The following is a 65,598-nucleotide window of genomic DNA, read 5'->3' as shown; positions in this document are numbered from 1 at the left end:
AAAAAAAAAAAAAAAAAAAAAAAAAAAAAAAGAAAACACTCTTTTCAATTCCATTTTCTCTCACTTTGAAAAATACAGACGCCGGGCGCGGTGGCTCAAGCCTGTAATCCCAGCACTTTGGGAGGCCGAGACAGGCGGATCACGAGGTCAGGAGATCGAGACCATCCTGGCTAACACGGTGAAACCCCGTCTCTACTAAAAAATACAAAAAACTAGCCGGGCGATGTGGCGGGCGCCTGTAGTCCCAGCTACTCGGAGGCTGAGGCAGGAGAATGGCGTGAACCCGGGAGGCGGTGCTTGCAGTGAGCTGAGATCCCGCCACTGCACTCCAGCCTGGGCGACAGAGCGAGACTCCGTCTCAAAAAAAAAAAAAGAAAAAAAAAAGAAAAATACAGACTATGTGTCAAACCTGTTTCCCTGAAAGGGGCCAAAAGTAGCAAAATTAATCACCAAGAGCTGTCTTCACTGAATACAAAGTTACATAAAGGCCTTTGAAGACCAGACAGTACTTAAACTCCATGCGGGCGTGGTTATGGATGTGAACTCTGTGGAGAGCATGTGAGCGCTGGCTCCAAGCCCGAAGCATGCCCACACAGCCGCCTGGGTAGACGAGCTATCTGAGGGATTGTCTTTAAGCAAAACCATCTGTCGCTGTGGTCCGAAGGGCGTGGCATGGGCTCTGCCACAGCAGTGACTTTGGGGTTGAGCCTGTCTCTGAAATGCAGCGCACTGGCAAACTGAGAGAACAGTCTTACTTACCGTCAGACTGGGATTTGCTGACGCTGAACTTGGAGTGGAGTTTTAGAAGGAGTATAATCAGCATCAAAAGAGATGCCAGTCTGCTGAACTTTAAAATAGGTTATTAACAAAAAGCAAAATCTGCAGAGTAGTCTGCAATTGCATAGCTTCTAAAGTATAGCTGTGGTTTAGCCCAAAGTTGGTCATCAGAACTAGCACTGGTTTCTAGAATATACACAGGAGGACGGGGGTAGGAGGAGCAACAAAGATCTTCAAGCATAAACTTACACACACACACACACACACACACACACTCCTTGCTCAGAGGTCTATATAAACATTATAAGTAACTTTAATTATTTTAAAAATAAGAAAGAGCAAACGTTCCAGTTATTCTTAGTTCTTCATCAATCATTGACCCAAACTGGATGTTTTCGGAAAGCAGTGTATATCTCCTTATAAATGTATTTACTTATTTGTTGAATCTTGGCCTTGTGACTTCTGTTCTGGGCAAACTGAGGTCAGGTCGTTTTGAGGGTTTGAGTTAGAGAACCCCTGGGAAAGGAACTTCAATTATTCTTCTGTCTGGATGAGTGTCAGAACAATTCATCATAACAACGGGTACGAATGCACGTAATTCTGTAAAAGTCCCTCCTTGAACCAAGACATTGGCATTTGTTCCATTGCCTTGAGCTTTTTTCTGGTTTCAGTTCACCAAACCCTTTTTGCTTGGGCAGAATTTAAGCCCCGTGGCTGAGGTATATACAGTCACAAGACAATGAGTAGCAGCAATTCCATAATTAGCTGAAATACTTGGGAGGTGCAGACAACTAAGGTAAGTAATTTGGGCTGCACTTGGAAGCAAATATTCTGGCCAACTAGAGAGAAGGAGAGAAGGGTAAAATAGAGGCTTTCATTGAAATGCCCTTACCTGCACTAAGCAAACCTGGGTGAAAATATAAATACACACAAAAGCCAAAAGGGAATCAGGACGTGATTATTTGTTTTAGAAAGGAGGGTGACGTGGGACTCTAATGTTCTTTTGGCTTGTAGTAAGATATCTTCAAACATCATCTCGATGTAAATTTTCCCCCACTTCCTTAGCCTAACCTTCAAGAAGAATTAAAATTGTGTCAGTGATACAAAGAGAGATAAGCCAGGGTTTCCCATTCCCCAATAATGCTCTTGAGATTCTAACAGAAAGGCCACCAGAGGGAGGAAACAAGAAGTTTGCCCTGGAAAGAGAGGAAATGAAGAGCCTGAAGTCCCCGGGAGGGTGTGGAAGGGAACATGGTGGCAGGGGTGGCCTTGGACATGGGTGGGGAGGGACTTGGGAATGGAGAAGGCCGACTGGCAGCCAGCATACAGCAACCACCACCTCATGGAAGCCAAACCATGTCTGTGGATCGTGTATTGCAGGCAGTGGGAAGCTGCTTGTCCTGTCCTTGTTGGACCAGGACCTCCAAGAGCACCCAGCTGCCCACTGACTATAGATGGTATGCCCATCTCTGCCCAAACACCTGGATGAGCCACCTCACAATGGCTTCATGTTACTTGCCTCGAATGGCTCAAACCATACAATTCCCTCCAAAACAGCATTGGTCCTTGTTATTCAGAAATGCTGTTGGGGACAAATCCAAGCCCCTTTATGTGGGTGAGGCTAAGTGGTGAAGTATATCACCTGTGACAAATTCATGTCCATTCAAATAAATGTATAGAAATTTAGTCAAACCATATCTTTCCAGGAGCCTGTCTGCTCCATCAGGTAAGGGACAATGGAATTCAGCCTTAGTTTTCTGAACCAAGAGCTCTTGCTCACCTAGTCCTGAGTGGCTCAATATGTGATCAGATTGAGGCTGCAAAAACTGAACAAGATGCTGGACACACAGATATGAGTGGATACCAAATGAGGTAGACATCAACCCAAAACTCCCTTCACAACTCCTTGAATGATACTGAAGGACCTCAATCCCTTTTTCACTCACTCCATAGAATAAAATCACAACTGGGTACCAGTCTAGAAAGTCTCTGTGTTATGTGATACTACTCATGCAAATACAGTCAGGACAACATCCCTGCCCTGCAGGGCATTAATGATTTTACAACCAACATTCACTATAGTTAAAAGATCACTAAAGTCCTTTTCAGCTTGAATGTTAAGTGATTCTACTAAAGTTTAGTTGAATATCTATCTTGGGGCATTTGGGTGTCAAATGCAATATTGTGGACTTACTTTGCTGAGCGGCTGTTGCGTGTTTTGGTGAGGGGCGTACAACAAGCCAGGGCATCTCAGGAATAAGGAGGCTTTAGAAACAGTTGCTGCCACACTCATCATCACCCTGTGGATACTTCCATGAGGTTATATTACAAGTTCACGGCTCTATGAACTTGTATTACATAAAAGACACAGTGTTGATTAATTTTGGTTCTTTTTCTTGACCTTTGACTCAGTGAATAATAACTAGTTTGGGGCTAATTTTAATGTGCTTGATAAAAAAAAATCATAGCCACTAATGCTTAAATAGTATCTGAGCCTTAATATCATTGTGAGAATGTCAGTAGAAATAAATGGTTTCTCGGCTGGGTGTGGTGGCCCACGCCTGAAATCCCAGCACTTTGAGAGGCCGAGACGGGCGGATCATGAGGTCAGGAGATGGAGACCATCCTGGCTAACACGGTGAAACCCCATCTCTACTAAAAATACAAAAAATTAGCCAGGCATGGTGGTGGGCACCTGTAGTCCCAGCTACTCGGGAGGCTGAGGCAGGAGACCGGTGTGAACCCAGGAGGCGGAGCTTGCAGTGAGCCGAGATTGCACCACTGCACTCCAGCCTGGGTGACAGAGCGAGACTCCGTCTCAAAAAAAAAAAAAAATAAATAAATAAATAAATAAATAAAATAAAACAAAGAAATAAATGGTTTCTCAAGGCAGACAACAGGTTCTTGAAACAATGTTTAGATTATCTGCTTATTAAAAGGAGTAGAAATATAAATATTATTCTCCTTCTCCAACTTTTTCTCGGGAAATTTTTCAAATATTCAGAAAAGTTGACAGAATAGTATAATAAAGTCCTAAGTCCTTTTTCTTAGATACAATAATTATTCATGTTTTGCTATATATGCTTCCTAGATTTACCTACTTATTTACTTATTTATTGCGAAGCCAGTTGAAAGACAGTTTTTAACCTCACAACACTTCATGACTGAGAACTTCAGCATACAAAGCCTAAAAACAAGAAGATTTCCATTACAAAATACCATTATTGCACTTAAGAAAATAAACAAAACTTCTGAAATATCATTTGTATCCTGTTTATATTTAAGTTTTCCCAGTGGTCTAAGAATTATTCTCTCCGCTTATTATATAGCTTCATTTTTATGTGCTAGGAGTGACTTCACTGACACTTTGCTTCACTCTGTTGTCAGAAAGCAGGACTTGAGAGGTTATTCTAATACTGAAAGTGTCGTGCTGGTAAATGCACTTCTAAAATCAGTTACTTGGAGGCATTTTAATTTGAGAACAAAGTTTACCTGGCAGGATCACTAGAAATCCATGTTGGTGAACTGTCTATATGTATAGGCATATAGCCGACAATTAGCAAATGTTACCTGGAAGTTTTCCCAGCCCAGATCACGGTGGAGCAACTTTACGGCCGATGATGTTGGAGTCTTCATGTTCTGCTGTTCATGCATTGGAACAGCTCCCAGTCTACCGGAAATTTCAGTTGCAGATTCTCCTCATCCCATCACCAAATAGACGTAAGATGTTCCTCAGATGTTGTGAGGATTATCAGACTCAGACAAGAATTTTTACTTGAAAGGATGTCCATCCTACAATCCGAGTGCTCAGTTGCTACTTTTAAAAGCACCTGGAGGCCAGATGCGGTGGCTCACACCTGTAATCCCAGCACTTTGGGAGGCTGAGGCGGGCAGATCACCTGAGGCCAGGAGTTCGAGACCAGCCTGAACAATACAAAAATTAGCTGGGCATGGTGGTGGGCACCTATAGTCCCAGCTACTTGGGAGACTGAGACAGGAGAATTCCTTGAACTCGGGAGGCGGAAGTTGCAGTGAGCCGAGATCACACCACTGCACTCCAGCCTGGGCAACAGAGCCAGACTCCGTTTCAAAAAAAGAAAAAAAAAAAAACACCACGTGGATACGCCCTCAACCAACAAGATACCTGCACTTCCCCTGGCCAGAGAACATGAACTTCACCATTTGCTGCTCTCAGGACACAGCAGTCTACAGAACAGAAGCAGGCCCTCCTCTCACAGGATTTACATGCTAGTGAGGAGACAGGTCGTAGTACACGTATCATGGCGCGCACTCTGAAGAAACACAAAACGCATGGAGAAAGAGATGATGGGCAGGGGTGGGAGTGAGCTCTTTCAGGTGGGTGACCAAGAACGGCCTCTCTGAGAGGTGGTGGATTCCAGCAGAGATCAGGGAGGGAGTCATTTGGGAGGACGCAGGGCAAAGTTTTAGGCTGGCTCTGTCACCCATGCTGGAGTGCAGTGGCATGATCTTGGCTCACTGCAACCTCTGCCCCCTCCAGGTTCAAGCGATTTTCCTGTCTCAGCCTCCTGAGTAGCTGGGACTATAGGTGCCAGCCACCATACCCAGCTACTGCTTGTATTTTTAGTAGAGACAGAGTTTCACCATATTGGTCAGGCTGGTCTTGAACTCCTGACCTTAGGACCCACCTGGCATATCTAGGAGGAGTGGACTAGAGAATGTAGGGGTGTGAGGGATGAGACGGAAGATTGGGGGACAGCGTGAGGCGGAGGCCATGTAGAAGCCTTGCAGGTCAAGTGAAGTTTTTGGAGTTTAACTCTCAGTCAGGAAGCGTTGGAGGGAAGCCATTCGCCACCCACATTTAGTAACAATGCACTTCAATGTCATGCTTATCCGTGGACCAATTTTCCTCAGCTTCTTTTTGTCTTCCACATTTTCCCAGGCTTTAAATTCTAATTCATGCATTTTTTATTGTATATATATTTTGGCAAGTCATCTTAAATATTTTGTGGAATTAAATAAGACACATCTGTATCTACATATTAATAGCTATGTCTCTATCCATGTGGTAAAATTTTTAAAGTTATATTACTTGTTGGGGGTTTATATTACTGGTGAATATAAAGACTGATGTGTGCTCAAAACATGTCAGAACAAAGTTCAGGCAAAGAAATTTTATTTCTATTCAGAATATAAGACAATGCTGAATCAAAGTGTAATAATGATCTCTTATTTAATCTAACCATACAAAGGAATCCCATGTTTGTCGTAACGTAAGAGATAGCTCCAGTATAAATATTATGGGCAAGCATTATGTCACTATGTCTCAAGTCAATGTTGATCTCAAAATATTTCAGATTTGAACTCCAAACTTTCCTTATTTTTCCTACATAGTTTCCACAAACAAGCTCACTAACTCTGCCCATGATAGCCTACAGAAAGTAGGCTGAGTGAATGTCTCAATGTGCTAACAAATGTAAAAAAAAATGTTTAACTTCAGCTCCTAAAATAATGTTAAATCACTTTATGTATTTATGCATTCATACCATTAGGGAAAATACAGTGGGTTGTGGAGGAGGTACAAACGCTGTGACTGTCCATAGGCTGTTTGCTGAACAACCTCACAGCTTATATGTTTATTTTAAGAATGTTTACTGGAATGCCAGTATGTGAAACGCATACAACTCCAGTGACCCGCCCTCCACCCCCCAATCCATAGGATTATTTGGTGCTGTGACTAACGCCGATCAGCTTGGGTTTTCACATTGATTCTTAGGAGTCTGGGTGTTCAAAAATGGCAACTTAAATTTAGCAAATAGCTCAGTGGCAGCTTAGGCCTTGAGTCACAAATTCCATCCTTAGAAAGCCGGCAGCATGAAACCTAATTCACATTGGCAAGAATTTGCAGAAATGAGATAGTGAAGAATGAGGCTGGGATTGCTTTGGAGTAGCTAGGTTGAGAAGGAATACACAGATAAAAACATTCATAGAGAATTCACATTGCTGACAGTCGCGGTGGTCATCTGCAGTCCCCCTTTCTTTGTAGTTGAGGAAACAGAGACAGAGTGAGTACAAGTGATGGGCCGTGGCCACACAGATAGTTCACCTGCAGTGACAAAAGAGAAGTGACCATGGAGATAATTCAGAGAAGAATTTGCTTAGATAAATTTCCAAATTACTGCACTAGTGCTTGTTCATTGCATTGAATTTGGAAAACACAAAAAGTGCACAAAGAAAAAGAAAAGTCAGTAATCCCATTCTTGAGAGAAAATCACCATGAACGTTTTAGTTTGCTCCCTTTTAAGATGGTTTTGGCCTAGGATATGAGCCTCCGGTAAAATCTGGATTTGATGATGGGTTGTGAAATTTTCCCCAATGTCCCATTACTGTCCCTTCACAAGATCAAGGGACAGCATTGTTCCCGTGGGAAGACCAGTGTTGGCTCTCATCTTTCACTCAGTTATCCATTTGATAAGTATTTAGTGAGCATTTATCATGTGTCAGGCACTGTGCTAGGCACTGGGAATACAAATAGGAATGAGACAGTTCTCTAGTTCCTACCCTTGTGGAGATTACACCCCAGCCAGGAAAACATAACAAACACTCATTATAATTATGAACCAATGCAGGGCACCAGGAGACGGTATAATAGTATCTCCTGACACATCCCAGACCAAGCGAGGCCTGCGGTAGGATCAGCCTTGCTGCTCAGAGTGGCCGGCGGACAGTCATGAGCTCTGACAGCCCTTCAGAAATGCAGAATCTCAGGCCCTACCCAGGCCTCCTGAATCATAATTTACTTTGTAACAAGTTCCCAGGAAATTCACAGGCACTGGAGGGTTTGAAAAGCACCGGTCTAAAGGAAGAATGGGAATGAGCAGTCCAGGGCAGGAGTGGCAGGCATTCCCCACCAAGGGCCTGTGAGCAGGTCTCCAGGGAAGGCACAGGACCGCTGGAAACCGTGAACACCAGTGTGCTGGAACCCGGGCCAGACCAGTGAGTGGATGTGCAGGGGCCTGGCCAAGCAGGGCCTTGGTGTGGGACTAGCCTTCTACCCGGGGCCTCTCCAGACCCTCTTGGAGCCTTGTTTCTTGAATCTGCTAAGAAACAAAGATCTCCTCCCTGTCCCCTTGGGCTATTGTGGGGATCAAATCAGTGACTGTATCTGAAAACATTCAGAACTCTGAGGTCCCATCCCTTTTGTTTTGAAGAGAAACAGAGAAGAGCTGCAGGGGTTTTTTTTGGTTTTTTTTTTTTGGTTTTTTTTTGAGACTTGAGTCTTGCTCTGTCGCCAGACTGGAGTGCAGTGGTGCGACCTCCGCTCACCGCAACCTCTGCCTCCCAGGTTCAAGCGATTCACCTGCCTCAGCCTCTCAAGTAGCTGGGACTACAGGCGTGCATCACCACACCCAGCTAATTTTTGTATTTTTAGTAGAGACGGGGTCTCACCATGTTGGCCAGAATGGTCTTGATCTCTTGACCTCGTGATCTGCCTGCCTCGGCCTCCCAAAGTGCTGGGATTACAGGCTTGAGCCACCGCACCTGGCCAAGAGCTGCAGTTTTGCAGGATGCTCTATGAACTATCTAACCGTGTCCAGAACAACTGGTGAGGCAGAACTAAACATGCAAATCATGGTGCTCCTGTGAACAGCTTGTCAATCACATGAGGCTCCATACTCTTTGCAAGCACAGATAGTGATTTAAAAAAAAAAAAAAACCCCTCTTTAGCTCTCCCTTTAGGGGCCGGGGGAGGTAAAGTAGGTGGGGTGGGAGTGGGGGTTACAAAGAGTGGAACCTGTGGGGTTAGGGAGCCCTGGGGCGAGCACCTCCTCTCCCACCCCACTCACCTCCTGGCTCTAGAAGTTAATCTTATTTTTCAGACTATAGCAGCACCAAGTTCCCTATTGTGCTGTCAAGATGCCAGATGAGTAGGTCACAGAGGGAGACCTGGAGGGATGCCTCCGGGCTTTTGCATTGTCTTGCTGTTCACTTTGAGGGCCAGGGAGAATACAGCGAACCTAAAAAAAAAAAATCTAAATCCAAACAAAACCACCTCCGAAGAAAAATAAACAGGACACCCCAACACCGCCTGGGAAGAAAAGGCCTTGGGTTTCATGAAGTCTTTTGTTCTCATTATTTACTCTTATTAATCAGATTGAAGTATCTGGTTTCCAAAGCTCTTACCTACCACAGGGCTCCTTCTTGGCTACACCTTTGTAATTCTAAACCAGGCTTGGAAGATGGGCAGGTGACCCAGAGAGCTCCTCTTTGTTCTCCATTTGCACATTCTATTTTGTAGCCTCCTGCAATGAACTAGCGGATCAGCTGGATTTACAACCCGAAACCACACGTCTCCTCTGTATCTGTTACCGACATTTATATAACACAAGTCCTCAAAGGTGTTTACTGCACACTTTCTGCCATGTACCATTTTATTTGTCCTCACAACAGTCGTGGGCTTTTTAATTTTTGTTTTATATTCCCATTTCATAGAAAGGCAAATGGAGGCAAAGAAATGTCAAGTGAGCAGTTTGAGACTATACGATTGGAGTTAATCAGTGGCTGGGCAGGACCAATAGTTAGAAGTAGTCAGAAGTTCTAACACTCACTTCAGAGCTTCTTTCATCATCATCATTATTAGAAAATTATCTTTTGGCCGGGCGCGGTGGCTCACGCCTGTAATCCCAGCACTTTGGGAGGCCGAGACGGGCGGATCACGAGGTCAGGAGATCAAGACCATCCTGGCTAACACGGTGAAACCCCGTCTGTACTAAAAAATACAAAAAAACTAGCCGGGTGAGGTGGCGGCGCCTATAGTCTCAGCTACTCCGGAGACTAAGGCAGGAGAATGGCGTAAAACCCGGGAGGCAGAGGTTGCAGTGAGCTGACATCCGGCCATTGCACTCTAGCCTGGGTGACAGAGCGAGATTCCGTCTCAAAAAAAAAAAAAAAAAAAAAAAAAAAGAAAATTACTTTTGTCTATTTAATATCTTTAATAATTATATCATTTCTAAAGCTTTCCACAAAGGGCCATTGCAGTTCTTCAATTTATTGCAAACATATCTTTAAAAAAATGTCAGTCCTAATATTGAAGCTGTAATACAAATTTTAAAATTATTGTCATTATACCGTAAACCACAATGAAGAACATCTTATGTATGTATGTATTTATTTATTTATTTATTTTTTGAGACAGGGTCTCACTCTGCCACCCAGGCTGGAGTGCAGTGGTGCAACCTTGGCTCATTGCAACCTCTCACTCCTGGGTTCAAGCGAGTCTTGTGCCCGAGCCTCCTGAGTAGCTGGGATTACAGGCACCCTCCACCACACTCAGCTCATTGTTTTGTATTTTCAGTAGAGACAGGGTTTCACCATGTTGGCCAGGCTGGTCTCAAACTCCTGACCTCAGGTGATTCTCCCTCCTTGGCCTACCAAAGTGTTGGGATTATAGGCGTGAGCCACCGCGCCAAGCCAGAACATCTTATTTAAACAAAAAGGGATTAATATTTCACCAGGCAATAAATGTAGCAGTTTCTTTTCTCTCCATATCTACAACCAATGGTGTTATTTTACAGGCTAATTCTAAAGAGAAGCAATTTTTAAAAAATGATAAAAGCCACGTTTTGCTCAGAACTACTACTGTTCACATACCATATAAGTTGTTTTACAGCAAATACCCATTTGCCAGGCTCCAGATGGCAAAATGCTAAGTTGTGAGTTCAGTATCGTCCAGCTAGTTGTTCGTCTGAGATTCGGCAGCACGTACCGTTGAGAGAGGACACCGTGTTGCCGCCACTTCTCACAGCTGAGTCTACTATGGTAGACCATCCATGTCCTTAAAATGCAAGTCTTAGCAAAAAGCCTCCCACAAATCCACTGGATGTCACAAAGTTCTGTTTGATAAATTCAGTTGCTTCTTCAATTGTATTGTTGATTTCAGGTGCTGCTTTACTTGCTCATTTCTTAGTCTGTCTTTTTTTTTTTTTTTTTTTTGAGATGGAGTCTTGCTTTGTCACTAGGCTGGAGTGCAGTGGCGATCTGGGCTCATAGCAACTTCTGCCTCCCGGGTTCAAGTGACTCTCCTGCCTCAGCCTCCCAAGTAGCTGGGATTACAGGTGCCCACCACCATGCCCGGCTAATTTTTGTATTTTTAGTAGAGACAGAGTTTCACCATGCTGGCCAGGATGGTCTCGATCTCCTGACCTCATGATCCACACGCCTCGGCCTCCCAAAGTGCTGGGATTACAGGCATGAGCCACCACGCCCAGCCTTTAGTATGTCTTTTTGCTTTGTGTACATCTCTTTCAATTCTCTTCCAGTCAATCTGGAAGTCACCGCAGTTGCTGCAAGCTTCCCAACTTTCGGGAGCAAAAATCCTGCATACCAGCCTGTCACACCACACATTCCGATCTGGGGAGCTACTGAGTATTTTTCTATAACACCATAGGTCTCCAACTGCGGCCAAACACTCGATTCCACCGCTGATGTCTTCTTGCATACTCAGTTAAATCCAACACTTCATAAGAGTCGTCATCACTTTCATATTTTTGGGGGCTGGGGTTAGAGGTCACCATGATACCACAGGTGGCCTCTTTTGGGGTGGTCCCTGCCTGCTCTCCTCTTCCTGGCACTTTCAGAAAATAAGTAATAAAAAAATACTGAGAAGAAAATAATAATCTTATTAAGCAAATGGGCTTGTCACTGGTGGAGGATGTCCAGGTTCTTGGCATCTTGAACAAAGAAGTGGACAAAACGCACAAAGCAAGGAAGGAATGAAGGGATTTATTGAAAATGAAAGTACATTCCACAGCATGGGAGTGGCTGGAACATAGGGGCTCAGAGGCCCCGTTACAGAAGTTTTGGAAGTTTAAATACCCCCTAGATGATTCCATTGGTTACTTCGCTTACGCTCTGTAAATGGAGAGGATAAAGTAAAGTTACAAAGTCATTTACAGCATACGCCCTATGGAGTGGATATTTCCTGTTATAGCTGAAGTGTGAATTGGCCTTATATTCCCTGCCTCATGACCCTATTTTCCTACCTCAGGCTCACTGCTCAATCAATGTACACAGAAGCCAATACCATGGTACTGGCTTTTGAGAAAAGAAAGGCTTTATTGCAAGACCAGCCAGCAAGGAGACAGGAGGCAGGTTCAAATCTTCCTCCCTGATTTGGGGTCTGGGACAAGTTTTAAGGAAGCAGAGGGCAAAGGAAAGGACTTAGAAATGTTGGCTTGGCAGGATCTGTTTGAAGGCCTTCAAATTTGGCCATTTATGGCAAGGTATGTTGAGTTGGATTTTAGCCCCTATCTTCTGGGCCAAGAGACCCTTCCCTTCTGAGAGTTCAAATGTTCCGGTTCCAGTCATGTTCCAGTCTTCTTCGTTCCAAGGAGAGGAACAGTTGGTTCTGGATGTTTGTTAGAGATCAAACCTTTTTCTAGGGTGCATGCCTGGGCTTTGTGACTTAGAGTTTTTGGCTCTGTTATACCTGCAAGGTAACTCAACATTTTGTTATAAACAGAGTAAGCCTCGTTTGGGCTGGTCCTGTGGCTGCAACGGCACTTATTCCCACGACCTAGAATCAAGCGCTGCTGACACACTGACTGTTTACTTCCAGTTCCCACGGCCCCTATTCCCCTATACAAAATTACACAGGAAACATATGCGTTCATTTAATTAACAAATGTATATAAGAACATCATAGACAAAGCAAAAGTCTCTCTTGACACTCTCCATCTTGACCTGTTCACCGTCCCAGACCAGGTGAAGAACTTTGAAGCTATGCTATCTGCAAGTCACCGGCACAGTCGGAATAAAAGCTGGTCGTGGTGGTGAGGGTCATCCGGGTCGGGACTGAGTCCAGGCAGGTGGGACCGAATGGTAGGGACCTGGGTGGACATCTGGGTCGGGACTGAGTCCAGGCAGGTGGGACCCAATGGTAGGGACCTGGGTGGACATCTGGGTCGGGACTGAGTCCAGGCAGGCCACCTGCCTTGGGCCTCCAACGTTTCTGCACAGGGCTGGGCTTTAAGAGGCTTTCCAGAGCGCTGCCGGGGCGGGGGTGGGGTGAGGTGAGGGGCTCGCCCTGGCTCTCCCACCCCTGCCTACACGCTGTAAGGTCACTTGATTCATTTCTGGAACTAACTTGTAATTCTCAAACAAGTGCTATTAATTCTCTTCCAACAGGAACCGCCTCAGTAACGCGCCGCTGAGTCAGTTTTCAGGGCGGGTGGTTTCCCCAAGTCCACTCCTGAGGCCCCTCAAACGCACCCACGGCGTCCGGCTTCCCAGGGCGCTCTTTCCCAGGAGACCTTCTCATCCCTGTTTTCTCCCCTCTTCCGACTTCTCCGAGGGCTGCCCCGCGGTCTGTCCGGTCGCGTCCCGGGCCTTGGGGCGGCTGAGGCATGACCGGAATGCGCGGGAGGACGCGGGGCAGGGACGCGAGGGCAAGGACGCGGGGCACGGAGGGGACGCGGGGCACGGAGGGGACCCGGGGAGGGCCGGCCTGGCCTGGGCCCTGGTCGGGGCGGCGCTCGGCCAGGCCCGCGCCCCCCGCCCCGACACTCGCAGCCCCGCCTCCGGACCCCCGGTAGTTGCCATCCCCTCGCGGGCCGGGTGGGGCGCGCAGCTGCCAGCCCTGGGAGGTCCCGAGGATCGCGAAACGGAAAGAGAAAAAAGTCTGCGCCGAGCGCCTGGCAGGCAGGGCCCGCCCCGCCTCCCTTCCCGGCTGGTCCAGTCACCGACCTGCGGCTCCGGGGCCGCGAGGGAGGAGGCGCGGGGGGCGCGAGGCGGGGGCGGGCGCTCGGGGCTCGGCCCCGCTCTCGGCTCGGGGGGTTCCCGCGGCCGCAGCAGCGCGGTCTCTGCGGAGGCGGCGGGGGCGCGGCCAGCCAGACCTCTTCCTTTCCAGGGCGGCCCGCGGCGCCCGTTCCGCGGGAGGCGGGCGGGAGGCGGACGCGGCCTGGCCTCGACGTCGACTACCGCGCCGCCCGCGATGGGAAGCGCCTTATAAAGCCGCGCCCGGCCGGCCCGAGCCACTCGCCGCCGCGCCGCCCCGAACGCGGGCCGCACGCAGCCTCCTGGAGTGCCGGGCCGACCCCGGACGACCCCGGCCCCGGACGCGCCCCGGACGACCCCGGCCCCGGACGCACCGCGGACGACTCCTGCCCCGGACGCGCCCCGGACTACCCCGGCCACGGACGTACCCGGGACGACCCCGGCCGGGGCGCGCCTCCTGCGGCCGGGCGGGCGGCGGGGCCGGGGCGCCCTTGGAGGGGGCATGCGTGCGACATGGCCTCGGCGGTGTTTGAGGGCACGTCGCTCGTGAACATGTTCGTGCGTGGCTGCTGGGTGAACGGCATCCGCAGGCTCATCGTCAGCCGGCGCGGCGACGAGGAGGAGTTCTTCGAGATCCGCACGGAGTGGTCGGACCGCAGCGTGCTCTACCTGCATCGCAGCCTCGCGGACCTGGGTCGCCTGTGGCAGCGCCTGCGCGACGCCTTCCCCGAGGACCGGTCGGAGCTGGCGCGGGGGCCGCTGCGGCAAGGTGCGGGGCCGGGGACGCGGGAGGGGCGCGGGGCCGAGGCTACCTTGAAGTGCACGAAGGAGGCGGGGAGAGACTTCAACCGAGATTGCGACTTCTCCCTCCTGCCCACCCTGGACAGGGCACACTTGGACCCCGCGCCCGCAGACGAGGGGTGCCCGGGCGGCGGGGTTAGGGGGACGGGGAGCCGGCCTGCCCGGCCTGGGGGCGCCCCCGGCGGAGGAGCCAAATGGGGCGGGAAAGGGGCCGAGGCCCGCAGGGCGGGCGCCGGACTCTCCCCGAGGACGAGTCACTTCCGAGGAGGGCGGGGGCGCCAGGGGCTGAGCGGCTCCCAGGGTCAGCCCGGCCCTAGCCCCTGCCCGGTACCTCCCGAGGGCCGGCGGGCGGGCGGGCCACTGGGAAAGCGTCTGGGAGCAGTTAACTGCAGGGTCCTAGCCGGGGGTCGCGTCGGGTCTGGCAGCCGCCCCTGAGTTCTCCCCGCGAAGGGCGCGCCCCTGGTCTTCGAGCGCGAGGTGCCACGCAGCCCTTCCGTCCCTCCTCCGAGGGGCCGCCCCGCCCGCGGCTGCCGCGGACAGCCAGGGCCCCCCCGCACCCCCGCCAGGGCTGGTCCCCATTCGAGTTTGATCAGCTGCGCCGCCTCCTCCCCGGCCTTGTGACCGTCCTGGCTCGCGGGAATTCTTGTTTTCAGAAACCGCGGTGGCTTCCCTTTTCCTACGGCTCTGCCCGAGCTTTCTTTTGGAGGCCAAGCTGAGGGGGTGGAAGCGAGGAGGATGCAAGAGAGAGGGGCTGGAGTTGAGACGGGAAGAATGCGGGGTGGAGGGAGCAGGCCGGGGAGGGGGGCCGCCTGGGAGGGCCAGGAGAATAGAAGGGGCGGGAAGACTGGAGGACTTCCGAGCAGCATCCCTGTCCCCCCAGCCGGACACGTGTGACCACCTGTAGCTCCGAGCATGGGGACAGTAGCCCAGCAGCCTTCCTTCAATCCTTCTCTAAGCGGAGACCCCCTGAAAGCCTGGGGCCAAGTTACTGAAGCAGAGGGTGGCCCGTCCGAGTCTCCCCAGCCTGCTGTCTGGCTGCGGTCTTGAGATAACCTCTGCTTTTCCCTGGCGATGGCCCCAACCCCAGTGTGTGAATTGCGTGGATAATTAGCTCGGTTCTCATGACACATCCTTTGGAAGGGCTCCCACAGCCAGCCAGTTGGGGCCCTGAGCGAGAAGGCCCGCCCTTCAGGCTTCCCTCTGCTCCCCAGAGCCTCACATTCATAGCTGTTCTCCAGACAGTTGGGTGTTATTTCAAGCATCGAAGCAGTTTTCTTTGGATTTGCTGTTTGTTATGATATTTTAAATTTAACAAATGAATGCCCAAATCAGGAAAGCATCGTGAAGGAACAGCGGTTTATTCAATGACCTTTCCTGGAACGAGGCTTAAACATACTGGAGTCCTTGAGCCTCACTGTGGTCAGGCGTCTGAGCTCCGTGACCCCAGGCAGGCTGGTTGCAGCGGGCTCCCCGTGGGACTCCCCACCTGTAGCTTTCTACCTGTGGTCTCTGACGTTTGTGAGGACTGAAAGGCATGGTAGAGGGTCTAACAAGAGCAGGTTCTCCATAAATGCCAGTTGTCATCCTTACCATGGCATCAGCCGCTTCTGGCAGGGGTTGGGCCAGACGTGGAAAGAGGGTGTGGTTTCGCATCCACGCGGGTGGAAATAGCTCACCTGGAGCAGGAGGGAGGGGCGTGTGAGGAACTCCACTGGCGCCGCGCACACCCTGACTCCGCCTCTTTTGCTCTCACCTGAGTTGTGCTGGGTCCCTTATGCGGTCACAAGGTGTGTGGACACGCAACAGTGTGTCCAAAGAGTGAAGAAAGGTTAAAGACGCGAGAGATTACCGTGGAGAAAAGACTCAGAAGGGATATGATAGCTACCTCCAAGTACCTCAAGGGGAACACAAATCAGAAATAGGAGTCAGAGTGATGGTGGCAGGGCTGGTGGGTGGTGAGTGTGAGGCCCAGCGGCTGGGTGTAAAGGGCATTCTAACAGCACACATGGAACTGTTGGAGCTGCTGCCTCTGCTGGGGACAGTCTGGCTCCCCCTGGAGAGGGTGAAGAGGGGAGCCTGGGACCAGAGCTGGGACCGTAAGCCCTGCCTCCATTCTAGTCCTTGGTTTTCTGAGGGACAGTTAGCCGGTCCCTGCCCAGCACACCTAGGTTTTGTTGTGCAGCGCCAGGAAAGTCCTTTCCCTTTCTTTGATCCTTTTAAGTCCAGGGAAATTGTTCACCAAGTAAAATATATCCCAGTAATGTAAGAGCAGATTGCACCTTATTTCCATGCAGATTTATTATTTGCATAAAAAGATTGTCTGGATATACAAACTATCAACACAAAAGGCAGCCAGGTGTGTGTGCTCTGCTGTGCTGCAATGCCAGCTCTTCTCTGCATAATTCCCTATCAGATTCCCCAGTTTACATGTATTGAACTGTTTCTGGGATGAGTTAGATTTGCATTCTCTAGTTCCATTTAAGAGATTTGTGAGGAAGTCTGGATTTCTGAGCTTCTGTTGGCAGTGGGCTGGTGACTCTTGGAAGTGTCTGACTGCACACCCTTAGAGGGTTCGGGAGCCTTGGCCCCGCTTGCAGCTGTGAATCTGCTAGCAATTAAAGGGATGCTGAGCCCTTTTCTTCGTCCCTTGACTATTGCAGTGGGGGTGAATGTGCTTTTTCTCTCTCTGCACACACACTGTGGAGTGGTGCTTGGAGGCCATCCCTGGGCCTTGTATGTGTCACAGTGCCACATCTGCAGGGATGTGTCAACCCTGCCTGGGGTGGAGGCAGAGTGCTCACTAGCGCACTCTCCTGGCCTTCTGTTTGGGTGAGGTCGGACCAGGCTGACCTCAGGACTTGCCCAGCTTCTGTCCTCTAGCCCCTTTCCTTGCACTCCCGCTCTCCCACCTGACCTTCTTCTCATCTGGATTGGATATGCCCCCTCTCCCTTTCTTGTCCCCCGGCCCTAGGGGAGGGAGCTGGCTGTTTCCTGCGGATATTGTCACCGGGTTACCAAGGTATTCCGTTCTTGTGTTTTCCGGTGCGCCCGTCTTTCATTTAAATCCTCTCTGTGCGATACCTAACATGGTTCAGGGTTAACCTTTATTTACATCTCTCACACCTAGGAAGGTTTATGCTTTAAAACATAAGCGTGTTGAATTTCCTTATTGGCAGTTTGAGGCTCCTGGACTTTTTTGATCATTGTTTCTATAGTTTCACGCTTTGTGATGTCTGAGTCAACCAGGTCGCCACTGCAGCAGCAGATTGTGTTCCTGAGTAGTCAGGTGATCTTTGATGCTTAGTGGCTGTACTATCAACATTTTGGTTTTACGTTTATTCTGTCAAATATCTGCATAGTGCCTACCACATGTGTAGGTGATGGTGGCACAACAGTGAACAAGAGATCGAGAACATCCCTGTCCTCATGATTCTTTTATTCTGGTTGGGAGAAATCCAATAGTAAACAAGATAAACAAGTAACAAAATATATTAGAGAGTGATACATGTTCAAAAGAAAAAATAAGTAAGCAAAGAAAGGGGCTCCGACTTGCAGGAGCAGTGGAGGGGTTTTGCATTTAGACAGGGTGATCAAGGACAAGTGACCTTTGAATAGAGAACTGAAGGAAAGTGGGGATCAAGCCATTGGGTGCCTGGGGAAGTCGATTCTAGGCAGTGGAAGAGCAGGTGCAAAGGCGCTGAGGCCGGCGTGTGCCTGGTGGGTGTGGGGTGTGAGGAGGTGTAGTGGCTGGTGTGGAGAGTGTTGGTTAGGAAGGGAGAGAGGCAGGTCGTGGTCACATTTGGGCTCTTATTCAGAGAGGGCTCTGAGCAGAGAAGTGATTTGGCCTGACTCCAACTGGGGCTGCTGTCCTGAGAAAGAGTGGGGGAGGCGGGGAGGCAGGTGCTGGGGCGTGGTGCAGCAGAACAGGTGGGAAAAGTGAGCAAATGCTGATTTGTATTGAGGGGGAGTCACAGGGGTACTGCAAGGCCAGACGTGGGGTGCAGAGGAGTGTGCGGATGACCCCAGAGTTTTCAGCCTGAGGTGCTGGACTGGCAGGATTGCCATTTGCTGCCATGGGGGAGTCGGCAGGAGGAACTGGCATGGGGGAGGAGGTGGCTCAGGAGGGCAGCTTGGGAGGCGGCATTTTAGCATTTTCTTTTAGTAAGGCCATGATCATGAGCCCACGAGCCCATGGGGTGCTAATGTACCTGCCTGTGCTCACCTTCATCACCAAAGACGTTCATCTTACCTGCATGCTAGGAAACTGTCTTCTTAGACTTGAGATCCGAGTACCAGGGGACTGGCATCTGGGACATTACCAGAAAAGGGCTGGACACAGATGCGACCACCAGACTCCCACAACCCTGACAGCTCTAGGACGATGCGTGCTTTGATCCCATGGCCTGAACCTGCTCTTGCTGTTCTCAGGTAGACAGTGAGGGGAGAAGCCCTGTGTTACCCTGTAAGATAAGGGAGGATCCCGTGTTACCCGATGGCCAACTGCAAAGCCACAGCGTTTACTTGCTTAGTGACAGTGGCTAAAAAATGATCATGGGCCACACCAGTCCCGGGCAGCAGAGCAGGGTCACAGAGGCACCATCTCTGCCCCACCCAGTGGACCCTTGCAAGTGGGGTGCTGGGTGGGCCTGCGCTTTGCCTTCAACCACAGCTCCACCCCATGCAGAATTCACCTGCGCTGTTCTGCCCCACCCAGAGGGGCAGTTTCACTTCTCAGGGGACTTGGATCTTCTTTTCTGACTCACAGACCTATTTTTGACTCTCTTGACCTGACCAAGTCACCCTGCACTGGGGGTGCCCTGCCAGGACTCCCGTGGGGCCACCCACCTTCATGCAGCCTCCTCTTCCTCTTTCTTCCTTCTGCTTTGCTTTTCTTTCCCAAGCCCAAACCCTGCCGCCCCCTCTGCTTCCCCCGTCCTGCTGTACCTGGGATCCTCTTTTCCGTAAATGGCCACTGGGCTGCGTTTGGTTTGCTGCCCCCGACAGATCTCAGACTGAGCCCCTGGGCCCCAGGCGACACCTGAGATCACTTCCCAGCCGGAGACTGGACAGTTCCACAGACAGACCTGCTTCCAGGGCTACTGCCTTTCACGGTGGCATTTGGCACTGAAAAGCGCAGCTTCCTCACAGAACAGGCCAGGGACTCAGCTCAGGAGCACCTTGATCTGAGCTCCCTGCTTGGTGGCGAGAGGAGCTGAGCATACACCACGTGTGGTGACATTCTTCTGCAGACAGACACCTTTAGCCGTGCCCCCTCTTGCCCCGTCCCACAGGGAGTGGGGACATGAGACAGACCACGTAGCTCTTTTACCAACTTACACCTGCAAGGGTTTCTTCCCATTTTTAGGAAACTTTGCTGATGTGCAATGTAGACTCAGCAGAAAACACATGGTGGATAGGGGATGCAGGGGGAGGGAAGAGCTTGCAGTTCAGACTTTGACAGGTGGCAGCTCTCAGTCTCATCATAGAAGATCAAGGCCCTGCTAGATTGCTGGATCACCCACCTGAGACACAGCTGGGTCATGGTAGGAGGGGTCAGCCACCTGGGACACTGCTCAATTACAGTGAGAAGGGTGAGGCTCAGGGATCCCCCCACCTGGGAACATGGCCAGGCCTTAATAGGAGAGGTCAGGCTCAGGCTGAAAGCACTGGCTTTAGACCCAGACAGGTGGGGTTAGGGGATTGGATGCTGGCTTTGCCACCTGCATGTCACTCCAGGCAAGTGGCTCGGTTCCTCAAGCCTCGGGTGCACTGTTGATGCTATAGTAGTAATAATATCTGCACGCAGGGTGGTTGTGAGTACCGAAAGCAGTAGTATCTGTAGAGTGCCCGGCACCAAGCCGGACACATACGGGCTGCTGGCTTTGGGACCCTCTGCCGTTTGCCCCGGCACTTGCCGTGTCCCCTTGATGACAGTGGTCTGCGGGAGAGTGCTGGAGGCTGGCTCCTGAGAGTAGCGGCCCACTCATGTGCCCACCGTCTTCTGGATGTGGCCCCCCATTCCCTCTGGGAGAATACCCCTGCCCTGGCTAAAGAGAGAGCCCACAAAGCGGGGGTCACCACCGAACTTCAGTGGGATCCCTACGGACTGGGCCTGTGGCCTTGCTGGTCCAGAAACTAGAATTGGTGCTGGGTGTGGGCCAAGCTTGGATTGCCTAAGAAAGAGCCTAAGATCCAGGCTTGATCCTAAGAAAGAATTGCTGGCCGTGGTGGCTCATGCCTGTAATCCCAGCACTTTGGGAGGCCGAGGCAGGTAGATCACTTGAGGTCAGGAATTTGAGACCAGCCTGGCCAACATGGTGATACCCCGTTTCTACTAAAGATAGAAAAATTAGCCAGGCATGGTAGCGTGCATGCCTGTAGTCCCAGCTACTCAGGAGGCTAAGGCAGGAGAATCGCTTGAACCCTGGAAGCGGAGGTTGCAGTGAGCTGAGATCGCACCACTGCACTCCAGCCTGGGCAACAAGAGTGAGACTTTGTCTCAAAAAAGTAAAATAAAATAAAATAAATAAATAAATAAATAAATAAAAATAAGAATTACCAAGTGCACAGAGTTCTTGTGGCCAGAACCTCTATGGGAAGCCATTGCCTCCTTGCTCCTCATGGGCAAACCCTTTCACAGGATTTGTGAGACCCTGCTTGTCCTTTTCTGGTCTCAGCTCTCCCCACCCCTGCCCTTCACCTTCCCCATCTCACTCCCTCTTTCCACAACCCCTTTCACCCTTATATCTGCTCACCCTTCAGGTCGCCTCCTGCCCCTGCTGTGCATCCTCCTAGCACCCGGATTTGCCAGGTAGGGGACACTTTGTGGTCTGCGTTTGCCTCCTGTTGGCTCTCCTGGCTAGCATGACGTGCTGGGAGGCCGGGATTCCATCTTGTTAGCCATGGTATCCCCAGCCTGGTGGAAGAGGAGCCGTGGGTGCTTTGGGAAGAGCGAACAAAGTGCTTCCTTCCTGCCTGAGTGCGCTGCCCCCGCTGGGTACCTGTGATGCTGCAGGATGGACTGGCTAAGTGGATGGCTGTTGGAGAATGTTGAGTCTAAAATTCAGGAAGGGGATTTGGCTTTTGGTGGGGAGAATCATGAAAAGGCCTAGAGAAGGCAGGATTATGGGAAGAGCAGAGCAGAGCTCAGTAAGGTTAAGTCAAACACTTCCTTCCCGTTCACTCTAGGAGTCACCCCGAAGGTACAGGAGGCAGCTGCTGCTGCAGAGGGAGGGAGGGAGGCTTCCCTCAGCCCCCAGCTTGGGTCCTCCGGGTGTTCTGTTTTTCCTCAGCCACTTCCATCTCTTCCTCCTGCGTTCTCAGCTCAGCTTTTCACTCCTGGAAAGATGTAGAGGAGAGGTGACTGGACCAGCCGCTGGGCGCCCCTGGTGCATCGCAGGGTGGAGGTGCGCAGGGAGGCCTCTGTCCTCGTGTCCACACAGCTGCAAGCTCGCTCTCCTTGTACAGTTACGCCGCATGACACTGCGCAGGTGGAAGCGTGAGTCTCGGATAGTGAAGAGCAGCCTCAGGTTCCCAGACAGTTAGCACTTCCTTGGGATGCTTAGTTATGCATCGAATAACCCGCTAGTCAGTTCTTAGCTTGCTGCTTCTTCAGTATTGACTGCCTATTTAGAAAACAGGTATTTGGGAAGTTTTAAAGGTTTTCCTAAAACATTTTAGATATTTAGTTTCCAAAATGTGTATTATACTCAACCTTTAAAGAATATGTGTCTCCTGTGCAGCACACAAGATGAGGCTGCGTTCCCCCCTTCACCTCTGCATCTGTGTAGTGTGCTGATGGGCACATTTGTTAAATGGCAGGGAAACAAGATAAATGTAATTTATGGTTTGACTCAGTTTGAAAGTTCACTTTGCAGAGCATTTCCCCGGGGCTGTCTGTTGTGTGCGTGTGGGAACGTGTCCTCTGAGTACTCAGAGAGGCTTGTTCTTTGGGTAGTGGACGCTCTTTAATGCTCGGCCTCCCTGCGCACCCAAGCAGCATCCTGCCTTTAGTTTCAGAATTGCAGCAGCAGGAAGCTCTCCTGCCAGGGTCAGATGGCCCAGGTCCTCCCTGGAGGAAGCTGGGTCAGTTACCACAAGTGCTGAGCCTGAAGCCTCCACTTCCCAAAAAAGTGGGACTCTGGACCCAGGTTTGTGCGATTCGGAAGCCGCGTTTGTTAATGTTGGCTCTCACTGTCAGATCTTTGTGCTGACTCCAGTGCGTTCCGTTCTGATTCCAAGAACAAATCAGGTGTTTGTGTTTGCACAAAGCAGCTAATCCCCAAATTGACAGATACAACGCTGTGTTTCCAACTTTCGAGGCCAAACTCCTTTAGGAAGAAAAGTGACGCTGGCAGACACCTGCTGATACTTGGCCCCCAAATGTGTGTCCAGTTGGCCCACTTATTGTGCTACCAATTTTTTGGTTTCAAATTCTTACTTGTTTGGCTACATCTGGATGAAATTCTGATGTCACAAATTGGGTAGGATGAAATTTTAAAAGTTAAAGTTGTGTTAGTGATTGTTTATCAGAAATTAGAATAGTTTCCGGGGCTGTGAGCTCTGAGGCTGACTTCCTTAAGCGTGCGTTGCAGTGAAGGCCATCCTGGTTTTTCCGCAGAGTGCGCGTGCCCCCTGCTGGCCAGTCCTGAAAGAGCCGAATCAAGAGGCTCTGCTTCCGTTTTAAGACTCACTTGGGAGAATAGCCAACCCTCTGAACCCGCCTGCGGTATTCATCCGTGCGGTCTCAGACAGTAAAGCTAAGTCGGACAGGAACCCCACAGAATTGTCATGCCATCAACAATATTTGGAATATAAAAACCAAAAGTTTTAGATAATCTTGTTATTGTATTAAGTGCAGTTTTGAAAACCAGTTTTCAAATCGTTGCTTATGGTAAACAGGTGACAACATTTGGAGAAGTTCCACTAGCCATTGGAAGCCAAAGCACTTGAGTAACAAAGGAAGAGTGCAACAGGTAGGATAGAAAGAAGCGCAGATGCACACAATAGTTTGCTTCGGGGGAAGCAGTACTTCTTAAACGCATAGTTCTTCTCATCTGTCCCTGGAGAATAAGGCAGTGTCTTTCAACGTGGATTCTGCTCAGAGCTTTTTCTTTATACATTTGAGTGTTCGTAATTTGGCGTGCTGGCAGCAGGAGTTTGAGGTTTCCAGCTGTGAAACTGAGAGACCTTAGTGAGTATGAAACAATCAGGAATTGCAAGATGAAGATTTCTTTCATTTTTGCACTGGACAGTTGTACAGTTTTTTTTAAAAAAGTGTTTTCCTTCCACATTAAATACACCCATCCGTTTAGTGTATTTAAAACATTTTAAAAACAATCGAAGGGGAGTTGGGAAATGGGAGCTGTGGCATTTTAAGAAGGCCAGGCTGTCTGTGGTCTCTTGCTGGTGCCACGTCTTCACTGGGGGCGGGGAGGCCTTTGCTGTTCAAGGCGCCCCGCTCTGCATTCTTGCTGCTGTGCTCTGGAGCTCTGGTGGCAGCAGCTGGAGCAGCCGCAGCCCAGCCGTGCTGCTGTCAATCAGGTGGGTTTCAGTCAGTGCAGCAGAATTCATCACTTCTTGAATCAGCTGCGGCCCCTCCTGGGGAAAGGACCAGTGCTTGTTGTCATTCCGGTGAACTGTCTCCGTGGAGAAAGGACCACAGTGTCCTGAGAAAGGTGATCCACATTGCCAGCTTGGTTGCCACCAGGAGCTGGAATGGGGAATTAAATAATGGATGTGCCCCTAACTAAAAGCCTAGAGCTTAAAAAATAAGCAGCCATCATTTCTGTGCTTGCAGGGAGGGATTCCAGCTCTTCAGTTTCCCCATCTAAATTGTATCAGGCTCCTTTTGTTTGGTTGTTAAGCATGTTTACATAGCCAAGGAAGACAGCTTGGCTTCCATTCAGAAACATAAAAGCAGGTGAAGGGAAGCAATGTGGTTCTGTACAGTTCCCCAAATAAAATCAAACCAGCGTGGCTCAGCAGTTTTAGTGCCACTTGGCCCTCGAGACTCTCCTTCAAGGCTGGTGACCGAAGAGCCTGCTGGTCGGTTCTGCCTGGGGCCAGGCTGAAGACTGAGACTGGGGGCTGCCCCAGGGCAGCTGGAGCACACACAGAAGACTGACTAACACCCGTCCACTTCTGCCTCGTCTGATGCATGTGTATTCTGCCAGCGCAGCCAACGAACATCGCATCCCTTGCGCGGGCCAGACACTGTGCTGGTTGCTGGTCACAGGGAGATGAGCCTGAGGTACCTCCTGCCCTATGGCTCCCACTAGTCTCTGTGGAGACCCCCAGGTGAAGGCACAGTCATTGCAGAGGAGCAAGAGGCTGTAGAAGGTGGGATGGATCTTCTGAGCCCGCAGGCAGGACCCAGTCCCATCGTCACAGAGCAGGTGGCTTTTGCCTAAGTGGGCTTTGCCCCATCGTGAGCCTGGAGGTGGAGGAGGCTGGCGGACAGCTCGCCCAGAGGCTGTTGGGCAGCGAGGCCCTGTTTCTCGGGGTTGGCTTGAGGGTGTGTTTCACAGGGCACAGAGCTGCTGAAGTAGGTGGGCTAGGATCAGGTCATGAAGGGTCTGCATGCCCAGCTGAAATCCTAACATAGTTTCCAGAGGCCTGACCAGGGTACACTTACCTTTCTGTAGTTCAGTCTGGAAGATGGGTCATAAAGAAGATAGCGTAGACAGATAAAATACCAGACTCAAAGTTAAGTTTGAATGTCAAATAAATAGCAAATATGTTTTTAGTGTAAGTCTGTCCCTGCTATTGCATTATCCATCGTTTATCTGAAATTCATGTTTAATTAGGCATCATGTGTCTTATTTGCTAAGTTTGGCCATACTAAAAGGAGATCAATGTACTGCAAAATATATTTATCTCCCTAATGTTACCCTTGGAGGTTATCAACCCAACCAAGAGCTGCACATTAGTTAAATCAAAGATGTAGCCACAGATATGTCAGCAAAGCAAAGATACAAGCGTTATAAACCTCTGTAATACCTGTACATTGTTGGATCATGCTTTCTGTCCTATGAAATGGGTATACATATGCTGGATACATTGACTCTGCAAGAAGCCAATCTTGTAAACTGAATACAACTACTGTGTCATTCATTTGATCAACCGAAAACTAGTATTGTAGCTGTAATAAAAGTTGAAATATAACAGCAGTTTTACTTGTCTTAGAATAAAGAAGCACTTTGTGGGAATGAGTTATATAATTGTCTTCTCTTTAAAAACAACTTTTTAAGAATTTTGAACTGGCTGTCTTTTCCTTGGTACACTTCCCTTAGCAAGCAGGGGATCAAAGCATTTTGGTTGAAAGAGTGGTGCATATATACTTCTTGTAGTATATAAATATTTGAAATTTTATGCAAGGAATGCAGGGCTTGGGGTGGAGGCATCCAGAGAGTCTGGTACTTTTGTTGTTTTCTCTTTTTCTTCCTTCTCCACTCTGCTTGCCCGGGCACGTGGGGAGGTGGGGTGAGGCTGGGGAAGACGGCAGAGTCATCCAGTCCCTTCCTTTGGGCATAGGCACAGGCCACATGGACAGAGGCCCCAGGGTTCTCCAGTGGCTGAGTCACAGACCACGGGCCCTGCCCCTCTTGGACCCTTGTGCCCTGCACAGCTGGCCGCCTGGGCCATTGTGGCTGAGGTCAGTGGAGGGAGCAGGATCAGACAGCCCCACTGCCGAGCAGGGATTCCAGGTGAGCCAGGCGAAGAGGCACCTGGCACGTGCTTGAGGAAGTGGGGAGAAGGTTCCTGGTCTCCACTGACCCCCACTGACCCCAGTTACGGGGATGCCCCTGCGGTAGCCCACTCTTTCAGAAGTGCCTTTGACCTATGTCTGGGGAGCCCTGGTGGGAGTTTCCATGGACTCTATGCTCTGGGACCTCTTAATTTCAGTCAGAAAGTTTAAGAAATTATTTTTATCTCTTTTATAGACCTATTCAATGAATTGCTTGAAAACTGAACAGGCTTTTCCCCGTAAAACAAAATCAGACCAGAACTTCTGAAAAACCTAGTCTCCATGACCAGTAATACTAGGTTGGTGCAAAAGTAATTCCAGTAATCACGGTTTTTGCCATAATAGTTCTGGGACTTAAGCCTTTGTGGTTTAATCGCCGCTCACAGGCACATTTGCATCAGCTTCAGTCACACAAGTGTGGGGGAGACGCCAGTGTCCTTGGGCACCTACCTCCCCATCCCTGCAAAGCTGAGGGATGGAACCTATGATGGGAAGGCTTCTGCTCTGCGCTTCTCATGGGGAGATAGAAAAGCACCTGCGTCTTCATGCCTCGAGCTATGGTATTTTAAAAATAAAATATTGTACTGCTTCACAGCCACTCGGGCATGTGGTGACTGTGAGAAGCACAGAGGCTCAGATTCCTGGAAAGTGGCATGAGTCATGTCCACTTTGGTTTTCTCCAGGCAGAGATCTGACTTTTTTCCTTGTGAACGTGGCATGTAAATAACTGGTCTAAACAGGGGCTCCATTTCCAGGGGTCTGCGATCTGAGCAGCTGGGGCCGGCAGAGCGAGTCCTTCCCTGTGTCATTGGGGGTGGGCCGGTCCTGGGCCAGCACCCCTGGCTGTAGCCACCATGCAGTGGGGCCTGATTCGCCCTGGGCTGAGCTCTGGCTGTGGCCGGGGTGATTATGGAGTTCACCAGGCTGCCCCACTTGGAGGGACCTTACACCTCCCATCCCCTTTTCAGATTGACAGTACCGACTCCAGCACAGACTTAACGGATCACTGGGTAGGTGAAATATTGGATGAGGCTTAGAGCAGGACTTCCAGGATGGGGCTATAGGTGCATAAGGCTGAATGAATGTTCCCGACGTCTCATTACAGAGGACGACCCCGGCGGTTCGTGGGCACCTGTTATGTATTGAATTGGGAAGCTATTTCCTGGTGTGCTTTTCTGACTTTGAGCATTTCTGTCTCAATTCTAGGACTGGTTGCCATAAAGGAAGCCCACGACATAGAGACCAGGCTTAACGAGGTGGAGAAGTTGCTGAAGACGATCATAAGCATGCCCTGTAAAGTGAGTGCGGCCAGGACCCGGGCTGGGCAGGGAGGTGGGAGGCGCTGTCCGTCCCTCCAGAAAGTTGACTTGCTTGCTCCATCTCACTTAGCCGTGGTGTTCCCACCCCGGAAGTACCAGGCGATGGGGACAGGGGTGGAGGTGTGCAGGTGTAATCAGGAGAAGGAAGGCTTTTGTGGGCTCCAGTGGCCCCGGTATTTCCTCCCTGGGGAAAGAGTGAAAACGAGGGATGCGAGGAGGCATGAGTAGGCGGGCGTGGGGCCTCTCTGGCTGCAGGGGACTTTGCTTTCTGCCTCTGCTCAGAATCCCCCGTCTTGCTCAGGGGATTTTAGAACAGACATGTGGAAACCAAGCGGAATGTTGGTGTCAGCACAGTGAGGCACATTGCACACGGATTTGACCATCAGCTCCCTTTCCACGTAAGCCTGTGGGCTTTGTCATGAGTGGTGGTTAAGAACCTGGACTTGAGTGCCAGGCAGACCTCCTTAGCTCCTGGCAGCTTCCGTTTCTTTCTGGCAAATGGGGAGAATGGACACAGACTACAGTGGACTATAGACGGAGGGAGACATGAGTCAAACTGGCACATCGGAGCCATGATTCCCTCCACTACCTCGGTCGCTGAGGCCTTGCCTTCCGGCTGCCTGGGTCATGAGCGCATGAGGGCTGTGCAGTGATGGCAGCCCCGCCCCTGCGGCCAGCCATGGGAGCATCTGGACATTCCCGGGGCGTTTGCATCACACGGGCCACCTCTGTGGACAAGCAGGGCCCCTCTCTTGGTAGACAGACAGGGCCAGCATATGGAGATTGTTCATGTTTAGTAATCCCTGTATTTCTCCCCAGTATTCTAGATCAGAAGTTGTGCTCACTTTCTTCGAAAGATCTCCTCTGGATCAGGTGTTAAAAAATGATAATGTACATAAAATTCAACCCAGCTTTCAAAGTCCAGTCAAAATATCAGGTAAGAGCCGCAAGGGAGGTGTGGGGGGAGGGGCTGCTGTTGAGGCTGAGGCTTCAGAGAAACCCTCACGGTTGGCTGTCTCTGCGGCTGGGCCACACTTTTCCAGAAAGACAATCGGAGAGAAATGGGAGCGCACAGGGAGAGGCTGTTGCCTGATCCCCCTAAGCAGTGTGTTTCCTCCTTTGGTTTCTACTCCTGCTGCGTCCTCAGGGGTTTGTTTGGCGTGTGAATTGGAGCTCACTTCAGAAACGGTATAACGATGAACAGACACACTGATGATAGAGTTTGAAGCAAACTACTGGAATCCACCGTTCAGCCTGCTGAAGCGAGACAGCCCGTGTCACGTGGCATTGAATTTGATTCTTGCTTTTAGGGGCAGCCGTAACCAAAGGGACGCACAGGCTTTAGGTGTCCTTAGTGTGGATGTGGGATTGTGGCTCCTGGCGCAGGAAGGGAGGAAGGGGAATCTGGGACCTCTTGGCCAGTCCGAGTTTGGTGACTTGCTAAGATCTGGGTTGCAGGTGTCATGAGAACACTAGATTTGGTTTTTGCAGCACTATTTCGGCAAAGGCTGCTGAGGAGGATTTTTGTAGGGATAAGAGCTCTGTCCTGGGAGTCTCTAGGACTGGATTTTCCCAAGCAAGTGGCAGTCACCTTGTGACATAAGAGGTGACAGTTGCGTGTGGTCTTGCCATGGTCTGCCTGGTGGACAGGGAGGGAAGGGGGGACTCATGAGAGGAGACATGGCTCAGCCAAAGGAGAGCACGTCCATGACGCTGTGGTCTGCAGGAAGGAGAGCAGGGGGCCTTTGTCCATCATTCCGTTTCTGAATGGTGGAGGAAGCAGGGGAGAAGGAGGGATGGAGGACTCAGAAGGATGTCAAGGGAGAAGAGTGGATGAGAGGGGGTCTGAGCCCAGAGCTGACTCAGAAGGAATTGGGGACACTGGAGGACAATGGGGATAGGTGATTGATGCTGTTGGCTGTGAATGTGACCTTGCTGATTACTGACCACAGCACAGGTGGGATTCTGAATTGTGTGTTTGGAGAACTGGATCGGGTGGGCAGGTTCTGGAACCTGGAGTGGAAGATGGGTTTGTAGATATTAATAGGATTGTGCGTGTGCACGGTGGTGGCCTGCCTGACCCTGTCTGTGGCTGCTGCTTTGTTTTGTTTTTTACTTTTTTGTTTGTTTTTACTGACACATAATTATTGTACATATTTATGGGGTAAAGTGTGATGTTTCGATACATGTGTATATTGTGTAAAAATCAAGTCAGAGTATTTAGCATTTCCATTATCTCAAACATTCATCTTTTCTTTGTGGTGAGAACATGCAAAATCCTCTCTTCTAGCTATTTTGAAATACACAAAGCAGTACTGTTAACCCCAGTCACCCTACTGTACAGTAGTAGCACAGCAGAGCTTATTCCTCCCACTGTCACTTTGTGCTCACTGACCAGTATCTCCCTGTCTGCCCCTGGCTCCTCCCTCCTCTGGTAACCACTGTTCTACTTGCTGCTTCTATGATCTCCCCTTCTCTAGATTCCACATATGGGTGAGATCTTGTGACATTTGTCTTTCTGTGCCTAGCTTATTTCACTTAATATAATGCCTACAGGCTGGTTCATGTTGCCACAAATGACAGCATTTCATTCTTTTTAATGGCAGAATAGTATTCCATTGTGCATATGTACCACATTTCCTTTACTCATTCATTGGTTGATAGACACTTCGGTGGTTTCCATTGTGTGTTCTTGGCACCTTTGTCAAAAATCATTTGGCTGCAAGTATATCGATTTATTTCTGTGTTCTCTATTCTGTTCCATTGATCTATGTGTTTTTTAATGCCAGTACCATGCTGTTTTGGTTATTGTAGCTCTGTCATATATTTTGAAGTTGTGTAGTGTAATGCCTCTGGCTTTGCTCAAGATTGCTTTGGCTGGCCAGGTGCAGTGGCTCACTTCTGTAATCCCAGCACTTTGGGAGGCCAAGGCAGGTGGATCATGAGGTCAGGAGATTGAGAGTATCCTGGCTAAACACGGTGAAACCCCATCTCTACTAAAAATACAAAAAATTAGTTGGGTGTGCTGGTGGGCGCCTATAGTCCCAGCTACTCAGGAGGCTGAGGCAGGAGAATGGCATAAACTTGGAAGGCAGAGCTTGCAGTGAGCCAAGATTGCGCCACTGTACTCCAGCCTGGGTGACAGAGTGAGACTCTGTCTTAAAAAAAAAAAAAAAGATTGCTTTGGCTATTTGGCATCTTTTGTGGTTCCATATGCATTTTAGGATTGTTTTGCTCATTTTTGTTGTTGCTGTTTTGTTTGTTGGTTTTGTTTTGTTTTGAGACAGGTTCTCCCCCTGTTGCCCAGGCTGGAGTGCAGTGGTGCAGTTATAGCTCAAGTGATCCTCCTGCCTCAGCCTCCCAAGGAGCTGGGACTATAGGGGTGCCCCACCATGCCAGGCTAATTTTTGTATTTTTTGTAGAGATGAGGTTTTGCCATGTTTTCCAAGCTGGTTTCAAACTCCGGAGCTCAAGTTATCCATCTGTCTTGGCCTCCCAAAGTGCTGGGATTATTAGGTGTTAGCCACCATGCCTGGCTAGGATTGATTTTTTTCTATTCCTGTGAAGAATGTCATTTGTATTTTGATGGGGATTGCGTTGAATTGAATTTGTAGATCACTTTGGGTGGTATACTGTTTTTGATATCTCCCTAAAATAGCTTCCTATGTGCCCTTAGACAAGAGCAGTGAGTACAGGAGCCCGGTTTTAGCTGGCAGTGGGTCTCCAGAACCTTTATGGGAGACTGAGGATGGCTGAGTCCTTTATCCTGGCTGGGTGTCTGTGGAGCCTCATCTCAGAGGGCTCACAGAGGGCTCTGGAGTCCTAATTGTCTATTGCTCTGGGTTTTGCATTTTGTATTATGGAGCATGGGGAAACCTGGTTCTTTAGTCTGAGTGGGGAGAGTCCTAGCACCAGTGTCTCTGTTTTGGTTTGTTTTGCTCTGTTTGGGCAACCCAGAGATCGAAGAGCGACAGAGTCCTCCTAGTGCCTTGCCTTGTGGGAGGTGCTGGCCCCCAAGTGAGAGGGACAGATTAGAGCTCCCTGGAGCCACCTCTGATGCAGAAGCTCCTGGGGCACAGTGCCTGGCACGTGCTGCAGCCCTCCCTGGCCTCCTGTTTCTATTAGTGATGTGGATGAACACACGGCCCACGTGTACCCTAAGGGACGAGCATAGTGAGACGAAATATAACAGGGAGAAACGTAGAGTCTCATGTTGCAGTTGAAAGTATGTTTTGTTTGCCTTTTTGCAAGGGCTGAGGACAGGTTTCAGCCACTGCTGTTTGTGGCCTTCCGTGTGTGATGGGGGTGCAGTGTCCAGGTCTAGGAAGGCGGGGGTCCTGGCCTCCTTACGCAAGTCAAGACTATCCCCGGGATGCAGCAAGACGAATTACTGCATCCAGAGAAGAGTGTCTGGTGGACAGGGGTCAAAAGAATGGGAGGAAATGTGGAAGGGCAGCTAGGAGGCAGGGGATGCCACCCTCAGGTGTTGGCGGGCCGCCACAGGAAGGGGTCACGTGGGGGCTGGCACTGGGCCTGTGGGTAGAAGTAACTGTGGATGACTTTGGCTCAGCACAGAATACGTTCTAACATATGGGGCTGCCTAACCGTGGAGTCTGCACCAGCCTGTGGTTGACAGTCTCAGTACAAAGTCTGGGGGCCCGGAGGTGCTGCTGCAGGAGGTGGCAGGCGGCTCAGCCTCTTGCACCTTGCAGACCCGAGGGCCTCAGGTGCCCTGGGTGTTTCCTCCTCTTCCTTTGCTCTGCCGGTCACTGAGTCTGATGTTCCCTCTCTGAACCCCCCAGACCCTCCGATCTCTGTTCCCGGTCTAGCCAGCCCCTCACTGTGTCTAAGGGAGCTTCTTAATCTAGAGCTGCTTAACCTGCCAGTGGTGAGGCGATACGTCCACCCACACCATGGCAGATACCTCCCTTCGGGAATGCTTTTTAATGAAATTACTATTGACAATAAATAGCCCCAACATCCCTTTGAGAAAATGGCTCACACATAGGCACATCATGTTCTCAGTCTTGGTCCCATATTTGGCATGTTTCTGGATCTGTGGGTCCCCAGGCTGAGGCGCGGGGTCCAGAGAGCCCTGGCATCACCTGAGACTGTCCACATGGCTTTCTCTCATGCCTCCGCCTTTCTCCAGGACATGAACCCAAGGACTGAGCCAGTCATCCCAATGCTCTGACCTCTAAGGCTCATTAACTGTCTTTTTGTCTTTTTTTTTTTTTTGAGACGGAGTCTTGCTCTGTCGCCCAGGCTGGAGTGCAGTGACGCGATCTCGGCTCACTGCAAGCTCTGCCTCCCGGGTTCACACCATTCTCCTGCCTCAGCCTCCCGCGTAGCTGGGACTACAGGCGCCTGCCACCTCGCCCGGCTAATTTTTTTTTGTATTTTTAGTAGAGATGTGGTTTCACCGTGTTAGCCAGGATGGTCTTGATCTCCCGTCCTTGTGATCTGCCCGCCTCAGCCTCCCAAAGTGCTGGGATTACAAACGTGAGCCACTGCACTTGGCTCATTAACTGTCTTAAAAACTCACTCTCACAATCAAGCCCAAGTCCTTGGTCATTCTGGGCATTCAGAGCCTAGCCCATGTTAGCCTTTTGATTTTGTCACCTCCACTCCAGAGCCTCAGCCTCCTGCGGGTAGACTAGCCAGCTGTTGCATGAACTGTGGCCCTGCAGGGTCCTTCGTGCAAACCTGCCTGCCTGTCCACTGCTGTCCTGGTGAATTTCATTCATTCCCAGCCGAGAACATCCACCTTCCTCCTCCATTTCTTATGCCACTGACATACGTGTAGGGAGGCGGTGCCATGGGGGACAGGCACTGTGACCGTCTCTGCTCTCAATTTAGGCTGGCGATGGGGACCTGCAGGCGCCAAGTGCCTTTTCTAGGACAGTTTAGTTGTTAGGAGTTCCACTAGATGGCGCCTGGTGCTAGCAGTCGCGGCGACCGTTTCCACATCCTGGGGCCACGGTGAGGACAGTCAGGATGGACTGCAGCCCTTGGCAATCCTTCCAACCAGTGCAGCCTTAATCATTCTTTGTCCCAATGCTTATCAAATGTAAGAAAGCAGGAATCTAGAGCGTTCTGCCCCGTGGCTGCAGCTGTGCAATGTAAAAGGAAATGCAAACCTCAGCTTCGATCTGGCAACTTGGGCTTGTCAATCTCAGCCACAAAAATCTGACCATTCAGGTTTAAGAGGCCTGGAAATGAATCACAATTTTATTTTTCATTAATCTGGCTTCTGGCCAATCTCAACCTTAGTTTTACTATGTAGGGGTAGCCCAGTTAGCCAGTTAATAAAGGGGCACAGCTTTGGGTTTTGTTCCGTTGCTGGAGTGCATTGGAAATACAGTGGGAGAGAGGAGGTGAAAGGGAGGAAGGCTATAGTGTGAATGCTTTCACGGCTGAGACTGCGTGTCTGCTGAGAAAAGGAATAGAGTTATTGAAGTGAGGGGTCGTGACACGTTTGTGGGGCTATGAAAACATAGCTGCATCTAAAAAACAGAAAAATTGCCATCAGGCAAATAGATACACTGGTCATTGGTGCAAAGAAGATCCATTGACTGACAGATGCAAAGATTCATGAGGGAAACTTTGAGGAGAAACAGGATTTGCATAGCCTCGAGGCATCCTCCCTCAATTATTAACTACAAAGGGAAAGGTGGTAACTTCACTGTGGAAACAGCTGGCAGAAGCCTCCTCACCAGGCACTCCACAGCAGCCTCACCAGCAGCAGGACCTATCGGCATCACCCCCACGCTCATGTGCCACTCCAGGTCTCATGCAGCGTCACTGTGTGGGATTCCTGCCAAAAATGCATCACCTCGATCGAATCACTCTGAAACTGCCAACAAACCCAAATCGAGGGACATTTGCTAAAATAGTTCAGTTCTCTCTTAAAGTATTATGGTCATGAGGGACAAGGAAAGATGGAGGAACCGTCAGAGGTCGTAGAAGACCAAGACAGAGCAACACATTGCAACAAGAGATCCTGGATTGGGGCCCGCACGGAAAAGAGGAGCATTGGTGGAAAAACTGTTGAAATTCGAGTGAAGGAGGTCTTTCCTTTAGTTAACAGTGTTGTGCCAATGTCAGTTTCCATGGAAGGGCAGGGCTGTTTTCATTTGGAAAAATACGAGTGTAAAAAAATAGCTTGAAAGTGAACTATTTCATGGAATCACTCATGTATGTGATTAAAATGGCTACATCGGTCAAAGATTCTTGCCGTAGATACTAAGCTGACTCCTAAGACATTCACATTGTATGTGTGAAGAGCGGCTCAGATGCTACAATTTTTCTGGAATTACAACATTTTCTTCCGTTCTTTTTTATTTACATCATAATGGATGTGAGGACATTACTGACGATGATCATAATAGCTGTGAGGAAATGCGGACCTCAGCCTTGATACGGCTACTTGGACTCATCAATTTCAGCCACAAAATCTGATTATTTAGGTTTAGGGGGCCTGGAAATAGAACACTGTTTCTCATTAATCTGGCTTCTGTATAACGTCAACCTTATTTTTACTGTATGGGGTAGCCCCGTTAGCCAGTTCATAAAAGGGGACTGAATGATCATGATAGACTACTCAGGACTCTTCACCGAGCCCTCAGCATTTGCTAGATTCTTGACATACATCATCTCAGTCAGTCTGCATAATGGCCTTTGGAGTGGATACCTTTATTTCCATCGTACAGATGAGGAAACTGAGCAAGAAGTCACCTGCTCTGCAGGCGTAAGCAGCAGAGCCTTCCCCAGCTGCACCGTCTGCGTGCTTTCCTACCTGCTCATGCCTCCTGAGGAGCCAGCATTCCACACTGCAGACACGCCATACTTGCTAGTGCTCTGTCCACACTGCAGACACGCCATACTTGCTAGTGCTCTGTCCACACTGCAGACACGCCATACTTGCTAGTGCTCTGTCCACACTGCAGACACGCCATACTTGCTAGTGCTCTGTCCACACCGCAGACATGCCATACTTGCTAGTGCTCTGTCCACACTGCAGACACGCCATACTTGCTAGTGCTCTGTCCACACTGCAGACACACCATCCTTGCTACTGCTCTGGTCGAAGGCACATGGCAAGTTACCAGTGGACTTTGTTACACGTCAGGCTCCCTGGTCCTGTAGGAATGAATCTTAATGAAGCCTTTTGCTTGAAGGAACAAAATCATGGTCTACACCATACTCTCGTGAAAACTGACCCAGGAGGTCAACTCCCATTTAAATATCTGCTGTCCGTGGTTGAAATGGGGCACAGACTACAGGCTTAGCAAGATGATCTCCTTGAACCAGTGGTCCCTACAATTAGAGGCTTGCTAGAGCTAAACAATTTTTCTTCTTTTTTTAAACTGTGGACCTGTTCTAATTTGTACAGCTTTTCTTAGGACTGTTTTGTTAAAGTGACCAAATAAATAAAAATGTAAACTGTTATAGAATCTGTGCTCCGTTTTCAACTAGCGCAGGCATATGAAAACTGTGTACATTCCCTAGGTTTTAAGACAATTTGCTTTTCAATAAACCATCCCTTTCTGAACCCGAGTTGTAAATAAATGTTGCAAAGGTTGCTGCACACCTGCCAGCTGTGTAGCCTGGCTTACCCCAAGGTTTTCTGAGGTTCTGGGGCTGAGAGCAGAGGCGGGATCCAGGAGGGAACCGGAGCTTCTCAGGGACCATCTTTAGTGAAATATGAGAGTCTAAGCGAAGTCGCTTTCTGGGCCGGGCCTGAGACAGCAAGGTCCATGCAGTAGGCACCAGACATACCTTAGTGTTCTCCAGGGCCCAGCCAGCCTTGCAAATAATTAAACCACATGTATGTGCACGAGGCTCCTTGTCATAGGCAATTAAGGAATGATTTCTTACAAATTTATTTTTTGGGAGACTGGTAAAGACTCCCATTTTATAGAGCTCCAAATTTCACATTTAGGAAAGATTAGGCATGTAAAATACCTCTTCAGAATTTTATTCAGAAGTGATTTGCAGCAGTGACATTTGTTTTAACTTGTAGGCCACCACCCAACCAAATTCCCTTTGCGAAAGCGGTGGGAGAAAGGGGAGGGGCTGTCAGCTGGCTGTATGGAGGTTGCTCTGAGGTTTTATGTGCTTCCCATAAAAGACAGATTTGGGTCAGAGTTAATAAAAACAATAAAGGGAGTGGTTCTGTGCTGCCACCCATTTTAGATAGAGAGGCGAGGGACTCTTAGTTTATCTTGTTAGGGTGTAGCAGTTTTCACAGTCCGCCTGTTCAGTGAGGCTTTGGTAAGCATCTTCGTTCGCCCCTTTGGCACCTGGAAGTGTGGCTGATCCCAGAGTTTGGGCACGGATTCCTCTTTGCTTCGTAGAGCTCCTTCTCAGCACCTGCAGCCCTACCAGTGGTACAGGGAGGAGGGCAGGGAAGAGCTGAGGACTGATGTCCCCATGAAACACCAGTGGCCCCTTCTCCAGAGAAGCAGGCAGAATTTTAGCAATGACTTGATGAATCTGACTGATGAATCGACATCTTGATCCTATGGGGGGTGAGGAGGAAATGTGTTTTTCTTTCCTCATTTTTGTGTAATTTCCCTAATTCTCTTCATTTGGAAAACAGTTCAAAGAACTGAGAACCAAATACCTAGAAAGATTAAACAGAAAGTGACTTATTTCAGTCACAAAAAAAAGCAAATCCATACGCAGGAATAAACCAGTCTGAATTGTGGTAACGTGTAAGAAAAAATAAAGGAAAACAGTCCCCCAAGCAACTAAGGCGTCCGATGGGGCAGTGAGCGATGTTCCTGTTGGGTGTGGCGTGCCGGGGGAGGGGAGGGCTGTTGGGAGCTGTGCCCCGAATGGGAATAAGATAATCCCTTGGATTTGAGAAGGCACCAGGAATTTGGAGTATATTTTAGGCATGGCTTTTATGATGGGGTACGTAGAGGTTCTGATTCAAAAGAACAGATGAAGGTGGTCCAGGTCTTAGAACTGAGGTTCGGAGATGAGCAGTCTTACGGGCAGCTGGAGGACTTTAGTGCCAAGAACTGGCCATGGCTACCAGGTCTCATCTGCCGAGCGGGGGGACGGAAACGCGGTCCCTCAGAAAATACAAACGAACGCTACAGCAGAGAGTCCACCACTCGTGCTTTTTATGCCTGGATGGACCAGATGGCATGATGCGATCCAGGAGTTCATGGGATTTCAGAGTGAGAAGGATCCTCAGAGATTAATACAACTTTGAAATTTTCCATTGGAGGAAACTGAGTCCCAAGGCCATGGAGCTCATTGTCCTGGCTCCTCATCCTCCGTTCCAGCCCCTCCAGCCGAGGACGAGCGCAGACTCCCACACTCTCTAGCTCACGCCATGCAGCCAGTGTGGACGTAGGAAGTCGTTTTTCTTTGTTGGCTTTTCTAAATTACCCAAATCTGTGCTTATTTGGGAAAAAAAATCATTTACATAAATCATTACATTTATATGCAGCAAAACAGTGAAAGTCACCCTTTGATTTAAAATGCACACTGAGAAGTAACTCACGAATGGGCAACCAATACTGTATATTCTCACTTAGAAGTGGGAGCTAAGCTATGAGGATGCCAAGGCATGGGAATGATATCATGCAGTTTGGGGACGTGGGGTGAGGGATAAAAGATGGAGCCACCAAATCTCAGAAATCACCACTAAAGAATTTATCTGTGTAACCAAGACCCACCTGTACCCCCAAAACTATTGAAATAAAATAAAACGCAGACCTATTTCACACAATCAGAACAACAACCCAGGCCGTCAATATTGTTACTCCTGTCTCAGCCACAGTGAGAGCTCAGCAAGGCGAGGTACCCTGGGCAGAGCCACGCGTCACTGTGCTATGGATCTGCTCTCACGTGCAGACTCACAGATTCGAGCCCAATACTCCTTCTTTGTACTCTAGCTTTAAGCCCACAGCGAAGGGCATGTGGAGAGAGAGCTCAGGCAGCCAGAGCATCTTTGTAAGGGGAGAGACCCACAGCACGCCTGGCTTCTGAGGGGTTGACCTCTTCCCTGACTTTGTGGGGCAGAGCTCTGAATGGGTCTTGGGGGCACAGCATTCTCTTACAGTGTGGAAGCGAGGCACGGGCAACAGGTGGAGGAGAAAGTAGGGGGATGGGGGTAAGCCCCAAGCTCCAAAACCTCAAGCACCGAACCCTCCTGAGAACTCACGTTGTTGCTTTGATTTTCAGAAATCATGAGGTCCAATGGATTTTGTTTAGCAAATACCGAAACAATAGTTATTGACCACAGTATACCAAATGGAAGAGACCAGCACCTGGGCATGGACCCAACAGAGCATTTGTAAGTACGCTGATTGGAATATTGTTTCATAGATTATCCTGAGCCGTCTGTCTTGTGGGATGGGGGCTCACTGTTCTTACAGAAGGAAGTGGGTGCCCAGAGCCACCCAGCAGCTCCTGCCTGCATTTGGACACTGATTTGAAAAGTTTGCCTTTCCTAGAGTCTGCTGACATCTTGATTAGTAAACCTGTGGAGGACGGAGTTGCTGGCTCTGAGGGGCATTTAGGAGACATGCAGGGCCAGGGGCCTGGTTTGTGTGGGGCCCTAAAGGGTGTGATGCTGTCTCCAGGGCCAGGAGGGCCACATGCCTCACACTCAGTGGTCCTGATTCCCTGGGATGGGGACATGTTTGCCGCATGGCCGCCTGGCCCTGTGCTGGAGGTGTAGGATGTGTCTGATTACTGAGGCTGGACAGCCAAAGCCACCGCTGTCTTCTTTGCTCTTTCTGTCTCTGGTTTGACTGTAACACATGCTCCAGAGAGCCCGACACTGGGGGCACTGTGAGGCGCAGAACCTTCGCCTCGGCTCTTCGCCAGGCATCTTCATGGTGAATTACAGGGACACCAGGTCCCCAGACAGCTTGGCCTCTGTTTCCTGACATAGCCAAATCCAGGCTACTTCTTGGCTGCATGAGCTCAGAAAGTTATTTAAACTTTCCTGACTTCTCTTGCCTTCGCGGGACCATTCTGCTGTCTCACCATGGGCTGTGTTGAAGACCACAGATGATGAGTGTAAAACATCCCGCTTGAGAGCCCCACAGAGGCAGCTCTGGCTGCAGAGTCTCCCTGTGGGCCCAGGAATGACATAGCCTGGGGATGGCCCGGGTCTTGCCCCACCCATTTGCTAGCCCTCCACAGCAGCAGATTGAAACTAGAACTAGGCGGGCCATATGTGCCAAGACCCACATCCGGGCCTGTGGGCTGCAGGGCTGTGACCCTAGCATGAACCTGGGCTCCAGCCAGTGGCCTGGGCCTCCTCTGCTGAATCCCTGCTCCGTGACTGAGCATGGCGGGGGGTGGGGCGTGGGGGGTCCCTGTCAGGCTTGTGGGACTGGCTCCTGCTAACAGAGACCAGTGTGTGTCTCAGGTAGACGGTGCGAGAATCCTTCCCAGTGGAGGGGTCAGGAACTGCTGGTGGCAGAGGCTGTCCCGGTGGGGCCAAGGCCACAGCTTTCCTGACCTGCTTTGCCCCTTTGTGTCCCTTGCCCTGACCCCCCTGTACATAGCTCATTCACTCATTCCCTGTGGGTCCCCCATGCCAACAGGCTGGCACCGTGGAGGTACAAGGCTGGGGTGTAATCACGGATGAAAGAAAGAGGCCTTTTAGCTTGGCAGGGGTAGTTACTGGCCAGGCACTGTCTTGGGGGAGAAGACAGATGGAGACCCTTTCTCATCACCAGTTGTGCAGGCTCTGAGTCTCCAGTGTTTCCAAGGGGACCCCTTTCTATCTCCAAGAGGCCCTCGGCTCCCTGGAATGAGGCCAGATTTAGGAGGCAGGTTCAACTGTGAGCGGGCTGGAGCTGAGGAGAAACGCACGAGAGAAGAAAGCCGGGCCAGGGGTGTGGCTCTTGCGGCAGCCCCGGGCTGTGTGTGGACAGGAATGACAGGTCTTGAATAGGCGGCCACCTGCTCCCGGACGCCTGGTTCACAGGGAGAGAGGGCCGAGAAAATCTCCACGATCCCAGGAAAGCCTAACAAAGAAACGCCTGGGGCTCAGGGGAGCATTTGGAGGGAGTTCTGACTCGGGCTTGCCAGGCCTCTCTCTGGCTGCTCAATCTCGGGCAGTGCAGTGGAGTTTATAATGGTCCAGCTCCAGTGTCTCGCAGGGACGATCTGTTACTGTACGGCCTCCGCTGTCGGGTGGGGAGTTGACAGCAACCAAGGGCGCAGAGAGATCCCGTTTGTGGAACTGGAGGCTTCACCTCCCTGCGCGGCTGTCCTCCCTGGCACCCGAGGCTGACCATCTGGCCTGAGTCTGTGAGCTCAGTGCTGCCGGGCCCATGGCAGGGCCCCCACAGCAGAGTCTTGGCAGGCTGCCCCCAGTCTGGCCCCAGGGGCAAGTGGGCACCAGTGCCGGGGCCCAGAGACCGCCCTGCACTCAGGAAATGGTTGTATCTGATAGAGATGGGGCCAGTGGGGGCTTCTGGGACTCTGCAGGTGACAGTCTCAGCTGGTGAAGGGATTGCCCGGCTTCTGGGAAGTCATCTAGGGCCGAGGCACTGGGCGGTTCTGTGGGGACCTCAGGGAGCTTCAGCACTGTGACTCTTTTTTCCCTGAGCATCCCAGTGCCCCTCCTTCCTCATGTCCTCAGGGTCATCCTGTGATCTGGGTGGGGAGGACGGGCAGGTGGTGGGACACTGTTTGAGGTGGCACTGTGGCTCTGCCCCTCACCTGGCTTGAGCCTTTCAGCACACCCAAGGCTCCCCATTGGGTTTCCATCCAGCCCTGGTCTGGGGAAGAGATTTCATTCCCTGGGATGAAGTTGGAGAGCTGCTCTGTCTCCGTGAGCCCCCGTAGCTTTCCCACCCACAGCTAGGGCTCTTCGTGCCACGGCCTCTGTTCCAGCCTCGTGTTGCCAGGACCGTGGGCACAGGGAAGCTGAGGCGGGGGCTGACAACACACCCCAGGCCTGGCCGTGGAGTCAGAGGGGAGGCCTCCTCTGCAGCCTCGGTCTTTCTTATCCACACACCTGAAAGCTGTCTTCACAGCCCCGTGCCTTGAGGTCAGCGGGATACGCACAGCGTACTAGGTTTGGGGGAACATGTGCTCACCCTGCCTTGTTGTGTGTCTGGCCAGGGGCCTGGACTGTGCGGTAATCTTGGCCATGGCAAAGCTTTGCAGATATGGCTGAGTTCCCACAGTTGTCACTGGCCAGGGCCACCTTCAGGCACTAGGGGCGGCACAGGAGGCAGCCCTGAGGTGACTCCCAGGAGGGCAGGGCGGCCCCTTGCCTCTGTCCACACTCCCACACAGCCTGCTGGGTTTGGGCTGATTCATAGGTTGAGGGAGATGCCACAAGCAGCACGGCTCCGTCCCCCTTCCTGGGGAGAATGTCCTTCTTGTGCTTTTCTCTTTGTTATGTGTTTTTTAAGACTTGGAGTCTCTTTTTGTAATGTAGGAGGTCATGCGTGGGCTGCGGAGAGAGTAGAAACAGTTCCAGTGTGTGGGGAGTCAGTATCGCGGGCTTTTCGTCCCCTTATGTTTGGGGTTTGTATTCTTTTCTTGGTTCTCCACACCCCATGTAAGTCCCCCACATTCGGATGCTTCTCATCTGCCAGAGCCCGAATGGAACACGTACCCGCATGCAGGCTTCCCCGCTAGAAGGTATCTTTCCCTGCGACCTCCACGCGCCTCGCCGGCTCTTCTCCAGCCTCCTGTTCCCTCCGCAGCCTCCTGTGCCACCATGTGCCAACTTGGCTGTGGTCAGGCTGTGAGCCCGTGACCACTCCTCTCTGAGCTGTCCCCAGGGCCCAGCACGAGGCAGGCGCCTCTTCCCTGAGGACGGACCCCGCCTGCCTTGTTCACTGCTGATCCTGCAGCCTTCCGCGGTGCTGGGCACAGAGCAAGAGGTGTAAATCAGCACCCCGTGGATGAAGGAATGGATGAAGGCCTCGCTAAGGGTTGTCTAAGCAAATACAGACAGCAGTCTCCAAGGCAGTGGAAACCAGAAGCTCTGGCAGTCTCAGAGTAGGAGCCAGCTCACCAGTTAATTTGTAGCTGTGATTTTTTGCACCCTTACTTATGGGCATTGAAAGCCATGCTCACGGGCCTGGCGGGTATTTGGTGTTGATCCCAACAATGAGCCAGCCCTCACTTCTGTTTTCTCTAATTTCAGATTTGAGAATGGCAGTGAGTTTCCCTCAGAGCTGGAGGACGGGGATGACCCAGCAGCCTACGTCACCAACCTGTCGTATTACCACCTGGTGCCCTTCGAGACAGACATTTTGGACTGAACCTCTCTGTCAGGCCTCCCCCGCCTCAGCTGTTCACTGCCAGCTCTGATGCTGTCCACTGTGCTGGCCCCCATGGTCACAGCTGCTGCCCCAACCCTGGACCTCCCAGATGTCCCAGGCCCCACGGACGCCAGGAGGTCTGGGTGTCCTGCAAGTGGAGCAGCAGGGGCTCCTAGTGGGCCAGGCTGACCGCAGAATCTCCAGCAAGCTGAGGTCATGGCCGGACGCCACAGGGCCTGTGTTCTGAGGGTCCTCACTCCCCGCTTGGTGCCCACAGGGCTGCACACTGCTGGGGCGGGGACAGTTCCTGCAGGGCTCGCTCTCACTGTGACTGCTTTCTGGGAGGTGCATCCCTCCTGGTCAAGTGGCCTAGCGCCCCCCGGCCACCCTGACTCCCCACCATTCCCTCCTGCAGCAAATGCACAAAACGTCTTAAGGGAGATTTTGACAAGTGCCCATTCCAGATGCCACAGGCAGGGGATGTTTAGTAATCCAGGATTTCTCTGAGAACTGGGATGTGTGGCTTTTTTTTTTTTGCTTTTTATCTTTTATCTGGAAACTGGCTTTGGGTCAACCCCAGGAGTGTTTGCAGAAGGCCCAGCACAGTGGGGGGTATTAGCCGCAGGGCGGGGAAGGCATTGCTGACCAGATGCCCGTGTGAGCTTGGACTGAGCGCTGCTGGTTCTTCCAGACGAAGGGAATTTCCTCCCGGCCTGCCAGGTCTCTGGGCCTTCGGCGCAGGTCCCGGTGCTGCAGCCACACCACCCCGGAGTGCTTGTTGACGGAGTTGCCATAATGAACTTGAAAGGACGGGACTCAGAGGGAAGCTGGGGCTCCCCTGCCTGCAGGAGAGGATCCCCGTTCTTCAGGCTTCTCTGCTCAGTGTCTACTAACGACCGACATTTGCTAATGTAAATAATAGTAAATTATTGAGAATTCTAATTCTTTTACACAGTCTGTTTTTAATCTATTTTAATTAAATAAAATCTATGACTCTACTTTGGTCTGTCCAAGATGTTTGTGTATAAAGGCATGGTTCTTTCTGTCCCCTGCCTTGGGACAGGGTGGAAACCAAATACTGACTCTTCGGGCCTGGCCCCTCCCCCTCTTCCTGTCACATTCCGTGAGTGAGAAAGTGCGCTGTGTTCTTACCCCAGGGAAACGATCTGCCCGGATTGAAACATGGACACACAGCTTGTTTTCTTTTGGCGGGAGAAGGGGGTTGACTTAGGGTTTGTTTCTTTTCCTCCATTTTTCTTTTTGGCAGCCGCAGGAAATCTCTTTGATGGCCCAGCTGCAAAGCACATGGACTTCCTTTGGTTTTGCGTTCCCCTCTGCCTTCCAGCTGTGTTGTTTAAACCATCTCGATTTCAAATAGGCTAGTAGGTGGCTCACTCTGGGGTTGACCATTTGCCTTGTTTTTCTTGATGCGTCAAATTTGGTTCTGTGCAAGGATGGGGCTCCCTGTTTGGTAGCTGAGGTTAGAATTGATCAGCGTGTTCGGTCGATGCCATCTGACTTTCCAGGATTGATTCACGGGCTCGTCTCATCTGTTTCACAGACCTGCTTCTCCCCAGCCATCTGGTCACTGATGCAGCTTCTTTGGCCACCTCCTTGCTCAGGCTGTGTTCCTCTGTCAAGACTCAAATTTGGCTCCCCAACCCCATCCCCTATTCAGCCTTCACTGAAGAAGTTTTACCATTCCCAGTCCGTGCGCAATGAGGTCAGCTATCACTGCTCAGTTTAGCTGGTGGTTTTGCCTGCAAGTATGGGCCCAGTGTGGCCAGATCTCCTAGTTTTTCAGTAAAAGCTAGAAATCTGACTCTTCTTTGTGAAATATCCCAATTTTAAGGTGTTGGCAAAAAATACATAAATACGTAAAAATAAACAAAAATAGATTAGGAACTTGACCAAGCGAAAGAATTGTGAATTTTCAGCCTCTAAACTGTCATTTCAGAAAATCGATACCAGAGCATTTGAGGTTCATGTGTGAATTTTCATTCTTGCCCACACATTCCTCTGGGGACCAGCTTCTCTCCTAATTCACTCTCAGGCTCTTTGTGCTGCTCTGGCAACTAAGGGACCCTTGGCTGCAGTGGCTTGGACACTGCCCTTAGTCACTGACAATTGTGTGAAGGCTGCTGTCATAACCTCCACTTACTACCTGAGGCTCCTGTGAAGTAGTGGGCGATTCAAACAAATTCCCGTTGCCACCTAAGTTTCCCATCTGAAAAGCGCTTTCGGCACACACTATTTATGGGCTGAGGAATCATCGCTTCTTTGTCTGTTTTGTAATAAATGCTCATTTTCATGTATGAGGCCTGCCTAAAGTGAAAACTGCACAATGTAAACATGGCCTAAGCCTGCTTGTGATGATTCCTCCAGAACTGACACTCTCCAGCACTTCCCGTTGTGGGGAGGCACAAGAGCATAAGCTACCTGGTAACGGAGCTGACTGTGGGCTCATTCGTGAGCATACAATTCTCATGGCTGTAACATTTATTAATGGAAGTATACTCGGGGGTGTTGGCAGCCAAACTGCCCTGAGAAATGTGTCCTAACCTTCACTAGTTTCTCCTGTTGGGGATAGAACACATTCTTGGCTTTCATTTTAGAAGCATTCTGTCAAATTACAAGCCTTTTTACTGCAACTAAAATTTCTGTCCCGTGTCCTCTGTGCCTTCTGCAGACCAGTTTTCTCCTCTAGGCCCAAGGACTTAAAACGCAGACTGTATTATTTTTCAGGATGGCAAGGCCAACAGATGAGGAGGCAGCTGCCATTGAAAAGATACTTTGCTATATAGGCAGATCCCAAGTCGAGGAGGCACATATGCCCTGGGGAACCATGTGAGAAGCACTAGGGTAGGTCAGGAGGCAGAAGGAGCAGGAGAAGGCATAGCAAGAGTCTTTACTGTGGTTTCTGTGGGGAGGAGATAGGCAGGCAGACTAAGCAGTCTTCAAGATTGGCCAGTTTGATAATTTCGGCAGGCTCTGGGGAATAGGGGCTGTACCTAGTCGTCTTGTATCTGGTCCTGGGGTGATTAGGGCAGATGGATGGTGGCCCAGAGTGTGGAAGCCAGTAAGGGTGGTTGGATGTGGGCTCTGGATGGATTGGTGTGCCTGTGCCAAGCAAACTAGCAGATGAGTCCTTTATCATCTCTAGGAACTGGCTAATTCCTGGAGGGGCAGTCCAGGGTCAGCAAGACCCCATGATGTCAAAGCATCAAATACAGAAACTAGAAACCATGGTGATGACACACACCAATCCCTGTGGACCCCTGGTTGATGGAGAGATTTGATTTTATCTTTTGCGGGAACACAGAGAAAACCAAATGTGGCACGCCCATATGCTTCATGCCAAAGGCCTTCCAACATGAACAAGGCTATGTGTAGATGTAAATGTTGCTTTTAAAAATTTGAGTGGGTGATATATTTCTGCGGTCCAAAAATTAAAAAGCTTTGAAAGGTTTTGTAGAAAGTATCACTCTGCTTCCTGTCCTTATTCTACCCCTCAAAATTGATTAGTTTCTGGTATATCCTGCCAATATTTCTTCATGCAAATGCCAAACAAATGTAAGCATACACTTTTTAGACAATAGCTAGAAGAATTCCTCTGGGGTCTGTATAATTTAGCATTTATGGTCAATAATAACGTGCCTTGAAGCTATATCTGTATCTTCATCTGTTTATCTATCTTGTCTACCTGAAGCACTTTGGAAATAGATGATCTGCTCAAACTTGATAAGTTTTGCTTCTAAAGGGCTTGGCTGATGTGCAGTACATCATATCTTAAGTGTAATTTTATTATTATTCTGGACAAAGCATTACACTTTCTGTTATTCACTCCTGTCTGTTTTGGGGGTGGAGGTGAGGATAGGGGTGGTGGGGAGGTGGCCAAGGACGGTGAATTTGCCGCAGGCCAAGGGGATGCTCTTGGTCTTACAGATAGTAACCTTGAGAGCAAACTTGTCTCCTGCAGGCACACTCATATTAAACAGGCTTGAGGCAGATGTCCAAACACCAAAATAGCTGCCCATGTATATATTTACAATAGGAATAACTGACCCCAAAATCAGAATACTTAGAAATCATGTCCTGTCAGAGTATTTACTCCCTACAAGTGGGAAAAGTCAAATAATGATCTAAATCTGGCTCTGCTAATATAGAAAATGTAATAGAGGGAATTAATTACATTAACGCCACTAGAAATATTATTGTACCAAGACTTTGGAGTTTTCCCAGAAGGCACTTTCACACCAAAAAAAAAAAAAAAAAAAAAAAAAAATCCATAAATAAGCAATTTTAAAAAGTGACTATACCATGCTTTTTCTTTCACACTATGAACAAGTGAAAACTTGACATAGGTAATGAGTGTATTGGAAATCTCTGAGTTGAATGAAGAGACAACAGGAATGAATTCACCCATGGAAGTCTAAGCCATAGTATCTCTCATGTCAGAGTGGCCTTGCCAATAGTGTGACTGAAATGTTCAGATGTGGGTTAGGAGGGAGAACCCTCTTCCTGGTCTTAAAGAGTCCCAGCTCACCAGGGAAACATTTCTCCAGGAAGAGTGTGATGGTGGGAAGACAGGGCACTTATATTTCCATGCTCTGACTGTGTCCTCTTGGATGGAACTATTATGGTTGACTGCTGGATTAGACATTCAAAGTTGGTTGGGATGGTCTTGATTTCCTCTCCACCAGATGGTGCTTGATGGGCAATGAACAAGTTTGCTTCGGCAATACTACTGCAGCTGACTGCCCTTCCTCTAACACATTCTTCCTTAGACACTTCAGTACATTTAGACAGGTCTTACAGCCAAGATTCAAGATCTATTCTTTCTATTCAAAAAGAATTTGAATGTATCATTTATTCTAATAAATTAAGTGTCAATTTTGGAACATAACATACAAATAGCATAACATACAAATGATTTTATTTTATTTTTTTAACGACAGGATCTCCCTCTGTCGCCTAGGCTGGAGTGCAATGGCATGATCATGGCTCACTGCAGCCTCAACCTCCTGGACCCAAGTGATCCTCCCAGCCTCTCAAGTAGCTGGGACTACAGGTGTGTGCCACAATACTTGGCTAATTTTTAAAAAATTTTAATAAAGACAGGGTCTTGCTATGTTGTCCGTGCCGGTCTAGAACCCTTGGGCTCAAGCAGTCCTCCTGCCTCAGCCTCCCAAAATGCTGGGTCCAAGAAGAAAGAACAGATCTGGAGGTGGAGATTTGGGAGGATCATAACAGAAGAGGAAATACGTAAAGCCATGAGAATGGATTTGATCACCACAAGAGCAGGTATAGAAAGAAAAAGAGTTCTGAGGACTGAGCCCCAGAGCTCCCCAACATTAAGAGGTGCCAGCAGAGCAGAGTGAGGTACATGTGAGCTTGTGTTATGCAGCAAATGCTAACTGATACAGGGCTAATTTCCTTCCTGTGCAAGGAGCTCCTACTCCTCTTTCTTATTCAAAGAACCCCTATGAATCAGTAAGTAAAATAATAATAAAAGGAGAGTGAGAAGGGCCAGGGAATATGAGAAAAGTGAGGAGAATGAGGAGTCTTGGAAGCCAAATGAAGAAAGTGTTTCAAGGAACAGCCAAGGATCAGTGCTTAAGAGATAGTTATTATACATACGATGAGGATGGGAAAAGAATGCCGGGTTTGAACCCAGCGGAAGTCACTGTCGACCTTCACAACAGCAATTTTTAGTGGAGTGGTGAGGGTGGCAAAGATATGACTGGAATAAAAAGGTGTATAGTAAAACTTCTCCTTCTCCCTCCTATCAGTCATCTGCTCATTTCCCAGAACCCCTGCCCCCACCCAGGGAACCACTTTTATTAATTTTTTATTTATACATCAAGAGTTTTTATGCAAATATAAGTATACATGGAAAATATATATTCTCACTCTATAGTTTTTTACATAAAAGTTAGCATTTTAAGTATACTTCTCTATACCTTGCTATTTTCCTAAGCTATCCTAAGGCTCTTTCCTATCTGTTCTTAAAGAGCTTCCTCATTCTTGGTTGTCTTCTGTACAATGGTTCTTTATGGACATGCCCTGACCAGTTCCCTGTTGATAGACATGTGGGCTGTCTCCAGTGTTTTATTGTTGATTATACAAACAATTCTTCAGTGAATGACCTTTTCACAATACATGTGTGGGTATATTTATAGGGCAATTCTTCCAAAGTGGATTTCTGGGTCCAAGGGTAGATTATAATTTGGTAGATGTTGCAAATTGCCACAGGAGTCATACCAGTTTGCATTCCCATCAGCAACATGTGTGAATACCGTTAAGTCTCTATTGATGGAAAGTGAGATTACTTCAAATATTTTGCCATTGTAAAATAAGAAGCAAAGGATACACCTGAATATGCAAAAATTTCTTATGCATGAGAATATATTTGCAGAATAGAGATCCTGATTGATTTGTAGTGGTTCTTTCTATCATCACGTGAAAGAAATTAGCCCTTGTATCAGTTAGCTTTTACTGTATGAGACAAGCTCCAAAGTGGATGGCTAAACAGCTGTTTATTCAGCTCCTGGTTCTTTGGGCCTGCAATATGGATTGGGATTAGCTGGGTGGTTCTGCTCTTTGGGGCCAGGCTGGGCTGATCTTGGCTGGGCTTGTTGAGGAACAGCTAGGGTGGGAGTGCTCAGCCGGGTGGTTTTCTTCTTTCTGCTCCATGTGATCAATCAGCCTCCATCTAGCTGGTCTAGGCTTTTTCACAAGGCAACTCATGGTTCAAGAGCAGTCGGAGACCAAATGCCATTGCACAAGTGCTTTTCAAGCCTCTGCATCACATTTGTACTATCCCATTGGCTGAGGCAAGTCAAGTCCAGTGTCCATGTGGTAAGACACTACCCAAGGGCATGGATACAGGGAGGCATGAACAAATCCGGGTCATTACTACAACCAATCCATGGTGGGCCACAAAGGCCTAATCTTAATTCTCTGTCATAAGTATTTTGGGTTACCACTCTGGTCCGTTTATTGATAAAGCAAGGGACTGTGCTAGAAGTGGCGATGATCCTTGAAGCAGCTGATCACAACAGTTTCAGTTCTGGAATATGAGCTTCCTTACAGTGAAGCTCTTGCCTTCTGTAGAGAGACCACTCATAATGGTGATGGAGCCATGAGGACTGGGTGCAGGACTATGCAGAATGTGGAATGGCCTCACTTTCATGGCTTTAAACACAGATGTTTATTTTCCAAAGCTGTCTTCTTTCCTTCACTGACCAGGTATCCCTCTGGCATTCCACACAACCCAGCAGGACAGGTTTGATCTCTGCTGATTTCAGCTGCCAACATGTTTCAGTGGAAACAGACCACATCCAAGCCACAGCCTTCAGAATCATGCTGGGACAGTTAGGTGACTGAGGAGAAATTTTGACTCATCGAAAATAGTCTTCTTGACCCTTGTTCTCATCTAATTTATATTTTTCATTTCATAAATGGAGTTGACTTGACTGAGTCAGACCGGGAGCCTGCTATTTTGGGGAGAAAAGTCTATAATAAAATCCATGAAATTAGTCCTCTGAGAGTGTGGGCAGAGAGGTGACAGTGACTGTGCAACCCTTGAGGCATGAGTGTTTCTGTGACGTGATGTTGTCATCCACATGCAGGCCTGAGAAACCAAGGAGAGCCCTTGAAAGGGGGCAGGAAGAGGAGGAGAAAGAGAAGTGACTTTTACTGAGCACCTACTGCATTCCAAGCACAGCACAAGGCACTGTGTATACAGAGACACGTAAGATGCTGTCTCAGTCCTGAATAGACATCAGCTAACATGTAAGAAATCCCATAAAAACACGGTATCAAGAAGGAAGAGGAGAAGGTGGAGCAGATAGGGAAGGAGGAAAAATAAAGAAACAAAAGGAATTACACCAAAACAAGGGTAGTGAGAAGGTACGTCAAAGACCAACTACCTGATGGGGCATTGGAGGATTTTCTTAACCACTGTTGAAAGAGGCCCTGACTATTTCAGTCTCTGGTTCGCCTGCAGATAGCATCAACTCACGGAGAGTTTGAGCTTCAAATCCACTCCTGGCTGCAGGGGCAGGATCCACAGCCTGTTTATCCCTGAGACTACTCCACACTTCCAACTCAGATTTGAGAGTTAGAGTTATGTGGCCTGGAAACTTCTTTCTCTAAGCTAAACTCCTTTGACATGTGATTGGCATCCAGACAAGAGCTGAGCAGCTTAAAGTCCCAGGAACTCCTTCAGGGGCCCTTGGATCTTATTAAATGAGATCAGAGCCCTGGTGTGTCCTGCTCAGTGCCAGCATTCCTACTCTGAAAAGACGCCTTGCACACAGAAGGCGAGAAACAACCACGCGTTAAGCGAGTGTGTCGTTGTGTCTGGAACAGGCTGACACCTTTCCCAAAGCACCCAGGGTACCCCAGGGAGTCTGAATTTTCTCTGGAAATGACCCCTTCATTCTTTCCCAGCTTGATTTTCAGTAGTCCCGGGTGGCTGTGAGAGGGTATTTGCTCCTCTCCTTCACTGGAATTTCTCCTCCTGCTCGCCAGAAAGAGAAGAAGAAAGAATGAGGAAGTGTACATGACAGGTTCTCTGGGTCTGGCTTATTTGTTCAAGGAACACATTTGGGGCCAGCACCCAAGGATAAGGGGGGGCCCTGCCATGCTCCCCTGGGGACCGTGGAGGACAGGGTGTTTAACTTCTGGGCTCATCAGAAGCAAGGCAACAGTTGAGGTTTGGAAGATCCCAGCTCATCCAATGGGCAGCAGCCAGATGGCAGGAGCTCCCCCACTGAGCAGGTGGGCTGTGGTCTGGATCCCCGGAAGCCACACAGGCCTGGGGGGCACTGGCTCTGCTCTGCCCCTGCCCTGTGCCCATGGGGAGGCTGGGCTTCAGACTGGCTTTGCTGGAGCACCGGGGCACCTGATGGGTAGAGCCTGGCCTGGACCCACCTTGTTCTGTGTGGAGCCCTGATGCCCAGCCTTTCTTCTGCCAGGGATCCTGCTCCCATATTTCATGCTGGAGTGTGTGCCCTCTCCAAGCCCACGGCCCCCAGAACCGTTGCCCCGTCATCCATCAAGTACAATGTGGCATAACCAGGAGCGGGGCTCCTGATGGATTCATCACTTCATATGTTGGGTTTACAAACCTGTACCTCCCTTCTCTCTCTCTCTCTCTCTCTCTCTCTCTCTCTCTCTCTGTCTCTCCCCCCTCTCTGTCTCTCTGTAACACACACACACACACACACACACACACACACACACACACAGATCTCAGAACCCACACCACCCTTTCTGTGTGGCTGGCTCTATTACAGTGAGCTAGAAGCCAGTTTTGGAGATGAATTGACTGGAACATCTCTACAAAGTTATATTTTCACAATTTTTTTTTAAGAGACAGTGTCTCTCTGTGGCCCAGGCTGGAGTGCAGTGGTGCCATCACCATTCACTGCAGCCTCAACCTCCTTGGCTCAAGTGATCTTCCCACCTCAGTCTTCTGAGTAGCTGGGACTACAGGCACATGCCACCATGCGCATCTAACAGGCTTGATTAGAGTTTATCACTGACTTTATTATCTTCTTGATAATTAATCTGAAAAACCGACATTAAGCAGGGCCTAGATTATGGTTTCCTTGGTAGGTTGGCGGGAGTACCTCCAATTCTTTAGCAAGCCTGGCTGTTTTCCTTCTCATACACAAAGTGGTCAAGCCTGCTCTCGGCAACCATGATTGACTGCGTTCACTCCCTTCCCTGATTCTGTCATCCAGATAGGTCCAAGTGCCATTCTGTTGTTACTTGCTTGCTATTAGTAATTGTTACTATACTTCAGTAGTGAAGTAATTATTGCTGTAATTATTCCCTTATAGTTATGTGCTTATTTATTCATTTTTATTTATTATTATTTTTTGAGACAAAGTTTTGCTCTTGTTGCCCAGGCTGGAGTGCAGTGGCGTGATCTCGGCTCACTGAAACTGCCACCTCCTGGGTTCAAGCGATTCTCCTGCCTCAGCCTCCTGAGTAACGGGGATTACAGTTGCCCGCCACCATGCCCAACTTTTCTGTGTTTTTAGTAGAGACAAGGTTTTATCATGCTGGCCAGGCTGGTCTTGAACTCCTAACCTCAGGTGATTTGCCCGCCTCGGCCTCCCAAAGTTCTGCGATTATAAGCGTGAGCCACCGCGCCTGGCTAATTTTTTGTATTTTTAGTAGAGATGGAGTTTCATCATGTTGGCCAGGCTGGTCTTGAACTCCTGACCTCAGGTGATCCACCTCACCCTCCCAAAGTGCTGGGATTACAGGCGTGAGCCACTGCACCTGGCCTATAGTTATGCATTAATAAGTGTCAGAGCTGCTGTGGTAAGTCACAAAGGCGGCACTAGAGCACAGTCATTGTACAGTCTTTGGGATCAAACTGACCCAAGTGCAAACCTGGCTAAACCACTAAACAGCCATGTAACTCTGAGCCAGTCACATGACCTCTCTGAGCCTCAGTTTACTCAACTGAAGACAGAGAGAATACTTGTCCGGATCATTATGGGAATTAAATGAGATAAAGGATATAAATCTGTTAGCACAGTGTCTAGGATACGTGGCCCACCAAAGATAGAGTCTGTTACTAGAGATCTATTTTTGGAGTGATCTATATTAGAGTTTGGTCTAGAAAAACTTGTATTTGTTTCCTTACAGATGAAGCAAGCTGTTCATATTAATGTATACCAATTTATATTTCTAAGTGAGTGTAAGAGGGGTTTGCGTGATTCACAGCTTGCGTGTGTGTGACTGGGTTCAGAGGGAAAGCCAGGGCCTGTTCGTTTCTGAGGCTGAAGCAGACCGTGCCCTCCCGTGGGCACCCTGTGCTTGCTGGTGCGGTGAGCTGGACGGGTCAGTGCTGAGACTCAGTAAGACTTTTCTCATGTCTTCAGGGCTAATTCAGATGAAAACGCTCAGCACGGATCTGAAGAATGTACCGTAGGACCGGGACGGAGAGAAACAGGGTGAAGAAAGCAGCTGAAGATCAGTTTGTTTTGAAAGTAACCAGCTTTTGTGCATCACTGTTTACACTTGTGGAAGAAAGGCCCTGGGGCGTGCTGTAGAATTGCAGCCTCCCTGGTGGGTGTTGGCCCTGCTGTCTGTCCCTCTTGGAGGAGCTGAGATGCCGCCTGGCCCCCTCGTCCCCCGGACATAGGCACTCACACGCAGAATGACTTCACAGCCCAGCTCCTCGCTGCCTTTAACTCAGTGACTCTGCTGTCGCACTGTTTGTTGACCTTGAGGTACAAACGCCTGATTGTAGTACAAGGAGTCGTCTCTTCCCTGCGTATTAAAAACATTGTTAGGGGTCAAAATCTCAAACCAAGAGAGCAGGCTCTGAAGGTAGGATTGCAGCACTCAGCCTGTGGGCAGAGGAAGGGTGGGGGATCAATGTCACAATAAAGGAAAATGCCTGGTCCTACCCAGAAGTCAACCCTGAAAATGTTGAATATGGACCCTGAATTGTCTTAGCAAAGCTGTGATGAAATGACCAGCGGACTTGTTAGAATCCAGTTTCCTCTATGAACGGACTTGATGGAAAGCCAAGCATGTGAGGGAAGCCCCCGGCCTACCATACCGTCTCCTGCTTGAAGCTTTTGGGAGTTTTCAAGGAGGTGCAGAGATTTTAGTTTCTGTAAAACCACTGGATAGCTGTGATCATGACCTCCAAGTCCATCCTCCTCCACTGTCTTCCTTCTGCTGGAATTTGGTGTGATTAAAAGGATTTGGGCTTTAAGTCTGAGAGACATGGGTTTAAATTCTCCTGCCTGCATTCAATCACTGGTCTCACAAGCAGGTGTAGGGCAGATACTCTGCATGGGCTCTGGGGCTATAGACAAAGCAGATGAGGGTCCTGACCCTGAGGGGGTTTACATTCTAGCTGGAATGACATGCAATGCAGTGGTTAGTTACAACAGGGATTGCGACCAGGTATGTGCATGTACCATGGAGAAACCCATGTGGCTGCAGGTCCATGGGGGCTTTCATGAGTGAGTGACTTAACTGAGCGCTGAAATGTGGAAGGAGGGTAAGTGAGGGGGTGGGACGTAGAGAAGAGCAGCCAGAGAGAGAAGAGCATGTGCAAAGGCCCTGAGGCAAGAAGGGATCTGGCCCAAGCATGGTGACACTTCAGTTTACTACCTGCTTCCCTATATTGGTCAAGAAGAGTGAGTGAGTCTGGGCATAGTAGCTCAGGCCTGCAATCCCAGCATTTTGGGATGCCAGGGCTGGGGGATGGCTTGAGGCCAGAGGTTTGAGACCAACCTGGGCAACATAGTGGGACCCCCATCTCTATAAAACGTTTTTTAAAAGTATCCAAGGGCGGTGATACACATTGTGGTCCTAGCTACTCAGGAGGCTGGAGGATTACTTGAGCCCAGGAGGTCAAGGATGCAGAGACCTATGATTGCACCACTGCACACTGCACTCCAACCTCGGTGACAGTGTGAGACCCTGCAAAGGAAAAAACAAAAGAGTGCATTGTAAAGAACAAACAATGAGTGTGAAGTGCCACGTTGGCTGGCTCATCATAGGTCTTCTCTTTTGTCCAAGGACTTTGAGTGTCCACCTCCTCCTTATTAAAGCCCTCTCAAACTTTGCTTTTCTTGAAAAAGGCGGAATTTAGATGATTTTGCAGCAGTTGGGATCCAGGAAGCCAGAAGCCCCACGTAGCCCAGGACTGGCCTGTGAGTGATAAAGAAAGAGGTGGAGCTGTGTTATTGATAAAGAGGTGGAGCTGTGTGAGTGATAAAGAGGTGGAGCTGTGTGAGTGATAAAGGGGTGGAGCTGTGTTAGTGATAAAGAGGTGAACTGTGTTAGTGATAAAGAGGTGGAGCTGTGTGAGTGATAAAGAGGTGGAGCTGTGTGATTGAGTGATAAAGAGGTGGAGCTGTGTGAGTGATAAAGGGGTGGAACTGTGTTAGTGATAAAGAGGTGAACTGTGTTAGTGATAAAGAGGTGGAGCTGTGTGAGTGATAAAGAGGTGGAGCTGTGTGAGTGATAAAGAGGTGAGCTGTGTGAGTGATAAAGAGGTGAGCTGTGTGATTGATAAAGAGGTGGAGCTGTGTGAGTGATAAAGAGGTGAGCTGTGTGAGTGATAAAGAGGTGAGCTGTGCGAGTGATAAAGAGGTGAGCTGTGCGAGTGATAAAGAGGTGAGCTGTGCGAGTGGTAAAGACGTGGAACTGTGTTAGTGATAAAGAGGTGGAATTGTGTTATTGAGCAAACTAGTAGGTGGCAGATGGCTACTGCCTCAACAGCTCTTGGTGGGATTGGGTGCCAGGATGTGCGTTTTCCACTGTACCTACCTTTGTCAAAAAATTACTGGTTCCTTCCTCTCACTGGATGAACAAGCCACACGACTACAGGATTTCTCAGAGATAGGTCTCCACGGAGCCTTAATTGTTCATACGGATAGATTAATTATTCAAGCTGATGAATCAGGGGGTGCAGCGCGTGGGTTCACCAGTAAAACAAGAGCCTGCGTGGACAGAGTTTGGCAGAGACAGGACCTCCTGCTCTGCCCAATTTAATTTAACACATGCCTGGGCGAGGGGTTTCTTCAGTCCTGACTTACCCTTGACTTCCGGGCTGCACTCTGGGTTGCAGGAGTGACTTCTCTAACACCTTCCGGACCAGGAGGAGAAGCATTGTTAGGGCTTGTCCCTGGGGTGTGGCTGGGCTCCGAGGCCAGGCTATGTTGATCTTGAATTGAGGATGGCTCTGCCAAGGTTGCTTTTGTGTTTGCTTCTTGATCGCTCGTTGTGAAATGTGTTCGGTAGTAGTCATGAAGCGGATCTTTGGCATACATTCTCATCCCAGCAAGGAGTGCATGAAATTGAAAATCGGCAGAGCCAAGGAGAGGGAGCCCAGGCTCCAGACCCATGTGGAGTCCTCGGAGATGTCCCACCTGGATGGCGGGAGCAGCTTCTCTGGGGCCTCTGAACGCTCTGCTGCCCCACGTCACCTCCTCACCCTGGCAGAGCCCGGCTCGCTCCGGGGACCCCACTTTCCTTTCACCGCTTCCAGGAGAAACTGCTAATTTTCCATGTCCTCCAAGGTCTGTGCATTACCACTTGCAGACCAAAAGCTCTCTCCTGCCCAAGCACCAGTATCTCTGAGGCTCCAGCTCCTCCACCCTCCATTCCATCATCCAGGGCCTCATAGTTCCTCATGGTGCCTCCTCACTTGCAGGCATGCTGACAGTGCAGCCTTAGTGCCTCGCGCTCTAGCCCTCCAAACACACTGCCTTCTGCTGGCCTCGGACACGCACTCCCGTGGCCACAAGCTGGATTCTAATGATATGAAACTGTGCAACCTATAAAAGAATAAAATCAAACCATATATATGTATGTATATACAGATGTGTATATATATACACTTGTATATATACATACACTTGTATATATACACAAAAGTATATCTACATGTATACACATGTATATATGTGTATATATACACATATATAGTATATATACACATATATAGTATATATACATATATAGTATATATACACATATATAGTATATATAGTATATATACACAGACATGTGTAAATGTAGTGTATATATAGTACATACATACACAGACTATATATGTGTATAATGTAGTATATATATACACAGACATATGTGTATAAATACACATATATGTATAATGTATACATATGTGTATATATAATTGTGGTAAAACATAGATAAAATTAATCATTTAAACCATTTTTAAGTGTAAAGTCCAGTGGCATTTAAGTACATTTATAATGTTATGCAACAATTGCCACCATCCATCTCCGGAACTTTTCCATCTTCCCAAACTGAAACTCTGCACCCCTTAAACGCTAACTCCCAATTCTCCTCCCCCAGCTCCTGGCAATCCCTCTTCTATTTTCTGTCTCTGCGAGCCTGACTCCTCTGGGTACGTCATACGAGTGCAATCACATGGTATTTGTCTCTCCAGGGACTGGCTGGTTTAGCATAAGGTTCTCAAGTTTCCCTCGTGTTGTGGCATGTGACAGGATTTCCTTCCTCTTTAAGGCTGAATCATATTCCATTGTGTGAATATACTCCACTTTGTTTATCTACTCCTCCACTAATGAATAGTTGAGTTTCCACTTTTCAGCTGTTGTGAATAAAGCTGCTATGAACAAAGTATCTATCTGAGCCCCTACTTTCAATTCTTTTGGGTGTACACCCACAAGTGGAATTGCTGGATCACGTGGTAACTCTATGTTTAACTTTTGAGGAATTGCCAAACTGTTTTTCTCAGCAACGGCACCATTTTACACTCTCGCTAGTAATCCACCAGGGTTCCAATTTCTCCACATCCTCGCCCGCACTTGCTATTTTCCATTTTGTTTGTTTGTGTTTAAATAATAGCCACCCTAATGGGTATAAAGTGATAGCTTATTATGGATTTGACTTGCATTTTGATCTGCATCTCCCTAATGATAGTGATGCCGCGCGCTTCTTTTCATGTGTTTATTGGCCGTTTGTGTGTCTTCTTTGGAGAAATGTCTATGCAAGTTCTTTGCCCATTTTTGAATTGGGTTGCTTGGATTTTTTGCATTGCATTGTGGGAGTGATCTATATATTTTTGGTTGGCAGTTTTTTCTCCCATTCCATGGGTTGCCCTTTCACTGTGTCTTTTGATGGACAACAGTTTTTAATCTTATTTAAGTCCAACTGATCATTTTTCCTTCTGTCACTTGCACTTTTGTTGTCATACCCAAGAAATCATTGCCAAAGCCAGTGTTGTGAAGCTTTTCTCCTATGTTTTCCTGTAGATTTTTTATAGTTTTAGCTTTAATATTTATGTTTCTGATCCATTTTGAGTTAATTTTTGTATATCATGTAAGGAAAGGATTCAAATTTATTCTTCAGCATATGAATATCCAGTTTTCTCGGCATTATTTGGTAAAAAGACTGCCCTCTTTCCACTGAATGATTTGGTACCCTTGTTGCAAATCATTTTGCTGTGTGTGCAAGGGTTTATTTTGGGTCCACTCAGTCACCCGCTTCCTGCCTGCAAACCCTGTGCCCCTGTGCTCTCTCTCCAGGAACTAACCCTGGGATCAATGGAGAAAAGTGTGTGTTTAAATAAATGAGTCCTGCCTCATTTCTGACCCTGTGCTTTCTATGTACACACACAGAAACACACTCAGACACACAGAGACACACATACTAAGACACACAGATATGCACACACACAGAGACACATACTAAGACACACAGAGACACACACAGACACACATACTAAGACACACAGATATGCACACATAGAGACACACATACTAAGACACACAGATATGCACACACACTGACACAGATGTACACGCACAGACACACAGATATATACACAAGATAGGCACACGCAAGCACACTCCCAGGAACACGTACTCACAGATGCGCACACGGACACGCACACACACACACAAGCACACACACTCAGCAGATGTATCAGAGTGTTTTTCTGAATTTTAATTCAGAAAAGTGCACTGGAAGGAGCCTGGAAGGAGTTCTTACTGCACTAAAGTAGGAGGAGACTGGTGGCCAAGAGGAAGAAGTAAAAGTGAGGAAGTAGAAGTGACCTGTCTCTGCCTAGCTGCCCCCGGGCGCTGCTCCCCTCCCTCTCACAATGGGGCTGGCTGAGTTCAATCCTCGGGCATTGCAGACCTTAAGAATGCACGGAACATCTTTATGCTGGGAATCGGGAGGAAGAGGGATCAGCCTTGCAGAAATCCTTGGAAGACAAGACAGCAGGTCCCTTCCTCGTGTTGGGGCGGCGAATATCCAAGTTACTGGTGGAGAATCCATAGGGGTCTGCAGCAGCCTCAACTCTCGTCTCCTCAGAAAAAAGAATTTGACTGAGGGGCATAAGGCAGAAAAAAGAGACCAAGGCAAGTTTCAGAGCAGAGTGGAAGTTTATTTAAAAGCTTTAGAGCAGGAAAGAAAGGAAAGTACACTTGGAAGAGACCCTAGCAGGCGACTTGGAAGTCAGGTGCCCCATTTAACCTTGATCCTGGGACTTTATATGCTAGCCCCTTTCCGGCATCTTGCAACCCTTTCCCTTCATTTTTCTCTTCGTGTGGGCTGCCTGCACGCGGTGCCCTCTTTATGCCTGGGAGGTGAGCACGTGCAGTGTGTTGACTAGAGTTGTACACCTGCTCGTCTGAGACTTTCTTACCTTTCCGGTGGAATGCCCCTGAAGGTCATGTCTCTTAATGCTCATGTCCAAGCTCACTCCCCGGATCCATGAGATTTTACTGGAAGCTTCTGACTCCCAATTTCAAGTGTTTTTATATACTGGGAAATTGCCTTTCCCTGGTGCCTGCAACCAATTATCACCTTAGTGTGACAGCTGTGGGCCACCAGGAAATTGCCTTTCCCTGGTGCTGCCTGCCAAGTCTCATTTTTAGAGAGGCAGTGTGGCAACTGCCAAACCATCACCTGATGGTCCCCTGACATTTCTGGTGGGCGGGTGTTGGGGAGCCCTCTCCTGCCTTGCTCATGCCTGGCTAGCTACCTATTGTAACACTGGAAGGCCTGGGGTACACGGGAGGAACTTGCAGAAGTTGGTCAGGGAAAGCTGCGGTTGATGGCAGGGCCAGGAAGGGGGCCCACCTTAGCAGCTCAGATTCCCTTTACACTCGAGCCCCCCTCTCTCCCTGTGCATGCTTCCTGTGTTATTGATCCTTCAGGTCTCAGCTCATTAAAAACAACAAGAACTAATGTTTATTAAGAGCATACTCTGTGCCGAGAACTATACACGCATTTCCTCTTTTAATCTTCAGAATAACCCTTGAGTTGGGGAACATCAACATCATCATCACCTTCTTCTACTTTTTCATTTTTGAATGAAGAAATTGAGCTCAGCGGTGAATTTGCTTGCTTGAGATCATGTTGGTGGGAGGATTTGAGCCTGAGTCTGACTCCGATTCCAGGGCTCCATTCTTAACTTCCTCACTCTCTCATCCCTCCCAAACCATTTTTGCCAATCTGGGTTGGGGTGCGGGTACTTCCCTCACTTCTGCCAAACCAGTGCTCTGCAGGCGGGGACCAAGGGGGCTGAGGAGACTGACAGTCAGCCCTGTGCTCCCCTGGGGGCAAGGATTGGGGGACACCTCTTCACTCCGAGAGTCCTGCTTGTCAAGCTCTGGGTCCACTCAGAGGGGGTGCCTTTTCCTGATTTGCACAGAGGCACTGCATGGGTATCATGCTGTCTTGAAGGGATTGTCACTGGATTTGTAATCTCTCATTACTCGTCATTCTTTCTAAGGACTGCTAGCTCCTTAACAGCAGGGGCTGTGTTGTATTCAGGTTGGGCCTCCTGTCCCTAACATCCAGAAGGCACTTCATGCCTAGTTGTTGAATGAGGAGTGGCCAATGAAGAAAGGCATTAGCACCTGGGTGTAGGTGCCTCACCCCTGCCCCTGGGTGCAGTGCATGCTGACTCACACCTGCGCAAAGGCCCAGATAGTTTCTGGTGTGGGGCCAGGGGCTTCACCCCTCAGAAGAAGGGCTGACATTTCACAGCTCCTTTTCTTGTTACCTGTTACCTGGAAACAAAATTTTAGATTTTCATGGACTGCCTTCACGCAACTTTGATCATGCAGAAAAGTGCTGCGAAAATGATAAAAACAGGAGTTAGCTCTGCTTACAACTGCAGAGCCCCTCATCTCATAAAAAATATGAATAGGCCCCTAGTATTAAAGCTTTTCTCTCCCCTAGCTATGGAAATCTGTTATTTAGCCTCTCCTGGCCTCAGTTTCCTTACCTCTGAAATGGGGATAATAATGTCCACCTCATAAATTTATCGCAGGGGTTAGAGGAGGCAACCCATGGGAAGGGTGTAGGATAGGACCTGCTGCAAGTTAAGCCGCACAGTAGCTGCTAGCTCTGTGTGCGACTGTAACTTCATTATTATTACGGTGTGGAAGTCATGGACTTTGAATCCAAGTTGCTTACTTTTTGGACGAAATGGATGCAGCAAAAGAACAGCAATCCATGCGTTTCAAAGTGGGTGAAGCAGACAAAAAAGTCGTGGTAGCAGAAGTGAGGATGGGAACACTGGGGCTCAACCTCAGCTGGGAAGGCATAGGGATGTGGGTTTAAGCTGGATCTGGAGGGATGGGTAGAAGTTAGGTAGACTGAGGCAAGGGGAATTCCAAGTGCAAGACCAGGAATGAAGAAGTATGAAGAGAATGGAAGAGAAATGTATTCTCCAACCTCTCAAGCTCATCAGTGGGTCTCAGCCTAAATGCCACTCCTCAAGTCTTTCCTGATCCCTCCGTCCGGACAGCCCCCTTGTTATATGCGCTTACATTCTGGCACCAATGCTCTGACACCAGCTGGGTGGTCCGCAATTCAGTTCAATTCTGATACTATCTAAAGTTAGTGCAGAGCCCCCAAATTAAAGGGCTCAACCCCAATAAGACTGCACCCCTTTCAGATGACAGGTGCACTTTGGAGATTCCAGGCCAATTGCACTTCTATCTGACTTGGCTACAAATTCAGGGGTTCCCACAATCTCCAACTCAGTCTCAAAAATTCACTAGAGTGACTCACAGAAATCAGGAAAGCACTGTGCTTATAATTATAGTTTTATTACAAATGATACTGATGAGGAACAGCCAAATAAAGATACATAGGATGGGGTGGAGAGGACACAGAGCACCCAAGCCCTCTCCTCACGGAATCCAGGTACTTCTTCCTCCCAGCACATTACTGTGTTTGTGACCACAGGACCAGCCCAAACTAGGCCTATTCTGTTGATAACAGGACGTCAAGTCACCTTGTAGGCATAACGGAGTGAAAACTTCAAGTCATGTAGGCCAGGGATGTGCAATAGAAAAAGGTTTGACCTTTAACAACACCTGGTACAAGGATTCCTCTCTGGGGAATCAAAAGACTGGGAAATGACTGGAACCTGAATGCTGGAACTCTTTCCAAAGGGATCTGTTGGCCCAGAAGATCTGGGGCTAAAATCCTTACTGTAAATGGTTCGTTTGAAGCTCTCCCATCAGACTCTGCCAAGTCAACATTCCTAAATCCTTTCTCTTGCCCTCTCAACCCTTCAAACTTGCCCCAGATCCCAAATCAGTGAGATAGATATGAACTGCATCTCCTGTCTCCTTGCTGGCTGGTCTTGCAATAAAGCTTTTCTTCTCTCAAAAGCTAGTGCCATAGTATTGGCTTCTATGTGTGTCAAGCAGCAAGCCCATTTATTCAATACCATCTTCACCAACCAGAAAGTTCCAATGAGCTTTGGTGTCTAGAGTTTTTATTGGTGTTTCATTATATAAGCATGATAGATTGAACAATTGTCCACATAGTTGAACTCGATCTTGAGGCCTCCATTCCCTGGAAGTTGGGTAGCTGAAAGTGCAACCCTATAATCACATGGTTAGTCTTTCTGGTGGCCAGCCCCCATACTGAGGCTATGTAGAGGCCCACTGGGCATCACCTCATTAGCATCACAAAGACATTCCTACCATTCAGAAAACTCCAAGGGTTTTTGAAGCTGTGTACCAACTGAGGAGAAAGGCTATATATGTATTTTTAAATTATATTACAGTTCTTACAGCACTTTTCACATCTGAAATATATTGCTTTTACAGTTAAATATTTAATATGTATTTATCCAATAGACTATAAGCTTCAAGAAGAAAGGGACTTTGTTGTTTTTGCTCCACTGTAACCTTAGCATGTAACTCAATTCTTGGCAAGTAGTATTTGCTTTGATTGATAGATGTGATTTGTATATATTCTATATATGAATAATGGGTGTAAGAGTTATATATATGAATAATGGGTGTAAGAGTTAAAGAAAGAGAAAAGAAACACGAAAAGCAGCTCAACAGTCAAACACAGGTTTATTTTGGAGAATAAACCTGAGAGGGGCATCTGGCTGATTTTGGTCAGGAGCGCTCTCTCTTACAGACTAGGAGTATTCACTGGATTTAGGGTGAAAGAGCTTATCACAGGCTTGGAATGCTTCTGTGTGGAGAAGTTTATTGTGAGGTTGGAATGTCTCTGGTTGGAGGAGAGGTTATCTTGGGGCTGACATCTCTCCGGCAGGAAGGGAGATTATCTCAGGGCTGGCATGTCTCTGGTCAGGGAGGGATTTATCTTAGGGTTGGAATGTTTCTGGTCAGAGATGTCATTTGTGGTTTATGGTCATGCTGACCTTAGCCATTAGGCTGATGCCTTTTGGATTTAGGTGGTTTTTGATCAAGGGTAACTTTAAAATGGTGGTGCTTATCCAAGATGGCGAGGCTCCTGCTCTGTCAGTGGGGAAAATTAAAGACTGGAAAGGTATATTGGGACAGATTGTAGAAGGCCTTAAATGCTCTATGGTCTTAAATGTTTCCAGCATGTCTCTCACATCATCTCAGTAACTGCTGGGAAGGCACCACTGGGAAGATTTGTAGAATCAGGCCTGCTCTGGCTCCATGGAAGCTTCTCTGAAACATGAGTCTTATGAAGTCTGGGAAAAGGGCATGAGTGGAATGGATGACTCAACATTCAACTGCAGTGGGGGGGGGGGGGGTGTGAACTCAGTGCTAAGTTGAGGGAAAAGGGCCAAAAATACAAAATGTGGTAAGATTTGTCTCTCTCATGTTTAGCAGTCTGAGAAGTGCTTAAAATTTTTTTTTGTTAGAGTGCTGGTGCCCAGTAGATAGGGGAGTAGGAAGACAAGCCCTAGTCCCTACTGAGCATCCCTAGTCCCTACTGAGCATCACTAGACCTGAGAAGGGAAAGAGGAGGGGCTCCGAAGGGAAGAATCCAGGCTCTCTAAAAGAAATTGATTAACACCTGAAAGGCTCAGTTCATGTTTCCATCATCCCCTGCTCATGGTCAAGTCAAAGAAAAAACTGATGTCTAGTCATGAAAACAGCAAAGCATGAGGTGGGAGGATGATTGCATCCTGTGTGGCAATGGGATAAATTCAGAGCACTCAGTACTTCCCCTCTCTTTCTAGAGCAGAACGTAGGGGTTCTAAGTGTTCAGTACAGGTCTTGATTCTTTATTTTATCTGCTTCTGTGGCCCTGGCTTTGTTGTCTAGAAATAATCAAAGATCATACAATATTCCATTTGGAAGAAACTTCAAGGCTGTTATTTGTGACCCCACTGAATTGCTAGTGCCGCTCAGGTCCAATCTCTGCAGGAAGTGGAATTCAAAGGAACATAAGCCCAGAGGAATAGTGAAGAACTGTGCTGTAGGCTTTTTTAAAAGTGAGGTCCTCATCCAAGGGGTTTGCATAGTGTGCCACCAAATAAGCATCTCAGAACCTCCTCTGGATGTTACTCTCCTCCGAAGTTCCATACCAGGGCTGGGTCAGGCCCTGCATCTCTTCCTCTTCTCCATCCCATGATTTCCCACTGCCTCCCTGCTCTCCTCATTCCCTTCTTGCTTCCCTTCCATCTCACCGCCTATCTCTCCCCTACTGGAGGGGACCGTCAGGCTTCTACTGCTGGCTCTGTGGCGGAAGCTCCCTGCGATGTGCAGGCCTTCAGTAGCACTGAAAGCTTTTCTCCAAGAAATTCTTATTCATGATTTCTGGTGAGCAAAACTCACCATCTGCGTATTCTCCAAGGCAGCTGTCCCAGTCCTGGGTGTGTGGCAGGTGCTGCCTAAACACTGGCTGGCTGCAGGGAAAGACTCTTTTTTTTCTTTCTTTCTTTTCTTTTTTTTTTGCATAAGATTCCATTCCACAATCATCAGAAGCCTGCTTGCATTTCATGGGCCCATGAAATTACTTATTTTATTCCAGAGAAAAAAGACACGCCATTTCTGTGAATCGAGGGTCTTCGTTTGAGTTTTCTTTTTGGTCCCTCTCTCCATCATGCGGGGAGGGTCCCTATTTTGCTGAGGTTAGAAGGAGCACCAACTATCTATAGGCATTTTTAAAATGT

The 65,598-nt window shown here is 48.9% G+C and overlaps 1 protein-coding gene and 1 pseudogene across 1 annotated transcript; one reads left to right on the top strand and one right to left on the bottom strand.

Moving 5' to 3' along the window:
• Positions 1-10,592: 10,592 nt before the first annotated feature.
• Positions 10,593-11,330, bottom strand: LOC112622239 (annotated as a pseudogene).
• Positions 11,331-13,224: 1,894 nt separating this feature from the next.
• Positions 13,225-43,671, top strand: PXDC1 (PX domain containing 1). The gene is made up of 5 exons (XM_025384145.1): positions 13,225-14,299; positions 27,287-27,378; positions 28,219-28,336; positions 38,605-38,716; positions 42,551-43,671. Exons 1-5 carry the CDS (start codon positions 14,044-14,046, stop codon positions 42,666-42,668), a joined length of 696 nt encoding a protein of 231 aa, XP_025239930.1. The 5' UTR covers positions 13,225-14,043; the 3' UTR covers positions 42,669-43,671.
• The last annotated feature ends 21,927 nt before the right edge of the window (positions 43,672-65,598 follow it).

Source organism: Theropithecus gelada, chromosome 4 (genome assembly GCF_003255815.1).
Source record: "Theropithecus gelada isolate Dixy chromosome 4, Tgel_1.0, whole genome shotgun sequence".
NCBI lineage: Eukaryota > Metazoa > Chordata > Mammalia > Primates > Cercopithecidae > Theropithecus > Theropithecus gelada.
This window is presented reverse-complemented; position numbering and strand designations above follow the sequence as displayed.

What these genes read in the sequence shown, in the direction of transcription:
- PXDC1 (XM_025384145.1), top strand. Translation starts at nt 14,044, where the DNA reads ATGGCCTCGGCGGTGTTTGAGGGCACGTCGCTCGTGAACATGTTCGTG. An exon ending in GCGGGGGCCGCTGCGGCAAG is followed by an intron (nt 14,300 to 27,286) that starts GTGCGGGGCCGG and finishes TCTCAATTCTAG; the next exon opens with GACTGGTTGCCATAAAGGAA. An exon ending in TCATAAGCATGCCCTGTAAA is followed by an intron (nt 27,379 to 28,218) that starts GTGAGTGCGGCC and finishes ATTTCTCCCCAG; the next exon opens with TATTCTAGATCAGAAGTTGT.